Source organism: Rana temporaria, chromosome 10 (genome assembly GCF_905171775.1).
Source record: "Rana temporaria chromosome 10, aRanTem1.1, whole genome shotgun sequence".
Taxonomy (NCBI): Eukaryota; Metazoa; Chordata; class Amphibia; order Anura; family Ranidae; genus Rana; species Rana temporaria.
In genome coordinates, this window is record NC_053498.1 from 33,238,676 (window position 1) to 33,291,230 (window position 52,555).

General features: G+C 46.8%; 1 protein-coding gene across 2 annotated transcripts; it reads right to left on the reverse strand.

Annotated features, from left to right (window-relative positions):
* Positions 1–2,364: 2,364 nt before the first annotated feature.
* On the reverse strand, positions 2,365–36,525 carry IRF3 (interferon regulatory factor 3). 2 transcript variants are annotated; one of them, XM_040327506.1, is made up of 10 exons: positions 36,360–36,524; positions 31,766–31,948; positions 27,677–27,857; positions 25,384–25,475; positions 21,859–21,919; positions 18,727–18,915; positions 17,224–17,298; positions 13,794–14,162; positions 7,496–7,614; positions 2,365–2,658 (listed from the first exon to the last, which is right to left on the reverse strand). In XM_040327506.1, the coding sequence occupies exons 2-10, from the start codon at positions 31,928–31,930 to the stop codon at positions 2,497–2,499; spliced, it is 1,413 nt and encodes a 470-aa protein (XP_040183440.1). In that variant the 5' UTR covers positions 31,931–31,948; positions 36,360–36,524; the 3' UTR covers positions 2,365–2,496. The 2 variants fall into 2 exon arrangements, with proteins under 2 accessions (XP_040183440.1, XP_040183441.1); XM_040327507.1 differs by lacking the exon at positions 7,496–7,614 and having other exon boundaries at positions 2,544–2,658; positions 36,360–36,525.
* Positions 36,526–52,555: the final 16,030 nt, after the last annotated feature.

Below are 52,555 nucleotides of genomic sequence, written 5' to 3' on the forward strand. Positions count from 1 at the left end.
CACAGCGGCATTGTGGAGGTGCAATGGGTCACCATTGAAAATGAATAAGATCGCACTGCACTAGTGTGAATCGGCCCAATGTTGCTATTTCTTCATTGGGTAGCATAGAGGCTTGCTTTTAGTGGTTAGCACTTCTACCCTGCGGCAGTGCCATCTTAAGAGCATTATAGGCCCCCGGGCAATACAGTGCACTGGGGCCCTGTCTACACAATCACGCATGAGAATTTACTGACAAAAAACATAAAATTTACTGGCAGAACCACATTTTTTTTTTTTTTCAAATAACAGTTTTTTATTTTCATAAAAGGTCAGTACAAAATATAGCAGAACCACATTTTTTACTGCCACTGCAAAAAAAGTACCTAAAATTACAGTTTTCAGTGCCGAACAATGCAAATGTCAGTATTTAAACTATAAACATATAGCTAGTGCTATTAGCAATGTGTTTAAGTTTAACAAAAGTAAAACAAAAATTCTTCATTGACATGAAGGTCAGGTTACTATAACCCAGCCAGTACAGAGTTTCCTCTTACATCAGAGTCTGCAGGATTCCCCCTTACAGTGAAAGGGAACTCTTATGTAAAGAGGAACGCTGCAGATCATGATCTAAGGGGGGAACTCTGATGTGGAGGGGGGCTCTGGTGACCAGAGACCACCTTATATCAGAGTCCACTGCTTTCTCTTTCCCACTTACATCAGGGTCCGCACACTGAGTTCCCCCTTGCATTGTAAGGGGGAATCCTGCAGACTCTGATGTAAAGGGGAACTCTGATGTGGGGGGCACTCTGGTGACCAGAGACCACCTTCCGTAGAGTAAATACACTAAGGTAAGGGGGGTCACTAATATAGGGGGGGGGACCTTTATATCAGTGCCCCCTTACATTTTTGCATTCACTCCCCCCCTTACATCAGCAACCCCCCGCACTCGTGGAGGACCGGATCTTCTCTGTGATTTCCGCAAACTGGGCATGGGCAGTTCTAACCCGTCACTCTCCACAATTTTTTACTGGGGTTGCGGGGCAGCCGGTGGGGCCCCCAGGCAAGCGGGGCCCCCGGGCAACTTCCCAGCGTGCCCAATGGAAAAGATGGCCCTGGTTCGAATCCCAACTAGGATGTTGTCTGCATGGAGTTCTCCCTGTGCTTGCGTGGGTTTCCTCCATGTACTCCAGTTTTCTCCCACACTGGTCGATCAATTGGCTCCTGTCCACATTGGCCCTAGTATGTGAGGTAGAGAACTTTGATTGTAGGTTCCTTGAGGTCAGTGATTCATGTGAATATACAATATGTAAAGTGCTGTGTAAATTGTTGGTGATATATAAATACCTCTAATAATAATTAGGCTGCGTTTTTCCTGGTTTAACCACTTAAGGACCAGCCCATGTACATATACGTCCACAATATGGCACGTACAGGCACATGGGCGTATAGGTACGTCCTCGCCTATTAGCGGGTGGGGGGTCCGATCGGGACCCCCCCCGCTACATGCGGAGGTCGGGTCCGCTCGGGGAGCGATCCGGGACCACGGCGCGGCTATTTGTTTATAGCCGCTCCGTCGCGATCGCTCCCCGGAGCTGAAGAACGAGGAGAGCCGTGTGTAAACACGGCTTCCCCGTCCTTCACTATGGCGGCGCATCGATCGCGTCATTCCCTTTATAGGGAAGACACGATCGATGACGTCATTCCTACAGCCACACCCCCAAACAGTTGTAAACACATACTAGGTGCACCCTAACTCCTACAGCGCCACCTGTGGTTAACTCCCAAACTGCAACTGTCATTTTCACAATAAAGAATGCAATTTAAATGCATTTTTTGCTGTGAAAATGACAATGGTCCCAAAAATGTGTCAAAATTGTCCGAAGTGTCCGCCATAATGTCGCAGTCACGAAAAAAATTGCTGATCGCCGCCATTAGTAGTAAAAAAAAAATAAAAAATAAAAATGCAATAAAACTATCCCCTATTTTGTAAACACTATAAATTTTGCGCAAACCAATCGATAAACGCTTATTGCGATTTTTTTTACTAAAAATAGGTAGAAGAATACGTATCGGCCTAAACTGAGGAAAAAAAATGTTTTTATATATGTTTTTGGGGGATATTTATTACAGCAAAAAGTAAAAAATATTGCTTTTTTTTCAAAATTGTCGCTCTATTTTTGTTTATAGCGCAAAAACTAAAAACCGCAGATGTGATCAAATACCACCAAAAGAAAGCTCTATTTGTGGGGAAAAAAGGACGCCAATTTTGTTTGGGAGCCACGTCGCACGACCGCGCAATTGTCTGTTAAAGCGACGCAGTCCCGAACTGTAAAAACCCCTTGGGTCTTTAGGCTGCATATTGGTCCGGGGCTTAAGTGGTTAATCCAGCTCATCGGTGCTATCCCAAGGAGTAACCACACATTAGGAAAAAAAAAGTCTGGCATGGAATTACCATCACTTTTTCCACACGCAGTAATGGTCCTGTACTTTTCTACAATTATAATAAAGCTAATTTTGTCACCAGTCCATCCTTTCTTCAATGCTCCTCAGAAACGAAAGGACAGAACTTTGACTAGATAATGAGTCCGAGATTTCCAGGTTCAGATCACTGCTGGTTAGCGATGAGGCTCCAGTCCCGTGACTTAACTCATGAAGCAAACGCATGACCACCGGTATGATCTACACAGGGCAAAAAAAAAAAAGAGTTACCACAAACACGCACATTGCTGGTCATATAAGTGTAGGGGACCGCCATTACAGAGGGATCCATTTCTTTCACGTTTTCTACATTTAGAAATGCTGCAATGTATGAGAATACTGGTATGAAAAGCATAGATGGATGCTGATATACTCTGACCCTCAGGATCCACACTACTTCCTGCATAGTGAATCTGAACCTTTTATTTTCTGATTTGAGGAAAAGTGTGCAGTGGCTAAGTGGTTAGCACATCCGCCTAGTATCACTAGGGTTGTTGGGTCAAATCCCAACCAAGACACTACCTGCCTGGAGTTTGCATGTTATCCTGTGCCTGCGTGGTACACAGGTTTCCTCCCATACTTCAAAGAAATGCTGGTAGGTTAATTGGCCTTAGGATATGTATGAATGGGAGTTTGGGACCTGAGATTGTAAGCTCCTTGAGGGCAGGGACGGATGTGAATGTGAGATATATATATATATATATATATATATATATATATATATATATATACTGGGCCGGATTCAGACACCTGAGCGTATCTTTCCTCCGGCGTAACGTATCTCCGATACGTTACGCCGCTGTAACTTTGGGCGCAAGTTCTGTATTCAGAAAGAACTTGCGCCCTTATTTGCGGCGTAACGTATGTGTTGCGGCGTAACGTATGTGTTGCGGCGTAAGGCCGAGTAATTAAAATGGAGATGTCGGGGGCGTGTTGTATTTAAATTTGACTTGACCCTGCGTTATTTACGTTTGTTTTTTAACGGCGCATGCGCCGTCCGTAAAATATCCCAGTGTGTATTGCGCCAAAGTACGCCGTAAGGACGTATTGGAATCGTCCTTGCGGCAGGAGAGGGTCTGAGGGTGAAGTGAAGCAATCTGGCTCAGTGGACGCACTACGTATAAAAAAGCTTGATGTATAACAAGAAAAAAATCTGTAAGACCATCTGGAGAGGTAATACGCAAACAACGTAAAATGTTCAAAATTCGACGCGGGAACGACGGCCATACTTAACATAGGATACGCCGCACATACCCCTCATATAGCAGGGGTAACTTTACGATGGAAAAAGCCGAACGCAAACGACGTAAAAAAAAAAGGGCCGGGCGGTCATTCGTTTCTGAATCGGCGTAAATACTAATTTGCATATTCCTTGCGTAAACATACGGAAGCGCCACCTAGCGGCCAGCCAGAAAATGCAGCCTAAGATACGACGGTGTAAGACACTTACACCTGTCGGATCTTAGGGATATCTATGCGTAAATGATTCTCTGAATCAGGCGCATAGATACGACCTCCCGCACTCAGAGATACGACGGCGTTTGGGGATACGCCGTTGTATCTCTTTTCTGAATCTGGCCCACTGTATATATGTAAAGCACTGCATAAATTGACAGAGCTGTACAAGTACCTGTAATAAATAAGTGTAAGTCATTATGTGCTGCTAGTGGGGACTGTACCGTTCGTGACCCTGCCAATGACAATTTGCTGCAGTGAGTATCACTAATGTCAGAATCGCCAAAGAGACTGCCTGTCTTTCCCTATTGAATTGCTCCCTCTGTAGCTGAGACTATAAGACGTTGCTCCCATCACTAGCGACTGATGCCGCGTACACACGACCGTTTTTAATGTCATGGAAAAAACAATGTTTTTCTCAACGTGATTCTTGTCAAGCCTGCCTTGCATACACACGATCGTGAAAAAAAATGCTCGCGCAAAGCGCAGTGACGTACATCACGTACGACGGCACTATAAATAGGAAGTGCCATTCGATTGGCGACACCCTTTGGGCTGATTATGCAAATTTCCCTTCCCCTTTCCCGCCTGCTTATAAGCATTCGCATTTTTTTCCCCGTTAAAGCCTACACAGGACCGTTTTTCATGACGTGAAAAACGACGAGGGAAAAATAGAGCATGTTCTAAATTTTTAATGCCCATTTTTCACGTCGAGAAAAATGCTCTGGAGCCCACACACGGTCATTTTTAATGACCAATTAAAAAAATAGAATTTTTCTCATCATGAAAAACGGTCGTGTGTACGCGGTAATGAGAGTCCTGACAGCAACATTTTGCTACCTCTGTCAGGACGAGGGATTCCATAGGGACAGACAGGAAGGAACCCTCTTACCCATCCTGCCACTGTGGCGACTTTGACAAATGGTCAGTGTCAGATTCATGCGGCTGACATCAGCCTTCTGCATTTATTTTACATAAACTAAAGGAGAGGTTCTCCTGCATTTCAATATATTTGTATTTAGATGCATTCATTGGGCCAGATTCACGTAGATCAGCGGATCTATAGATCCGCTCGATCTACGTGATTTAAGATCCGCTCCCGCAAGTTTGGGAGGCAAGTGGGTAATTCACAAACCACTTACCTCCAAACTTGCGGCGGCGGATCGTAAAACCCCCGGCGGAATTCAAATTCCGCGGCTAGGGGGAGTGTACTATTTAAATCAGGCGCGTTCCCGCGCCGATTTAAATGCGCATGCGCCGTCCGGGGAATTTCCCAGCGTGCATTGCTCCCACTGACATCGCTAGGACGTCAGTGGTTTCGACGTGAGCGTGACTTGCGACGCGCGTGTTTGTGAATCGGCGTACGCAAACGACGTAAGAAAATTCAAACTCGACGCGGGAACGACGGCTATACTTAACATTGGATGCGCCTCATAGAAGCAGGGGTAAGTATACGCCGGGAAAGCCGCTACGGAAACGTCGTAAGAAGACTGCGTCGGGTCCGCGTACGTTCGTGAATTTGCGTATCTCGCGGATTTACATATTATTCAACGTAAATCAGCGGGAACGCCCCCGGCGCCATTTTTAAATTGAAAATAAGATCCGACCGTGTAACACAGTGTAACACTGTCGGATCTTAGCCATATCTATGCGTACCTGATTCTATGAATCAGACGCATAGATAGGACCAATTTCAGGCAGTGTAAGTCAGAGATACGACGGTGTATCTGGAGATACACCGTCGTATCTCTTTGTGAATCTGGCCCAGAGTTTCTAATCTGGACACACACAATTGGGTAGATTCACACACAATGGCCTAAAATTAGGACGGCCTAGCCTACTCTTTTTAGGCTACATCGCCGAAAATTATTTAGGTTAGAAGTGATTCTCAAACCACTTACCTTAAAATTTTCGGCGGCGTAGCCTAAAACGAGCGGGCGTAAGCGCGCCTAATTTAAATGACTGGGAGGGGGGCGTGTATTATTGAAATGAGGCTTGACCTCACGTTTTTTACACTGCGCATGCGCCGGGCGACTACATTTCCCAGTGCGTATTGCGGCTAAGTAGGCCGTACGGGCCTATTGATTTAGACGCGTACGTAAACTACGTAAATCCCGATTCGCGGACTACTTGCGCAAACGACGTAAAAAATTCGAACCTCGCGGCGGGAACGGCGGCCATACTTAACATTGTTATTCCACCTCATAGGTGGAATAACTTTAGGCGGCCTATCGCGTACGGAAACGACGTAACTCGACGGTGTAGGCCCGGCGTACGCTCGTAAATCGTCGGGAATCGGCGTATCCCCTCATTTACATAATCTAGGCCGGCCGCAATGGCAGCGCCATCTAGCGGGCAAAAGAAACATTGCAGCCTAAGATAGAATGGCGCAAGCCGTCCTATCTTAGGTATGTTTAAGTGTATCTCTGTTTGAGAATACACTTAAACATAGGCCGGCTTAGATTCAGAGTTAGGTCGGCTTATCTGTAGATAAGCCGGCCTAACTCTTTGTGAATCTACCTAAATGTTAATTTCTCTAAACACAGCCAAACTAAGTACACCTTAATGGACCCCCTTACATGGGATATACTACAGCCTATGCCCATGCAAGGCCCTTGTTTACCTGCATGGGGAGGCATAAATGTTCTGTGCGTCCCCATGCAGACAGTCCCATTGCTGTCAATTGCCTGTCCCCAAACTCATACTGAACACCTGTGCATTCCCATGCAGGTAAACACGGCCTCGCAATGATTATGCTGTAGTGCGGCCCGTGTGAACAAGGCCAAATGCACAGTGTGAATTATAACATTTAAAATCATTATATGCTTTAGGCCCCTTTCACACTGAGGAGTTTTTCAGGCGTTACATCGCTAAAAATAGCGCTGCTATACCGCCTGAAAAACTCCTGCCCAGCCTTCTCAATGTGAAAGCCAGAGGGCTTTCACACTGAGGAGATGCGCTGGCAGGAGAGAAAAAAATCTCCTGCAAGCAGCATCTTTGGAGCGGTGAGAGGAGCGGTATGTATCCCGCTTCTTCCCATTTAAAACAATGGGAAACCGCGGTAATACTGCCCGCAATGCGCCTCTGCAGAGGCGCATTGCGGGCGGTATTAACCCTTTATCCGCCGCTAGCGGGGGTTAATACCGCACCGCTAGCGGCCGAATCCCACGGCAATTCCGACGATATAGCGCCACTATTTTTAGCGGCGCTATACCGCTACCGCGCCTCCCGCCCCAGTGTGAAAGGGGCCTTAGAAATGTGGCCTTATTCACACAGTTTTTTATATGGTCCAGGTAGAGGATTCTAATGGTTTGGAATGCCAGGTGGTTCTGGACAGCTGCAGCCGCTTGGCCTGTACAAAGCAATGACAGGCTGGCTAGAGCTGCAGCTGTCCACCACTGTTTGCATGGATCTGCAGAGCCAATTGTACCTATGGTTAGGGACAGATGATCAGCCCTGGACGAAATCTGTACTTACTCAAAAGTAAAAAAAATAAAAACATTTGGTTCCAAAGCATTGTTGTCCTTGATTGCCCCAACCCCACGTATGTTACAGTACCATTTCTACAGTACTTGTTACTCACTTCAACCATAATGCATTTCTCTCGCCATGGTTGGCCATCTGGCCATGTTTCCCCAAGACAAATCCATATGGAATACTGTGGAGATTCTTTACTCCTCCTTTCAACAAATTCAATTAATTCTGGTAGGAAATAATAAAAGCATTTACACAATCTTATGGAACAGTTACCAACATATCAAACTAATCTTACAAGAGGTGCTCATCCATGGGCCAGTAATGAGCATATTGGACATTATGTGGGCCAGTGTATGAAGACAGAACAAACCTTCCAAAATCATTCAATCTGGACACTATGGAGCAGATCCTCGTACAGCGGCGCATTTATGCGCCGGGCGTAGCGTATCTAAGATACACTACGCCGCCGTAGCATACTTTTTTTTTTAATCCACAAAGAATCCGCGCCGTAAGTCACAGCGGCGTAGTGTATCTTTGGCGGCGTAATGGCGCGGAATTCAAATGGCTGTGATGGGGGCGTGTTTTATGTAAATACGTTGTGACCCGACGTAAACAACGTTTTTTTTTTAACTGCGCATGCGGCGTCCGTGGGGGTATCCCAGTGCGCATGCTCGAAATTAACCCAGAACAAGCCAATGCTTCCGACGGTGACGTCATTCTACGCAAATCCCTATTTGCGAACGACTTACGCAAACAACATAATTATTTCAAATTTCTACGCGGGAAGGACGGCCATACTTAACATTGAGTACGCCTCATAACAGCAGCTTTAACTATATGCCGGAAAAAGCCGAACGCAAACGACGTAAAAAAATGCGCCGGACGTACGTTCATGGATCGCCGTAACTAGCTAATTTGCATACTCGACGCGGAATTCGACAGAAACGCCACCTAGCGGCCGCCGAAAAATTGCAGCTTAGATCCGACGGCGTACTAAGACATACGCCTGTCGGATCTAGCCGAGATGCCGTCGTATCTTGTTTTGAAGATACAAAACAAAGATACGACGCGCAAAATTTTGAAATTACGCGGCGTATCAAGAGATACGCCGGCGTAATACTTTTGTGGATCTGCCCCTATGGGGTATAGTTAGAAAGAAGAGGATCTGACATTCACCAAACATTCACTGCAGGTGAAGCTTCCTGTTGTGTTAAATTACAGTGATTGATGAACTTGTGCATCATATATATTACCAAAAGTAAAGTATTGGGACGCCTGCCTTAAGGCCCCTTTCACACTGGGACGGCAGGTGTGCCGACAGTATAGCGGCACTATACCGTCGGAATTGTGGCGGTATTTGGCCACTAGCGGTGTGGTTTTAACCCCCGCTAGCAGCCAAAAAAAGGGTTATTACCGCCCGCAATGCGCCTCTTCAGAGGCACATTGCCGGCGGCATAGCCACGGTGTCCCATTGTTTTCAATGGGAAGGAGCGGTGGACGAGCGGTAAACACACCGCTCCAAAGATGCGGCTAGCAGAACTTTTGGAGCGGTCCTGCTAATGCACTGCCTCAGTGTGAAAGCACTCGGGCTTTCACACTGAGACTGCAGGGCAGGAGTTTTTCAGGCAGTATTTAGGCGCTATTTAAACCCTATTTTCCATCCGTCTGGGGGATTGGATCAGATGAAAACGGACTCTACGGTCCGTATTCATCTGATCCCCCATAGAGGAGAGCGGCGCTCTGACAGGTCGGTCCATGCACAGTGTGCAGAGACAGACCTGTCACCTGTCTGCTCAGCGAGGTTTGACGGAGCGATCCCCGTTGAGCAAAGCAGAGCCCGCACACGGGATAGCCCTGCGTGGAAGGGCCCTTACATTGGTAGTCAGTGGGAAGAAAGCCCCACTCCTACATTGGTGGTCATTAGGAAGAATGTCCGAATTACAGCAGTGGTTGGAATTACACCACTACAGACAGCCAAAAGGATTGTTGATATCATGCCACTGTCTTTGCCAGGTGGCGTCAGAAGAGGAACTACGCAGGAATCATCAAATGGTCAATCAGCCACAGCTCAAGGAATCCATCCAACCCCCTGAACCGCGGTTAAGAATAGCTAGGTATATATATACTGTATATAGTAAAACCTTGGTTTGAGAGTAACTTGGTTTAAGAGCGTTTTGCAAGACAAGCTATTTTTTTTTTATAAATTTTGCCTTGATATACAAGCGAAAAGAGGAGCCTCTAAGTGTAGCAATATGGTTACATTTAATGAAGGTACAACATTTAGCAACTTATTGCTACACTCAGGTCCCATACACACGAGAGGATTTATCCGCAGATACGGTCCAGCGGACCGTATCCGCGGATAAATCCTCTCGAGGATTTCAGAAGATTTCTATGCGATGGCGTGTACACACCATCGCATTGAAATCCCCGCTGAAATCCTCTGCCGATGACGTGTCGCGCCGTCGCCGCTATTATGACGCGGCGACGGGCGCGACGCTGTCATATAAGGAATTCCACGCATGCGTCAAATCATTACGACGCGTGCGGGGAATCCCTATGGACGGATGGATCCGGTAAGTCTGTACAGACGAGCGGATCCATCCGTTGGAATGGTTTCCAGCAGATGGATTTGTTGAGCATGTCAGCAAATATCCGATCTGCTGGAATCCATCCCAGGGGAGATTTATCTGCGGATAAATATCCGACGGAGTGTACACACCATAGGATCTATCCGCAGAAACCCATTTGATGGGATTTATCTGCGGATAGATTCTATGGTGTGTATGGGGCCTTAGAGGTGCCTCTCTTCTCTTTTATACCCTGTAAAAAAAAAATGCTTTGATATACAAGTGCTTTGGATTACAAGCATGTTTCTGGAACGAATTATGCTCACAATCCAAGGTTTTACTGTATATAGAAAAAATTCTATGGGATTGCTGCACAAAAACTTATTTTTATTGAAAAATGTGTCAAAAACACATCAAAAACGTCATCTGTACAATCAGGCAATCATGATAATGACAGTTTCGGGATATTCTGGATCACGCCCTTTTTCAGAACATCATGCCTATACACCGATCACAAATGTGACTGAATATATAGTTCAACATCAATTTATTAATGGAAACAAACATGCAAGTAATCTGGAATTAATCGATCAATCAATTAGAACATCACTCTGTAACATCATGCTTGAATGTATTACGATCCTTTGAATCCCAAGGTTACATGTAACGATAAATTCTCACACCCTATTGGGTATACCTATCAGGAATCCTAGAAACAAATTAACAAATGATCAATTATAAAGGATATCATAAATATAAACCTTTCCGTTAGTATGATAAAAATATGACGTGTATAAATGTCTATGAATGTTATAAACACCCATATGCACAAATAACCTCCATCATATATTTGATAAATCGCATATGTAACATCACATATGCCAGGGATATGCAATTAGCGGACATCCAGCTGTTGCAAAACTACAAGTCCCATCATGCCTCTGCCTCTGGGTGTCCTGCTTGTGGCTGTCAGAGACTTGCTATGCCTCATGGGATTTGTAGTTCTGCAACAGCTGGAGGTCCGCTAATTGCATATCCCTGACATATGCGATATACAACAAAAAATCACACATGTGATGAATTATGCACAAATAGATGAGCAGAAAAACTAAAAATGGTATGAATCGCACATGCAACACCACATATGCGATATACGAAGAAAAAAATCGCACATGCGATGAATATTGCACAAATAGATGATCAGAATTTTTTTTAAATGGTAGAACCTTCATCATATATGTGATGAATCGCATATGCGACCTCACATATGCGATATACGTGGAGGTAACAGAGAATTAGAATTGAGAAAGCTGGAGGTTAAATGGATACATCGGCTCAATTCCCCTCAGCCGAAGGGGTTAAATTCTGATTTCGATTTGTATCTGTTTCTTTGATCATGATAGAATTAACAGAATCTGACACCATTTTAGTTTTCTTTGCTCATTTATTTGTGCAATATTCATCACAAATGCGATTGACTTGGACCCCATACACAAGATATAGAGACGGGGATCTTTGAGGGGGGAGGAGGGAGGAGAGGAGAGGGGGACTCCGGGGAAGGGTTTTTTTTTTTTTTTTTGGTGGGAAGGGGTGGGGGGAGGCTGGGGAGGATAGGGAGGGTACTGGAAATTGGAAGAAGAGGTATATTGTTTTTTGGATAATAAGACATCATCAAGTTATGTAGTAGTATATAAAAGCCATATATATCTGTAAATGTAGCAACTAAGTATGGATAAAAATGAAAGGAAAAATTTATAAAATAAAGAATTAAAAAACAAATGCGATTTTGTCCTTGTATTTTGCATATGTGAAGTCGCATATGTGATTCATCACATATATGATGGAGGTTATACCATTTTAATTTTTTTCTGCTCATCTATTTGTGCAATATTCATCACATATATGATTTTTTGACGTTGCATGTGCGATTCATACCATTTTTTGATTTCTGCTCATCTATTTGTGCAATATTCATCACATATGCAATTTTTTCCTTATATATCGCATATGTGATGTTACAAATGCGGTTTATCAAATATATGATGGAGGTTATTTATGCATATGGGTGTTTATAACATTCATAGACATTTAGGCTAGGATTCCTGATAGGTATACCCAATAGGGTATTCCAAGGATCGTAAACATGATGTTACAGAAAGATGTTCTAATTGATTGATTGATTGATCGATTGATTCCAGATTTCTTGCATGTTTGTTTCCATTAATTAATTGATGTTGAACTATATATTCAGTCACATTTGTGATCAGTGTATAGGCATGATGTTCTGAAGAAGGGGGCGTGATCCAAAATAGCCCAAAACTGTCATTATTATAATTGCCTGATTGCACAGATGACGTTTTTGATGGCTTTTTGACAAATTTTTCAATAAAAATACGTTTTTGTGCAGCAATCCCATTGAATTTTTTATCTATATCGAAGCCGGTGGGAAGGCTTGATTGCTATGTACTTCTTGCTGTGACTGACGTGCACCTCACCCTTTGGACTTTCTATATATATCTATATATATCTATACATCTATATTTATATTAGTCCTAACTTCTCAGGTTAGAGATAACTATGGGGAGGAGATAACTATGACATTGGGGTGTATGCAGGGCTGAACTGGGACAAAAATTTGGCCCTGGACTTCATCCAGACTGGCCCACTTTGACAGGTCTCTCCCATGGGGGCCGGACAACTCCCGCAAAACCGCCACCCAAGCCCCCTCTCCCCCTTCACTAGCCACTAGTCGTTCTACTTTATTAGAGTAGAACGGCTGGTACTGGTACTTTTATAGGCAGTACCAGTGGGGAAGCTAGACATTATTTCACCTGGGGAAAAGAATCAGTTCGGTGCCCCCCTTTATGGGACAAGATTAAGCAGAAGTGAGAAACTCCCAGGCCATAGCTGTTGAGTCAGCTGTCTGTCCCCTCCCCCCATGCTCCTCTGTCGTCCCCCTGCTTCTCTGTTCCCCCCAGGTGAGCGCTGCGGGAAGGGAGAGACAGAGGAGCAGAGGGGGGCGGCGGTCTGCTGTCACTGAAGCCAGCCCACTGAGCCATCGGCCCACCGGGAAACTCCCTGTAGTCCCAATGGCCAGTCCATCCCTGAGTGTATGGGTGTAAAGTCTCAGTACTTGAGATGTCTCTTAAAGCCAAATACCAGGCAAACAGCTTAAAACACATAAAATACATATGAAGGATATCTTTACCTGCCAGTCCCGAGATGTACACAGTTCTGCTGCACATGACAGCCCTGTCTGGCAGGGCAGAGAACCTGATTTTTTTTCTTCAGCTCCCTAACACTTAGACCCCTTTCACACTGAGGAGTTTTTCAGGTGGTACAGCGCTAAAAATAGTGCTGCTATACCACCTGAAAAAACTCCTTCACTGCCTACTCAATGTGAAAGCCCGAGGGCTTTCACACTGAGGCGATGCGCTGGCGGGAGATAAAAAAATCTCTTGTCAGCAGCATCTTTGGAGCGGTTAGAGGAGCGGCATGTATACCGCTCCTTCCCGTTTAAAACAATGGGAAACCGCGGCAATACCGCTCGCAATGCGCATTGCAGGCGGTATTAACCCTTTATCGACTGCTAGCGATTCGCGCGGCAATCCCGGCGGTATAGCGCAGCTATTTTTATCGGCGCTATACCGCCACCACGGCTCCTGCTCCAATGTGAAAGGCGCCTTACAGGTCTCCTCCTCACTCCACCCTGTGACAGCCTGTGTGACTGGACATTGAAAGGAGAAACACAGCACACTGATGAGCTCATCTCTCCATCACTATGATCTCTACTCCTATTAGCATTGTAATGCATGTAGCCAGCTTTATACATACCAGTAACAAACTGCTGAAGAGTGTACAAGACACTGTAGTCATTTTTGTCTATTGGACTGGGCAGACGTGTGGTAGGTGTATCTGTTATGGTCCAAAAACTACGACAGTTGCCCAATCTAATTGCACAGATTGTCCCGTCACGGACTTCCACACGGGTTCCTTGATCCAGGTTGGTCATAATGTGGTTCACTGCTTGAATCAGTATCCGATCAGTAACTTTTTCCTTAGCCAGGGGTAGAATCACATCCTCCAAATAGCTTTCCGGCGGCGAATGTTGTTTGGAAGTCAGGCAGAATCCAAATCGGTTGGTTACTGTGGTGCTTTTAACTTTGGTTCCTCGGTAATAAATGTTGACTTCAAAATCAGTTTCTGTAGCGAAGAGAGAGAGAAAAGACGTTATGTCCAAACTAAGACCTGCCGATCAGCAAATACTTGTATCTGCGTTTGTGTTCACAGGCACGGGAGACAGGGGAGCCGCTGGAGTGTCTAAGATGCTGTTGCTCCGCCTCCCATGCCATTGAAAAGAGAATGACGATCTCAGCAGCACAGCTGCCTCACCTTTACCCCGCCCGCTTTTTTTGCTGGGGAAGAGGGAATGGGCATGACCGCTGAGAGGTGTCTGTGCACCAATGGATGTAATAGACATGAGAACGAGCTCGTAACATGTCATACTTTAAAATTGCACACACTTGTGGAATGGCGCCAAACTTCGGTACTTAAAAATCTCCATAGGCAACGCTTTAAGTTTTTTCTACAGGTTACATGTTTAGAGTTGCAGAGGAGGTCTAGTGCTAGAATTATTGCTCTCGTTCTAACATTCGCAGCGTATGTAACCTGTGTGTATCTGGCTCTGATACTAGCCAGTGCCTCACCAGTCACTGACCTCACCGCACGTCCCTGCAGTGTTGATGGGGGAATCCCTCCCACAGAGCAACTTGGTTACATAGTAGGTGTGGTTGAATAAAAAGACACAAGTCCACCAAGTCCAACCTTGATGAAACTGTGTTCTCCTGGCAGGGGGGCGCGGGTTTCAGGAAAGAAAATCGCACCATCTAAGGGCCATGCGCTTGTGCCCATTGTCAAGTGACATTAAGCCCACGGGAATGGCAGCCAGTCCAACAGAAGCTGGCCAATGGCTGAGAGAGCTGATTGGTGTGTTCTGGCAGGGGGGGGAGGAGGAGTCCCCCTGCCAAAACACAATAGTTCAGCAGGGGAGATCCTGGGCCGTCTTTAATATTGATTGAACCCTGGGCAAACATTTTCTTGGGGCCCCCCATGCAATCTCGCTCTCCACCAATAAATATCAGCTAGACTTAAAATCTATTTACTGTATCAGATCAGGCAGCAGTTGCGATTGTTTGCCAGAGGTTACAGCATATCCATTACCACTTACTGACTGGTTGCTAGAGGTTACAGCGCACATTATGGCTCACTGATTAGTTGCTAGAGGCTACAGAACATGATTTCTGCTTGTTGATTGGTTTGGCCGCCACTATTTACATATGAATGCTCCCGTTATTTGCATATGAATGATGATTATTTACATGTAAACACAGGGTCTGCAGGTGAGTCACCTGTACACCACAATAGGGCAAAGTTGGTATCGGGACACAGCAAAGGACTAAAACTTCCAGGGACAAGGGAATTTAAACTGGGATAGTTGGCGAGTATGAGGCAGCTGCTTTGGGCCTCACAGCAATGACAGGGCCCAGGGCAGCCGCCCCTTTTGCCCTGTCTTAGCCCTGGTTCACACTGGGTACGATTTGGAACGATTTGAGATGCGATTTGACATGTCAGTGCGACGCCGCATCTGCGATTTCAAAAAGTAGTTCCTGTACTACTTTTTGCGATTTCGGGCTGCGATTTACATTAAATTGCGGCCGAAATCGCGGCAAAATCGCAGCCGAAATCGCGGTAAAATCGCGCATTTTACCGCGATTTTGAATTCGCAGCAGTGTGAACCTAGGCTTAAAGACGACCATGGGGAGGTTGCTGTACTGGTAGTTAGTACATTTGCTCCACCCAAGCTCTTCAGTTTTTTTTTGTTCAGCCCCCTGGTTTGAATGGAAAAAAAAAAACGTTAGTGTTAACCAGGCTTTAGTATTTGAGGTTAGGTTCAGCTTAAACCAAGCCTTTGCATAAAGCTGAACTCCAAGAATTGTTTGGATTGCATATTTACACTGGTCCAGTTTGCAGCAATGTAAGTATATAGCACATTACTTGTACATCAGGAAGTTGGCAATCACTGTAGCAATCTGCACTACTACAGTGGTAACCACAATCTTTTGGGTCCTGCTGGTGTTGTGTTGTGTTGTGCGGCTTACCCTCTGCACACTGACCACATGGGGTTGCTCGTTTGGCACTGGCACCATTTATAGAACTCCTTGCATTTTCTAACCACTTAAAGATCGCCTGCCCGCTTCTGACATCAGTTTCTCTATATGCCGCCCTCCTGTCCAGCGTTCTTCTGCTGCCCGTGGGCCCTTCTGCTTTCTCCTGGCCCTCTTGTGACCTTCCTTGGCAACATCTCTGCTCTCTCCCAACCCTCCGCTCTTCTCTACGCCCCTGCTGTTCTCGCCCTCTCCCCCCCACTGATCCCGTGCTCTTCTCTGGTTCCCCTCTGTCCTCTTATCTGGTCCCCTGCTCCCCCCCTTGTGCTCTCCCACCCTGAGCTCACTTCTGGTCCCCTTCTCCTGCCCCACAGCTCTGCCGGGTTGCCCTCTCCCCTCTCCCGCTGGGAATATGTCAGGATGGAGAGCGGGGTAGTGGCTAGTAAATATGTAATTTACCAGCCCCTTCTTTGTCTGGAATGACAAAGTCAGAATCCATCATTGACTCTGTCCATTCATAACTGTGGCATAGTAAATTGAGTTTACTCTGCTTCAGTTTATGAATGAGTTGGAAGCTCTGTACAGAGTGATTCCTATCCATTCGTTCTGTGCTGCTGAAGCTGCAGAGATGGAGACTGAGGGCTGTGTCCATCTCCTTTCTCTGTCTCAAAGGTGAGATATCAGGGATCTGTAAATCCCTCATATCTCACCAAAGCCCCCTAACAGGGCTCCTATTTTTTTTAAAAAAAGTAATAAAAAATAATATTGTAAAAAAATAAAATGGTAAAAAATAAATAAAAATACTGACACCAGTGGTGGAACTAACAGGGTCACAAAGCTTGCACTTATGACCAGGCCTTGGCATTCCACCACTGGGCTTGGAGGTAGGGGCCCCCAGCCAACTGTCAGGGTGCCCTTCATGGTTTCTTGCACCAGGGCCCTGAAGGTTCTAGTTACTGTAAGTAAATCACTTATGCACTAACAAATCTTTTTTTAACTACCCGTGGTGACTCTACCAAGCACCAAACTGTCAGACATTCTCAGAATTTGGGACCAATGGTTGCTGCCAATGTTCCTTTAAATAGTTTGTAAGTTCTTACCAAAGGAGTTGTAGGTAAAGTGTCTCAATATTTTTTGTTGAAACGTCTCCTGTTCTTGATCCAGGTGCACATATCCTGTTTAGTATGAAGACATTAAGATTAAAAATTTGGTATTTGTGAACTAAAACTGTAACTTTACAAATATGAGAAATGTCATAGTTTCAAAGGCTACAATGTCAAATGGCAGAATCTGAGAACGAAGATCCATACCAAAATGTAATTGTCTACACATAGATTTATTCCAAATTTAGATAAAAACAAGTCTCTGGGCTTTAAATATAAGGTAAAATTTTACAAAATATGAGGCTAAATATACATTTGTGACCAAGCTGGCCTGGGCTGCTCCAACCAGCGCTATCCTTCCAAATGATTTTTCTGAATGGCATATTTGGTGTTAGTAGATCAGTAATGCCCGCACACATGGTCGGAATTTCCGACAACAAATGTTCGATGTGAGCTTGTTGTCGGGAAAATCCGACCGTGTGTATGCTCCATCGAACATTTGTTGTCGGAATTTTCGACAACAAATGTTTGAGAGCTGGTTCTCGGAATCATTTAACTTAATTTTTCTCGGCTCTTCGTAGTGTTGTACATGACCGCGTTCTTGGCGATTGGAATTTCCGACATCATTTGTGTGACCGTGTGTATGCAAGACAAGTTTGAGCGAACATTCCGTTGTCGGGATGTCCGATCGTGTGTACGCAGCACAGAGTCCAATTTTGTTTGATTTACCACCACTAGATTTTATGTAGTGTTTTTTATGGTATTTGTTTTATTAAAACTCAACTTGAAACTTCCTCCTTGTAGTGGGGCTGCGTCCACACAGCAAGGGTTTACTGCTCCTTTAGGTCCAGGGGGCATGGTAAGGAAGATTTACTTACCCGACCCTCCACTCTTCCATGCTCCTAAACCAGTCTTGCAGCATCTTTTCCCCCCAAGTTCCTGTGGTGAGGATCATGACGTCATAGCCCTGTCTATAGCCCTGCATTGGAAGTGACAATGCTGAGGAACAGAGCATGGGAGAGCATTGTCTTCCAGAGTTGCAGAGGATCGGGTAAGTAAAATGCTTTTACACTCCCCTAGAACAAGTTAAGCCTTGCATTGCTGCTGCAGCCCCCCTACAAGGAGGAATTTCCTGGAGTTGGGCTTCCACAGGTGTAAGGAAAGAAAATGGCTTGATTTCCCCCAATTAACACAGTTAGTGTTGTGTTCTGCCGGTGGGGAGCCTTATCTGCCAAAGCAGCCGGCAGTGATCGAATGAAAAAAATCTGACAGGCTAGTTGTACTGAAGTTGATCGATGGAGCAACTTAAGTACAACCAGTCGGTTCATATATGGATTGAACCTCATCCGATAAATGCTGAACCAGCGGAGATTCGATCCATCTATGCCCAGAGTTACACCGAAACTTTTCTTTTGAAAAGGCATAAATCAGATAAAACATAAATTTGGTACTGTAATGCCAAAGCTCTTCAGTCTCAAGGTTACCTACTGTACTACCTACCAGCTTGTACTTCACTGATTACACCAGGTGGAACTTCGCTGCCAACAGCATAGGCACCCTCATAGTAGTCAGCGGCACCTTCCATAGGTACTTGTGATGGTAAAACATGGTGATCAGTTTCTTGAGCAGGTGTAATGGTATCCGGGATTGCATAAAGATTTTGGAAATCTTCCAGATCACAATATAATGCTGAAAATGTATAAAAACAACAAAAATCTAAGTAAACACTGGATCGTTTAAAGGGTTGGTTCAGCCATGACTGAGGTCTTGGGTATAGATACATGCCCATGGACGAAAAAAGTAAAAAAAAAAAAAAAAAAGGACCTATTTTTGGGAATGCAGAGCACCACAATAACCATAATAAACACAGTATGCACATCTGTGCATTATGGTGCACTATTGAAAGAGAAGTATGGCCAAAGCTTTTTTAGTCACGCTTTTCTTGTGGGTCACAGAAGGGCACTTACTTTTGGTCTGATTTGACTCAGAGTCAGTGTATAGCAGACTATAGCCCACTGTCAGCTGACGTCACAGAGCCGTTCCAGGCTCTGGAAAGATCCCAACCATATTGTCAGGATCCACCCAGCTGCCTGATTGAAGGCTGGCTCTGGCTCTTAGTGCGTGGCTAAAAGCCCCACCTCCGCAGCAGCAGAGAGGAGGACAGAACTCCTCTGCCCGATCCCGCTCCTCTCCGTGCATCCATGGAGAGGCTTGTCTCTGTCCTCCTATATCTCAGCAATCGGCAGCAGATAGGAGGACAGAACTCCTCCTACAGATCCCGCGCCTCTCTGTGCAGCCGCAGCACCCACTCCTCTCTGCCTCCCTTGGTCTCAGCATTTAGCAGACTTCAGCCCTCCTCTAGTCCTCTTTCAGACTCTGTAATTTCTGCCTTCCAGCCAAGCCCACAGCTACTTTCTGACAGAAGCACAAGGTACAGGGGGTGCACTGTGAAGTAAGGGAGGGTGGGGGACACTTGACTTCTGATGGTGAGGGGCCTCTTGACATCTAATGTAAGGTGGGGGGTATGGTGCCCTAGACATCTCATCCTATAGATACAACTGGCCCTTTGAGGGCAACTATAATTCTGATGCGGCTGGCGATGAAATTGATTTTGACACCCCTGGACTACTACTACAATGGATTTCAAGGAACCTTCTGGATGTGACACATGGATAACTACACATAACCAAGCTGGCGTAATGTGAGTTTAAATAAAATAGATCATTCCTGGAGTTTAGCCTAAAGAGTTAAAGTTAGTGGTTAGGGTAAAGATTAGGTTTTAAGTAAATCTGTGGACATTCAAGTATTTACACATTCTAATTGCTTAAAAAGCCACAAATTAGCTTTAAAAAAAAAATCCCTAACTGGCCTCTGTAGATGCAGACACTGTGGAGCTATTCATCCTCAAAGTTCACCGTAGAAGCACTGAGGTTATTCAAGTAATTTTTTCCCTCCAGAGCTTCTGTTCTGTGTTTGCATCAAGAATTAGAACGCTTAAAGCAGGGGTCCATAAACTACAGCCCGCGGGCCGAGGACTTGTAACCGGCCCACCCAACCCTGACAGGCAACGCCGGTTACACTGCAGGTTGTAACATAGCGATCCCGCTGTGTCACGGAAATGACAGTGTTAACAGTTCTGGTGCGCTGTGATAAATGTCCCGTCCTCCTCCTCCTAGACTAGCTCGTGTGATAGAGCCAGTGTTCTGTCTATCAGACGAGCTGGTCTAGGAGGAGGAGGGCAGGACATTTATCACAGCGCACCAGAACTGTTACCAACACTGAGAGCACAGTGTGACACAGTGGGACCGTCACAGCAGTTGAGTGAGCAGTAAGCAGTGGCACAGTAAGGAGAAAGTGCTGTGAGTGTGAGGGGCTTATGATGGTGAGGGAGGGAGGGGGGCTTGCGACGGTGAGGGGGGCTGATATTGATGTGATGATGGTGGGGGGGGGCTGATGATGATGTAATAATGATGATGATGATGGTGGTGAGGGGGGGGCTGATGATGATAAAATGATGATGGTGGGGGGAGGCTTGCAATGAGGGGCTGATGATGGTGAGGGGGGCTTGCAAAGGTGAGGGGGGCTTGCAATGAGGGGCTGATGATGATAAAATGATGATGTAATGATGATGATGGTGGTGGGGGGGACTTGCAATGAGGGGCTGATGATGGTGAGGGGGGCTTGCAATGGTGAGGGGGGCTTGCAATGAGGGGCTGATGATGGTAAGGGGGGCTCGCAATGGTGTGGGGGGGTTGCAATGAGGGGCTGATGATGGTGGGGGGGGCTTGCAATGGTGAGGGGGGGTTGCAATGAGGGGCTGATGATGGTGAGGGGGGCTTGCAAAGGTGAGGGGGGCTTGCAATGAGGGGCTGATGATGATGTAATGATGATTGGGGGGCTTGCAATGATCTTGATCGGCTTGCAATTAATGAGTGTGAGGGGGGGCTTGTAATGAGGGGCTTACAATGATGATGGCGAGGGGGGGCTTGCAATGAGATGATGATGATGATGTAATGATAATGGTGAGGTGGGGGGGGGCTTGCAATGATTATGATCGGTTTGCAATTAATGATTGTGAGGGGGGCTTGTAATGAGGGGCTTACAATGATAATGGCGAGGGGGGGCTTGCACTGAGGGGATGATGATGTAATGATGATGGTGAGGTGGGGGGGGGGCTTGCAATGATCATGATTGGTTTGCAATTAATGGTTGTGAGGGGGGGGCTTGCAATGAGGGGCTTATAATGATAAAGGGGGAGGGTTGCAATGATCGTGAGGGGCTTAGGAAATTGTTCATAGTTTTTTTTATAGTCCGGCCCTCTAACGGTCTGAGGGACAGTGAACCGGCCCCCTGTTTAAAAAGTTTGAGGACTTAAAGCTTAAAGGTTGCCAAGTCCCTGCTGGAAGGGGAAACGGGGGGGGGGATGAGCTGCCTAGGAGAACAACTACTACTTTAGTGCTGCCAGCACCTCCACTTCTGTTGGATTCTACAAGTGTCTAGTGGTAGCCAAACAAAGTGTAATAAAAGAAAGCACACAAGCATCTCTCTCTTTCTCTCTCTCTTTTTTTTTTTTAAATATATATGATATGTTTTTTTTTTCAGCAAATGCCTTTGTATGAGAAAATGTCTTACCTGCATCATCTTGGAGAAGCTGTAGGTGTGTCATTTGTTCTGAAATAAATCTTTGCTGAGACTGTGAAAAAACAAAAACATAAGTTTGGACCGTTCAACCTGTATCAGCATTTAGCCCAACTCCAGCCATCATTTTTTTGTTTTGGTTAGATAATGAAGTGTTCTCTGATCTCCCGCTGCCCCCCATCCAGACACCTGTCATGGAGGTTCTTAGCAATCAGAAGGGGCTGGTAAGCTCAGGACACATGCCACCAGAAGAGGGATGTGGGGTGCGGTGGAATTTTTTTTAAATGTAGAAATGATCAAGCCGCTATATAAATGTAAATAAAAAGCTTTATGTAGAAATGTAAACAATCTGTTGGCTGCTATAGCGGCTGTGAGTTAGTTTACATACCAGTATTGTCCCTGTCCTAATGGTTACTGCAGCAAAAACAGAAGAAGATCAGTCTGATGAAATTAGCTCCATTCCAGAGGGTGGTGGGATTGGACCCCCAGTACCCAGGGATACACATTGGATTTATTTAATATTGAAATTGCACACAAGGATACAAACTATTATTATATTTGGTTTGATTTACACATTGTTATTTTGCATGCTGCCTATTATATGTTTGCCGTCCTTTGTACAGTATATCCCTTGATAAGGTGTTTACTACATGCCGTATGCTGCAGTTCAACATTTTACAAGTACGCCATGACATGAGTATATAAATTTACTTACTTGTTCCTCCCCACACCTCTTCCACTCAATAGTATATAAATCTTTTTCAAGCTTTAATAACTTAATGCTTTCCCAGGTCTGTTTTATATACGGATTATTAATATACTGATATGAAGTGATTATGATAGCAAGAATAAGCATCACCTGAACCTGCTTATGGTAACCCCTGGGGTACACACAGGTCTTGTGGTCTATAGAAAAGAATGCTGGAGACCACAGCACCACACATGGGAGGCATTCTACATGGTACCCCAACTGCTCTCATGTTCATCCATCCGCAAATCTAATTTACGTAATCCATCCATTTATGCATCCAATCTAATCTATTTAATCCATCCATTCTAATCCATCTATCCATGCAATTTAATCTATATAATCTGTAACGGAATGACCCGTGACAACCAGAGACTTTTTAAGGATGGGGGGTACTCCTGTGCCAGCGTCACTAATGACTCTTGGGTCTAGGGTCACCCTGTGCCCCTTTTGGGCATAGGGTGACTGGGAAATATTAATTATAAATTACATGAGATGGGACATTACTGATAATTCATGTATTGCAGGATATCTTGAAATATTACAAGTTGTTCTGAACTCAATAGGCTCCTGAAAGACATTCCATTGTCCATTGCGTGATGCTAATACTGTGTTGGGTCTATTGTACTGATTAAGTCTGGAAGGTCAGATGTCTCCTTTCAGGGGTAGGGAATTAGCATGTCAATTATGTTTAGTAAAGGAATGTGTTTGTGTGAAAAGTCTATTGATGATACTATGTGATAGGAATAGCAGGTGAGTCATAATGTCTGACCTCTCAGGTGTAGTAATTAGGTCATGTTAATTGTGTCAGACCGGTGCCGAAAAGTCTGTAGCATGTGACTGAAGCCCCATTGTGTGATGTGTGGGTGGAGAGTTCCTTTGTTCCTTTGATTACTGTAACATGCTTGTAACTGCATAAAAAGCTGAGAAGGAACCATTAAAGTTCATTCATTTGACTCAGAACACAGAGCGTATGTCTCGTCTCTCTGAGGGAATTCTTATGGATCGTGTCTGCTGGATTGTGGCGTGTCGGAAGCTGTCTTGGGTTAATGGAATGGGAATATCGTAAACGGTGGTGACCGTTACATAATCCATCCAATCTAATCTATGTAACTCATCCATCCATCCATTATACTGTATGTAATCCATCCATCTAATCTAAGTAAGTTATTATTACAGGTACTTATTTAGCGCCATCAATTTATGCAGTGCTTTACATATAAATTGCACATTCACATCAGTCCCTGCCGTCAAGGAGCTTACAATCTAAGGTCCATCCATCTATCTATCTATCCAATCTAATCTATGCAACCCATCCAATCTAATCTATGCAATCCATCCATCCATTTCATCTATGCAATCCATCCATCCATTCAATCTAAGTAATCCATCCATTCATTTTAAGTAATTCATCCATCCAATCTAATCAATGCCATCCATCCAATCTAATCTATACCATCCATCTACCCATCCAATCTAATATATGCAACCCATCCATCCCATCCAAGTTAATCTATGTAATCCACCCATCCAATCTAATCTATGTAAACCACCCATCCAATCTAATCTTTGTAATCCATCCAATCTAATCTATGTAATCCATCCAATCAATTTTTATGCAATCCATCCATCCAATCTAATCTAAGCCATGTAATCTATCAATCCACATACCTCCCAACTTTTTGAGATGAGAATGAGGGACACCTATTAGCCTACTATTACTTTATATTGGCTTTTGAAATGTACAATTGCAGCAATTTAGAAATTCGATTTTAGGTTTAGCACTAGGAAACACTTTTTATAGATACATAGTTTCATTTTTCATACAACTATGGGCCAGATTCACAAAGAGATACGACGGTGTATCTACAGATACACCATCGTATCTCTGACGTAAACTGGTCCTATCTATGCGCCTGATTCATAGAATCAGATACGCATAGATAGGGCTAGATCCGACAGTGTTACAATGTGTTACACTGTCGGATCTTTTTTTCAATTTAAAAATGGCGCTGGGGGCGTTCCCGCTGATTTACGATAAATAATATGTAAATCAGCGAGATACGCAAATTCACGAACGTACGCGGACCCGTCGCAGTGTTCTTACGTCGTTTCCGTAGCGGTTTTCCGTCGTATACTTACCCTTTCTTTTATCAGGCGCAGCCAATGTTAAGTACGTTCCCGCGTCGAATTTAAATTTTTTAACGTCGTTTGCGTAAGTCGTTCTCGAATACGGACGGACGTCGTTTACGTAAGCGTCGCAACCACTGACGTCCTAGCGACGTCAGTGGGAGCAATGCACGCCGGGAAATTTCGCGGACGGCGCCTGCGCATTTAAATCGGCGCGGGAATGCGCCTGATTTAAATATGACACTCCCCTAGCCGCGGAATTTGAATTCCGCTGGGGGATTTAGGATCCGCCGTCGCAAGTTTGGAGGTAAGTGGTTTGTGAATTAGCCACTTGCCTCCTAAACTTGCGGGAGCGGATCTTAATTCACGTAGATCGAGCGGATCTATAGATCCGCTGAGCTACGTGAATCTGGCCCTATATATAGATCAGACCAAAATGAAGGACAAATGAGGAGGAAGGAGGGACAGAGGGACTGTTTCAAATGAGGAACAGTCCCTCAAAATCGGGGACAGTTGCATCCATCTAATCGAATCTACCGGTAATCTAATGATTATATCTAAGGGCAGGGGCGCTATTATGTCCATTGCTGATTATAGACTTTAGAATTTAGCTCAGGGTGATCATTGTAGGAAAAACTCACCTCCGCTGTGCCACCAGCCTGATAGCTACAAGAACCCAACTTTTGAAAATCTGTCTCGCCACCCATTGCGACACACTGCTCACCGGGTCCAACTGTAAGTAATAAAAAAAGTAAAAAGCAAATTGGGCATAAAGAAAATACAAACTGAGCAGGTATGTTCTTTAAGGCCGGGTACTAACGAGTAAGCATGTACGATGAAAGCGGTCCGTCGGACCGTTTTCACCGTACATGCCTGCCAGAGGGCTTCTGTACGATGTTTGTACTAACCATCGTACAGAAGTCCGCGCGTAAACACTACGCGGGGCGTGTCCGCGTCGTCGCCGCGACGATGACGCGGCGATGACGCGGCGACGTGGGCGGGCCTGCCATTTAAAGGCTTCCACGCATGCGTCAAAGTCATTCGACGCATGCGAGGGACGGCGGGCGCTCGGACATGTACGGTAGGTCTGTACTGACGACCGTACATGTCCGAGCGGGCAGGATTCCAGCGGACGGTTTTAAAACACGTCCAGGAATATTTGCCCGCTGGGAAAAGGCCCGGCGGGCAAATGTTTGCTGGAATTCGGCCCGCTCGCGCCTACACACGACCGAACATGTATGCTGAAACTGGCCCGCGGACCAGTTTCAGCATACATGTTTGGTCGTGTGTACGGGGCCTAAGTGGTAAGTGGCATCCTTAGCTATCAGGTTCACAGGGTAGGAAATTTCACTAATACAGATTAAAACTGTCCATACAGAGTTCTACATGGAAAATCATAATGGGTGGTCCTGACGCTCACCTCCTGTTTGACATCATTTTAGGTGATTCAGAAATTATTGAAACCAAAGACTTGCCAGGCAGCCAGCATTTTTAGAATAAGGTTAGCAAAGGCAGCATCTATATTTGTTTCAGTACAGGTTCTCTTGAATTATTAGACATTATAAAGAAGTATTTAACTCAGGCTTCCCAGACTTGCACCAAAGGATGGCCAGGAATATTTGATGGGAGTGTTCAGGCTGACATGATGATCTGCATGAAACTGCTGTTGAAACCTCTAAATAGAACTCTGGGCCATATTCTCAGAAGAGTTACGACGGAGTATCTCAGGAAACTCCGTCGTATCTCTGTTTTTTGACCCGCGTATCTATGCGAGTGATTCCTAGAATCATTTTCGAATAGATACGCTGAAGATCCGACATGTGTAAGTCACTTACACTGTCGGATCTTAAATGTAATTCGCAGCCGGCCGCTAGGTGGCGTTTACGTTCAGGTCTCATTTGTTTATGCAAATGAGCCTGATACACCGATTCCCGAACGAAATCCTGTCGCGTAACCGTCGCTTACGTCGTTTGCGTAAGCGTAAGGTTACCCCTGCTATATGAGGGGTAACCTTACGCCAGTCCCACGTATGCCATGTTAAGTATGGCGTCGGGTCCGCGTCGTCTTTTCCCGTCGGGTACGTCGTTTTCGTAAGTCGTGCTTGAATACGACTTTACGTCAATGACGCACACGTATGTGTATGTATGTGCACTTTCACTGGGCAAATGGCTATGCAACTTCTTTAATAATCAACCACACTTCTTTAATAATCAACCACACTTCAAAACAGGGCATTTTCACCCCCTTCCTGCCCAGGCCAAATTTCAGCGCTGTCGCAATTTGAACGACAATTGCCCGGTCATTGGACGCTGTAGCCATATTTTGTTTTTACTAGTAATGGCGGCGATTTGCGATTTTTATTGTGACTGACATTGCGGCGGACAGATCGGACACTTTTGACATTATTTTGGGACATTCACATTTATACAGTGATTAGTGCTAGCACTGATTACTGTATAAATGTCACTGGCAGGGAAGGGGTTAACACTAGGGGACAATCAAGGGGCTACCTAGGGAGTGATTCTAACTGTAGGGGGATGGGACTCACAAGGGGAGGAGACCGATCAGTGTTCCTCTGTACTGGGATCGGTCTCCTATTTACACACACAGATCCACGTCCCTGCTCTGTTTCAGGCAATGGCGGGCGCCCGGCGGACATCGTGGCCTCCAGGCATGCGCATTGGCTCCCGAGTGACGCGGCGGGCGTCACTCGGGAGCGTGCCGGGGAGCTTGCGCGCCCCCCAAGAAACCCAGAACATCATATGACGCCCGCCCAGGATGGGAGATTTTTTTTAAAGTATTGCCATTTTTCTAAAAACACTGTGGTGTGTTATATATGCTATTTTAGCTAAAAGGTATGAGTTATTGTTTAATTAGCTTTGTCCATATATATATAAAAAACAAACAAACATAAGACTCATGATGTATTCTTACTCTCGGTGTTGCTACTTGTGATCTCGTACACTTTGTGAGGATCAGCGGAGTTCGATCTGTAGTCGGCAACCATACAGATGCTGTCTTTCTGATTCAGTGCTGAACGAAAATTTCTCTTCCATCTTGCTCGGTCTGGTTTATGCCTTTGTGGATCATAGCAGCCACTATCAATAGCCCAGTCCTACAAGAGTCATTAAATAAACATATATTATGCATAATAAAATTAGCTTTTTGCTTGCCGTAAGATATAACATATTGCAGTTTTTAACCCTTGCTTTAAAAGGTTAAAATAGGAAAATACTTTAAGGCTTCTAAAAAGGAAAACAAATACAAACAGTTAAAGGAGTTGTAAAGGAAAAAGTTTTTTTCACCATAATGCATTCTATGCATTAAAGTGAAAAAACGTACGGACGTCCCTGGCGGAGAAGAGAATGCTTCACCAGTCGCAGCGTATCTTCGAGCAGGGGGAGAGGACTGGTAGACTCCTGGCCTGGCTGTCTAAGGAACAGTCGGGGATCACCACCATTGCCCAAATTGTGGATCATGATGGGGCCCCCCACTCTACTCCTGGGGAGATTAATGCATGTTTCGCCACTTACTACACCAGAGTGGTGTATGAGCAATCTGCCTTGGTTGAGTACCTGGATGCTGTGGATGTCCCTGTCCTCACCTCCTCCTCGGCGGGAAAATTGGATGCTCTGATCAAGTTGGAGGAGATTCGGCGGGCACTGAAGATGATGCAGGGGGGGAAGACGCCGGGCCCGGATGGGTTCCCGGTGGAATTCTATAAGAATTATGCGGAGGACCTTGCCCCTAGGCTGTTGTCCCTCTTGTCCCAGGCGTCGGAGTCCGGTACTCTCCCTGATTCGATGAGTGACGCGGTAATAGTGGTCATCCCCAAGCCCGGTAAGGACCCTGCCCTTTGTTCTTCTTATTGACCCATCTCACTTCTCAACGTGGATGCTAAGATCTTTGCGAAGGTGCTGGCCAACTGCCTGAACTCTGTCATCACGGCCTTGGTCCACCCGGACCAGACGGGCTTCATGCCGGGCAGAGGTACGGATATCAATTTGCGTCGCTTGCACACGCACTTGGCGATTGCGGGACCCTGGCTGAAGAAGGAATCAATGAGCTGTTCCAAAACACATCCCGCCTCTATGACACACTTCCTGCCCTCTTCCTGGTTGTGTTCCATGCTGGTTTTTGTCTCGCTTCCTCTGACATCATCCCCAGGCTCCATCACCATTGTGTTCTCTAAACACAGCACAAATTGGCTGTTATCCCGTGGACTTCCCTGGAAGCTTTATCATCAGACTGGGACTGCCCTGCCACTGGAACATCTTCTGGACACACTTACCTGCTACATGCCTGCTTCATCCACCATCTTGTAAGTGTTTTTAACCCCTTTAGGGGATATTAAAAGTTTTATATTTCTGCACTTAGAGGCGCCTTGTTTGTTTTTCTGTTCCCATTAGAGATCGCTTGTCTCCCTGAGTGCTGCCTAAAGTGTGTGAAGATCTGCTACCCTCTCCAACACAGACTTTATCTGTCAGGATTCAAATTCTTGGAGAGTCCTGGATATACACATTTTTCTACAGCTATTCAAATGAAAGCTGTGTAATGTTCCCTGCGCTGATCAACTAGACGGCGGCGGTGGTGGGGGGGGGGGGGTCTAACGAGGGCTTGGCTTTCTCTTGGGGACATGGCTGCATATTTGTGGGGACATGGCTGCATTTTTGTGGGGACATGGCTGCATATTTGTGGGGACATGGCTGCATATTTGTGGGGACATGGGTGCAAATTTGTGGGGACATGGCGGCATATTTGTGGTGATGTGGCGGCATATTTGTGGGGACGTGGCGGCATATTTGTGGGGACATGGCGGCATTTGTGGGGACATGGCTGCAAATTTGTGGGGACATGGCGGCATATTTGTGGGGACATGGCGGCATATTTGTGGGGACGTGGCGGCATATTTGTGGGGACGTTGGGGCATATTTGTGGGGACATGGCGGCATATTTGTGGGGACGTGGCGGCATATTTGTGGGGACATGGCGGCATTTGTGGGGACATGGCTGCATATTTGTGGGGACATGGCTGCATATTTGTGGGGACATGGCGGCATTTGTGGGGACATGGCTGCAAATTTGTGGGGACGTGGCGGCATATTTGTGGGGACGTGGCGGCATATTTGTGGGGACATGGCGGCATTTGTGGGGACATGGCTGCATATTTGTGGGGACATGGATGCATTTGGGGACACATTTAAAAAAAAGTATCGGTAATCGGTATCGGCGAGTACATGAAAAAAAGTATCGGTACTTGTACTCGGTCCTAAAAAAGTGGTATCGGGACAACCCTAGTAAGTATAACATGTTTGTTATTTTAAACCAAAAAATGTTGTTCCATTAGAGTTGGTTCACACTCCAGCGGCACGACTTCGGGGGCGACTCTGCAAATCGTCTTGAGGACGACTTCAGAGGCGATTTGCAAAACGACTTCTGTATAGAAGTCAATGCAGGTCGCCCCGAGCCGCCCCCGAAGTCGTACAGGAACCTTTTTCTAAGTCGGAGCGACTTGCGTCGCATCTATTAGAACGGTTCCATTGCATTGAATGGGACGCGACTCGTCAGGCGGCTGAGCCACCTGACGTGTCGCCCCAGTGTGAACCGAGTCTTAGTCTTAGTGCCCCATTAAAGCGTAACTCCACTTTTGTTGAAAAAAACAACAACATTCCCCTGTGGGGGATCTATGTACATTTCAAGGATTATAACAACCTTTGTTGTAGATTGCTACCTTTTTCATAATTATGTATCAGGTATGCACCTGCACTAGTGAGAACACTGCTGGGCCTGCATTCCTTTAGACGTGTCTCACCAAAAAAAAATGTTGTTGCAAGGGATGCCTGAAATCTGACTTGTATCTTAGGCAGACTTCTGGGAAAATTGGTGAGCCAATCACACAAGCAGGACATGGATGTTTATAGGGAGTGGTCTGTACACCAGGTAGCCATATTGCATTGGATTCTCAGAAAATTACAGTGGCTGCAGATTGAAAAGGAAAGGTCATTTTTAATAACATTCAATTACAACATGACTTGTGTCGCAATTGTATACACTATGGGGTAGATTCAAATAGCCCGGTGTAAATTTCTGCGGGTGTAGCGTATCTCAGATATGCTACGCCGCCGTAACTTAGGCAGGTTCTGTATTCAGAAAGAACCTGCGCCCTAAGTTAAGGCGGCGTAGCATATGTGGTCCAGCATAAGCCCGCAGAATTCAAATTATCCATGTAGTGGGCGTGTTGTATGGTAATGAAGGCTGACCCCACGTAATTGACGTAATTTGACTAACGGCGCATGTGCCGTCCGTGAACGTAACCCAGTGCGCATGCTCCAAATTAACCTGCAAAAAGCCAATGCTTTTGATGTGAATGTAAATTACGCACAGCCCTATTCGCAAACGACTTACGCAAACAACGTAATCAACGGAAAATTCTACGCTGGCCCGACGTCCATACTTAACATAGGATACGCCTCATATAGCAGCGGTAACTTTACGCCGGAAAAAACCTAACGTAAACAACGTAAAAAAATGCACCGGGCGGACGTACGTTTCTGAATCGGCGTATCTAAATAATTTGCATATTCCTTGCGTAAATCGACGGAGGCGCCACCTAGCGGCCAGCGTAAATATGCAACTAAGATACGACGGCGTAAGAGACTTACACCAGTCGGATCGTAGCCAAATTCCGGCGTATCTTGTTTTCTGAATACAGAAAAAAGATACGCCGGAGCATCCTAGAAGTTACGCCAGCGTAACTTCTTTCTGAATCTACCCCTATATATTATTATTTTTTATTTGCTATTTTATTTTCCCACGAAAGTGGAGTTACCGTTTAACTTTACAGTTAAAATACATAGAAGTACCCTCTTACAAAATACTAAGAAATACCTTCTTTGTCTTTCATTGATGGAGGTATAAAAGTACTATGACAAAATCCCTCAGTATTTGTCCAAAATCCAACTGGTACTATACAACAAAATGAAATATTCTACAATAGAAATTATACTAAACTAAAATGAATACCTCAAAAATTTTGATGTCATCCTCAGACAGGTCCTGCCTCAGGGCATGCTTCCAGGGAATCCTGAATTGAGTCTTTTCATTGTTGACCCATTCCACTCCCGGGTACTTCTGACTATTGATCTTTCTAATCAGCCAGGGGATGATGAGGGGTCTGCTGGATGCCATTTTGTCGAATTCAAATGGCTAGAATTCAAATGATAAGGACAAGATATCAGGAAATGAACAATGCAGAGGTATTTTTTTCTGTAAAATGAAATTTGAATAATACTGTATGTTATCTTAACATATTAGTGCTTAGCTACAGGGGTGCAGCTTTCTATGGACTAGACCAAGGGTCTCCAAACTGCGGCCCGAGGGCCAGATGTAGCTCTTTGCTAGCATTATTGTGGCCCTTGGGGCACTATTTCTCCAACTGATATGAGGCATTATTATTAACACTGACACCAACAAGGGGGCACTATTCCTCCAACTGATATCAATGATGGGATACTATTCCTTCTACAGATAGGAGCCCTACTCCTCCTCCTACTGACCACCAACTCCGAGGCCACATTTATTCTCACCGGTGCTGGACCCGGGACATTTTCTGCCCCCGCTGGCCACAATCCGGCGCTTCTAAAGGACAATAAAGTGGCCCTTTGCTTGAAAAGTTTGGAGACCCCTGGACTAGACCATTGATATTAGGGCTACAGGTGGGTCAGATGTCTGTGAAACAGACCAATACTATTAGGGCTACAGGGGATGTAGATGTCTGTTGACCAGACCACTGATATCAAGGCTACAGGGGGTGCAAATGTCTTTGAAACAGACCCTTGATATTAGGGCTACAGGGTGCAGAGATCTGTAGACCAGACCATTCAAATTAAATCTACAGGGGGTGTAGATTGATATTAGGGTTACAGGGGGTGCAGATGTCTATGGACCAGGCCATTGATATTAGGGCTACAGGGGTGCAGATGTCTGTAGACCAGACCATTGATATTAGGACTACAGGGGGTGCATATGGCTATGAACCAGACCACTGATATTAGGGCTACAGGGGGGCAGAGATCTGTGTCCCAGACCATTAATATTAAATCTACAGGGGGGTGTAGATTGATATTAGGGCTACAGGGGGTGCAGATGTCTATGGACCAGGCCATTGATATTAGGGCTACAGGGGTGCAGATGTCTGTAGACCGGACCATTAATATTAGGACTACAGGGGGTGCATATGGCTATGAACCAGACCACTGATATTAGGGCTACAGGGGGGCAGAGATCTGTGGACCAGACCATTAATATTAAATCTACAGGGGGGTGTAGATTGATATTAGGGCTACAGGGGGTGCAGATGTCTATGGACCAGGCCATTGATATTAGGGCTACAGGGGTGCAGATGTCTGTAGACCGGACCATTAATATTAGGACTACAGGGGGTGCATATGGCTATGAACCAGACCACTGATATTAGGGCTACAGGGGGGCAGAGATCTGTGGACCAGACCATTAATATTAAATCTACAGGGGGGTGTAGATTGATATTAGGGCTACAGGGGGTGCAGATGTCTATGGACCAGGCCATTGATATTAGGGCTACAGGGGTGCAGATGTCTGTAGACCGGACCATTAATATTAGGACTACAGGGGGTGCATATGGCTATGAACCAGACCACTGATATTAGGGCTACAGGGGGGCAGAGATCTGTGGACCAGACCATTAATATTAAATCTACAGGGGGGTGTAGATTGATATTAGGGCTACAGGGGGTGCAGATGTCTATGGACCAGGCCATTGATATTAGGGCTACAGGGGTGTAGATGTCTATGGACCAGGCCATTGATATTAGGGCTACAGGGGGTGCAGATGTCTATGGACCAGGCCGTTGATATTAGGGCTACAGGGGGTTGCATGTGTCTATGGTCCAGACCAGGCATCTCCAAACTACGGCCATCCAGCTGTTGCGGAAACTACACGTCCAATGAGGCATTGTTAAACTCTGACATTCACAGACATGACTAAGCATGATGGGAATTGTAGTTCCTAAAACAACTGGAGGGCCATAGTTTGGAGACCCCTGGTCCAGACCATTGATATTAGGCTACAGGGGGTGCAGGTGTCTATGGACCAGACCATTAATATTAGGGCTACAGGGGGTGCAGATGTCTATAAACCAGACCATTGGTGTTAGTGAACTCAGTGTAACTGCTTCTTCTCTTTTGTTAGCAGAAGTCCATGTTTATGTTTCATGTAAAAACGAAGTTTGCAATGGAATGACTAGTGTTTCTCTCTACTTAAAGCGGGGGTTCACCCTAAAAAAAAAAAAACCTTGGTCTACCATGCAATCCAGCATACTAGCGTCAGCAACAGTATGCCTTTATTTATTTTTTTGGCACTGTACTTACAGTTTAATCCTTTAGTTTAGTTTCAGACTCCCGCGTGGAGTAGGCGTTCCTATGAAGAGGGGAACATGATTGACGGCCGGCTATGGCACGTCATGCGTTCCGGAAATAGCCGAAATAGGACTAGGAGCTATACGGCGCCTGCGCAGTCAGCTCCTAGTCTGTGCGCAGGCGCCGTATAGCGCCGTGAAGAGACGAGTCCTACTCCGGCAATTTTCGGAAAGCGGGACGCACCATAGCCGGACGTCAATCATGTTCCCCTCTTCATAGGAACGCCTACTCCCCGCGGGAGTCTGAAACAAAACTAAAGGATTAAACTGTAAGTACAGCGCAAAAAAATAAAATAAAGGCATACTGTAGCTGACGCTAGTATGCTGGATGGCATGGTTCATAGTTGTTTTTTAGGGTGAACCTCCGCTTTAAGGGAAGAGAGATAAAAGTGCAAAGTCTATGTCAACCATACCATATACTTCCTTAAAAAACAATTCCAGGCAACAAGTAAACAGTGATATTAATATAAAGTGCTACTGTGCAAAGAAGTGCAATTCCCACGTTTATGATCCTGTATAGATTATCAGTGATCACTGATGCATAAAAAAGAGCTCCTGTGCTAAACATCGTTAAAATTACAAATATTAAAACCAGACGACCTATATACATATGATTGTATTTTGTTATATGTATATGTAAATTAAATATTTTTAGATTTTTATATCATAGCATGGTCTCTACTATGTGTGTTATGAATTTACAAAAACATAAATACATTTTCTTGTTTACTTATATATTTTTTGCTTATCTATAGTGATATTGTACATAAAGTCTTGTGGAAGCTCCTGAGAAAGTGATCTTGGCGAAACATGTAGAGTCAAAAAGCTTTAGTACAGCGACCGTATGAATTTATTCATGTTGGTTTTACTATTTGTAATTTAAATTTTAACGATGTTTATTAAATACAATTTATAAATTAGATTTTTATTTTCAATTTGATTAATATGCACCTTAAAACTCGCATGTTCTACTTTTCCCTTTAAAAATGTCTGTATTATAGGGAGGTAGTGCATGTAAATTAGACCTTGTATACTATTTAATTTAAATCAATCGAATCTATGCAATCCATAAAAATACTTTCAATCTATGTAATCCATCCATCAAATCTAATCTATTTAATCCCATAACAAAAGTATAAACCCATAAAAAACTACTATGTTTTTGTAGACCTACCGTATTTGCCGGCGTATAAGACGACCCCCTAATTTTCCAGCCAAAATGTTGGTTTTGGGATATACTCGCCGTATAAGACTACCCCCTTCCTACTAGTCATGCCTCGCCTCACGGTGCCACCATTACATGCCAGGCTGTGTCACTACATGCCAGACTGTGCCCCATTACATGCCAGACTATGCCCCATTACATGCCAGACTGTGTCACTACATGCCAGACTGTGCCCCATTACATGCCAGACTGTGCCCCATTACATGCCAGACTGTGCCCCATTACATGCCATACTGTGCCCCAGTACATGCCAGACTGTGCCCCAGTACATGCCAGACTGTGCCCTTACCTTATCCCAAGACATGCAGAATCGCGGCCGTACGATTTTTCAAAAGCCGCGCCTTCTACGTCTTCTGTTCCGTGATAGGCGGAAACACTCAGCTTCCCAGGAGGCACTGTGTTCAGTGTTCGCCTATCATGGAGGCCCTCTTGTCCGAGGACGAGAGGGCCTCCGTGATAGGCAGACACTAAACACAGGACGAGAGGGCCTCCGTGATAGGCGAACACTGAACACAGTGCCTCCTGGGAAGCTGAGTGTTTCCGCCTATCACGGAACAGAAGACGTAGGAGGCGCGGCTTTTGAAAAATCGTACGGCCGCGATTCTGGGATAAGGTAAGGTTAGGTTACCAGCGTATAAGACGACCCCCGACTTTTAAGAAGATTTTAAGGGGTTAGAAAGTCATCTTATACGCCGGAAAATACGGTATACCAAAGCTAATCCAGTAGTATGCTTACATCGATTTAGGACCAGAGTGCTTAAAGTGGAACTCCAGCCATTTTTTTTATTTTTGTAGTTTTAAATAGTGGAAAGGGTTAGACCCTCTTTCAGATCTTTATTGCAATCTGTGCATTCACACATGTTATTTGCCCTCACTTTGTGTGTGGTCACAAGTTTGGCAAGCAACTCAAATGCTAAATACTATCTACGCTTCGTACCTGAAAAGTTGAATGCCAGGTAAGATAACACAACTCTATTGGAAATCCTGGAGTTGTGTGCGATCAGTCTCAGTGTGTGGATATCAGGTGGATTGGAAGGCTGTCGGCAGAAGCTTTTATAGCAGAATGACTAGTTTCAGTTTCCTAAATATTGCATGCTGTTTTACAGACTTCCTGCTCCTCCCCATAAGAGGTTCCAGTTTGGAGCAGCTTGGTAATACAAAATATCACCCCTAGGTGGCACTACAAGTTTAGGTTACAAGACAGCGGATTCCACTCTGTGTTCACGTTTATTACCTTGTATGTGACCTTGACCATGTAAAACAACCCTCTCAGTTTAAAACAGAAAAGAAAGGCAAAACATGTTTATATATACAGTACTGTGCAAAGGTTTTAGGCAGGTGTGAAGAAAAGCTGTAAAGTAAGAATGGTTTCAAAAATATATATTTTAATTGTTTGTTTTATTTTTTTACAAAATTCTAAGTGACGGAACAGAAGAAAAATCGAAATCAAATCAAACCAATTATGCCGCGTACACACGACCGTTTTTCATGACGAGAAAAATGCAATTTTTTAAATTGATCGTTAAAAACGGCCGTGTGTAGGCGCCAGAGCATTTTTCTCGACGAGAAAAATGGCCATTAAAAATTTAGAACATGCTCTATTTTTTCACGTCGTTTTTCACGTTGTCGTTTTTCTCATCGTAAAAAAACGTCTGTGTAGGCTTTAAGGAAAAAAAACGTGCATGCTCAGGAGCAAGTTATGGGAAGGAAAATTTGCTTAATCAGCCCAAAGAGTGGCGCCATTCGAATGGAACTTCCCCTTTATAGTGCCGTCGTACATGTTGTACGTCACCGCCTATTGCTCAAGCATTTTTTATCACGATCGTGTGTATGCAAGGCAGGCTTGAGAGGAATCACGTCGAGAAAAACTTTGGGGTAGATTCACGTAGCTGCGCTTCCTCCTACGGCGGCGCAGCGTATCGTCTTTAAGCTACGCCTGCGTAACTTACAGGAGCAAGTGCAGTATTCACAAAGCACTTGCTCCGTAATTTGCGGCGGCGTAGCGTAAATGGGGCCGGCGTAAGCGCGCGTAATTCAAATGTGGAAGGGGGGGCGTGTTTTATGTAAATGTATGATGACCTGACGTGATTGATGTTTTTTACGGACGGCGCATGCGCCGTCGGTGTACATATCCCAGTGTGCATTGCTTCCAAGTACGGCGCAACGACGTACTGGTTTCGACGTGAACCTAAATTACGTCCAGCCCTATTTGCAAACGACTTACGCAAACTAGGTAAAAAATTCAAATTTCGAAGCGGGAACGACGTCCATACTTAACATTGGCTGCGCCTCCTAATAGCAGGAACAACCTTACGCCGAAAAAGCCTAATGTAAACGACGTAAATAAATTGCACCGGGCGTACGTACGTTTGTGAATCTACGTATCTAGGTAATTAGCATATTCTATGCCGACAACAACGGAAGCGCCCCTAGCAGCCAGCGTCAGAATGCAACCTAAGATACGACGGCGTAAGAGACTTATGACAGTCGTATCTTAGGCCCCGTACTCACGACCAAACATGTCTGCTGAAACTGGTCCGCAGGCCAGTTTCAGCAGACATGTTTGGTCGTGTGTGGGCGCGAGCGGGCCGAATTCCAGCAAACATTTGCCCGCCGGGCCTTTTCCCAGCAGACAAATATTCCTGGACTTGTTTTAAAACAGTCCGCTGGAATTCTGCCTACCGTACATGTCCAGGCGCCCGCCGTCCCTCATGCGTCGCATGCGTGGAAGCATTTTAAAGGCGGGCCGCCCACGTCGCTGCGTCATTGTCGCGGCGACACCCTGTCATCGACGCGGCGACACCGCGGACACGCCCCGCGTATTGTTTACGCGCGGACTTCTGTACGATGGTGTGTACAACCATCGTACAGAAGCCCTCTGGCAGACATGTATGGTGAAAACGGTCCGACGGACCGCTTTCACCATACATGTTTGGTCGTGAGTACCCGGCCTTAGGCTAATGTCGGCGTATCTAGCTTTCTGAATACCGAAAATAGATACGCCTGCGCAGATTTGAATTTACGCAGCGTATCTATGGATACGCCGGCGTAAATTCTCTCTGAATCTGGGCCTTTGTTTTTTTCCATGACATGAAAAACGGTTGTGTCTATGCCGCATAAGCCTTGGCCCTAGGTTCACACTAAGGCCCCGTACTCACGACCAAACATGTCTGCTGAAACTGGTCCGCAGACCAGTTTCAGCAGACATGTTTGGCCGTGTGTTGGCCCGAGCGGACCATTTTGGGACGGATCGGACAGGTTTCCAGCGGACAACTGTTTCCCGGACTTGTTTTAAAACAGTCCGCTGGAAACCTGTCCGCCCGGACATGTACGGTCGTCTGTACAGACCTACCGTACATGTCCTGCCGCCCGCATCCCTCGCATGCGTCGAATGACTTCGACGCATGCGTGGAAGCATATTTAAGGCGGCCCGCCCACGTCGCCGCGTCATTGTCGCGGCGACACCGCGTCATCGACGCGGCGACACCGCGGACACGCCCCGCGTAATGTTTACGCGCGGGCTTCTGTTCGATGGTGTGTATAGCCATCGAACAGAAGTCCCCGGGCAGTCCCCGGCCAGACATGTCCGATGGAAACGGTCTGCAGACCGTTTTCATCGGACATGTCCTGCCGTGAGTACAAGGCCTAAGGCATAGCTCCCAACTGTCCTTGATTTCAAGGGACTGTCCCTGATTTAGAGCAATGTTCCTCAGTTCCTCATTCCTCCTCATTTGTCCCTCATTTTGGTCTGATCTATATAGATGTATATAAAATTCACTTTTTATCTAACAAAAAGTGTTTTCCAGCGCTAAACCTTTCATCGGATTACTAAATTGCTGCATTTGTAAATCCCAAAAGCCAATATAAAGGAATATTAAAGAGGAAAAAAACTGAAAGAGAAAAGCATAATGCGCTAGTATGCATAGCATACTAGCTCATTATGTTGCACTTACCTGAGATCGAAGCCCCCAAAGTCCTCCCCGTTCGCCACCACCGCCGCCGCCATGTCCCCTCGCACATACTTTCTGTTTTCGCCGCTCCGGTGCTGTAAGTGGCCGGAGCGGCGATGACATCACTCCCGCGCATGCGCGAAATCACGGCATTAACCCCGTTAATGCCATTGACAAAAACTGCACTTTCAGTGCGCCTGTGCCGTTGTCTACGGCGCGCATGCACCGTAGACATCGGCGCCTGTCATTTCTGCAAATATCTCCTAAACCTTTTAGGTTTGGGAGATATTTGTTGCACATACAGGTAAGCTTTAATCTAGGCTTACCTGTAGGTTGAAGAGGGTGCTTACTGTTCACCATGCTTGTCCTAGGGGGTTCTTTCTGAAGAGTTACAAATGTACACACCAACACTTGGTTTCCTTTGCTTCAAACATTTTATTAACAAGTTCCTTTAGAGGGACAGAGGGTTAGGGAAGATTCAGGTACCTTGCTTTGCGGGTTGCGGGTATAATCTTTGATCCAGGGGGCAACTGTCCCACACTGGATTCGGCGACCACCGGATAGGCCTCTCTCACTGACCTAGCAGCCGGTGCGAAGCTCGTTCAAAAGTCTCTGCCACCGACTTGATGAATACTGACGAGTCGTTACACGGTCTGCCACACTCTGCCACAGGATCATGTAACTACACAAGCACTTTGTAAAGTTCCAAGAAAGATTACACAGCTCGCGGTGCTAGGATCTTTCAGCCGAGCCGGCCGCACTGTGAGGTACTTTGGTCAGGACGCCTCCTCTAATTGAATCCTCAATTATTCGGCTCCTTCCTGCAGTGAAGACAGCACAGGACCATCCTTGGACCAGTAGGCCCCCCAGAAACTTCTACCTACTACTTTTAGTAGCAGTGCCTCGGGCCAGCAGACCCCGAGATCAAATGTGTTGCTAATGCATCCCTGAGGCCAGGGGGGCCACCAGGTCAGGATCGTAAGACCCTGCCAGAATGGCGTCTGACCCTTAAGTACCCCTCCCCAGAATGCACAGCGGTGGGGACCATGCCACTGAGCTGTTTCTGGGCAAGAGGCACCCAATACACCCAGCCCATTGCAATTCCAACCTTGACCCCTGGTGAGAGCGACACCCACAGTCAGGTGGAAGTGCAGAAACTCAGCCGAGCTGGAACAGAGACCCATAATCTGGCAAAAGATTCTGAGCTAAACTACAGCTCAGACAACTACATTTACAAAATAGCGCCTACTCAACAGGAGCAGGGCGCTACATAAGCAAGAGGAACTTTGGCCTTGATGTATACATGGGTGTCTGTCTGACTTTTTTGTTTTGACTAATTGCTCTGGTAAGTATACTACTGTATGTCTACACCTATAGTAACACCCTTTAATTTTCCCTTTTCTCCTGTCAGAATAAATATCTCATTTCTTTTACTAGGTCAGTGGCGGAGTCAGTAAAGTTGTAGATCGTGATCTACAGTACCAGTAGATAGCGGTCTGGCCTTGCTGACTCGCCATTCCAGAGAATCAAACAGAGTGTAATGCAGAGGGACTACTTGTAATGTTGGATCTTTAGTAGGGAGCAAGAGCCGCATAAGCCGATGCCTCCTCTGTAGTACCAGCTCCTGTTCCATGGGCAGTGATACCAACTGCATTCCACCTCTTATCCCGGCTAGCGGTCTCCAGAGTTGTGCCAGCTGCAGAAAAAAAGAGATCTTTTGGTCAGGTATAAGGCCCCTTTCACATTGAGGAGTTTTTCAGGCGGTACAGCGCTAAAAATAGCGCCGCTATCCCGCCTGAAAAACTCGAGGGCTTTCACACTGAGGCGATGCGCTGGCGGGAGACAAAAAAATCTCCTGTCAGCAGCATCTTTGGAGCGGTGAGAGGAGCGGCATGTATACCGCTCCTTCACCGCTCCTTCCCATTGAAAACAATGGGAAACCGCGGCAATACCGCCCGCAATGCGCCTCTATAGAGGCGTATTGCGGGCGGTATTAACCCTTTATCGGCCGCTAGCGGGGGTTAATACCGCACCGCTAGTGGCTGATTCTCGCGGCAATCCCGGCGGTATAGCGCCGCTATTTTTAGCGGCGTTATACCGCCACCGCGTCTCCCGCCCCAGTCTGAAAGGGGCCTAAGGCTGCTTTCACACTGATACGCTGCGGTTTACCCACACTACGGGAGCTGTGCAGTTACCTGCAGCTTTCATTTGGGTTTGCTGTGCTTAGCCTTAGACTTCTATTATATTCTGCAGGTTTGGTGCACTTTCTAAATTTAGGAGTTTTGGTGCGCTTTCAGACAGTGTGCCACACCTGCAGGATATAATAGATGTTTATGGCAAAGTGCAGCTAACCCAGAAAAGTCATACTGCGCTGCACCCACGGTGTAGGTAAACTGCAGCACACCAGTGTGAAAGCAGCCTTATAGGGGGCTCAGAACAGTAATGCTGCGTACACACGATCGGAATTTCTGACAAGAAAAGTTCGATGTGAGCTTTTAGTCGGAAATTCCGACCGTGTTTAGGCTCCATGGGACTTTTTCTGACAGCAAAAAATTTGAGAAGTGGTTCTCAAAGTTTTCCGACGGGAAAAGTTCTTGTCGGAAATTCCGATCGTCTGTATGCAATTCCGACGTGCAAAAAAATCTCTATGGAGCCAGTTCACACATCTCCGCAGCGGCTCCAGTGTGAATTGCACAGAAGTCCTGTGTGTCCTCTGGTCTGTTTCAGGTCCGCACTCAGCCCAAAATTCGTGCTCAAATCGCACCTGAAATGGAGAATGGGGACGCACCGGACTCCTGCTGTTAGCCAGAGCGTGCTGCAGTGTGAACCCAGCCTGAATCTTCACTTGCAATCTGGAGGGGTTAACAATTTATTTGTGCAGGTTATCCAGGAGCATAAAGGACTCTAAAGTCAGCCCCAGCAATGTATATACGTATAGGATGTCATATTCATTCTCCATCAGGGGGCAGTTCCATGACATCTTGCACTTTACAGGGTGTTCTCAGTCCTCCAAATAAAAAAGTAAACCCTGAGGGGGAAGTGCCAAAGAGTAGGTCACGTTTTCAGAATAAGCAACTTTTTATTTTAAAGTGGTTGAAAACCATTGTGCGCATGCGTGGAAAGAGGGGCCAGAAGAGGGACGCTGCCTACACAGGGGACATCGCTGGATTCTTTTGCAGGTAAGTGTCACATAATGCGATGCATACTATCCCATTATGCTTTTCATTTGCAGGCTTTGTTTTTAAAGATGAATATCTCGGTAACGGCAGCAGCTGCTGCCACAACCGAGATATCCATCTTTTCAGTGGGCGGTGGTGCACACGATAACGACGGTCGCCGCGGCGGATTCGCCGCGAGATCGCCGTTATTGTGGCGGGAGAGGGCCCCCCCTCCCGCCGCTCTCCCACGCCCTCCGCCGCTTACCGTAGCCGTCGGTAGTGGCGGAGGCGATCAGGACCGTTCGTCAGCTGACTGTGGACGAGACTGAAGGAAAAATCTCCTTCACCCGTCCCCATAGCTTTTAGTCGGAAATTCCGACCGTGTTTAGGCTCCATGGGACTTTTTCTGACAGAAAAAATTTGAGAAGGGGTTCTCAAAGTTTCCGACGGGAAAAGTTCTTGTCGGAAATTCCGATCGTCTGTATGCAATTCCGACGTGCAAAAAAATCATGCATGCTCAGAATCAACTTTATTTTTCTTGGCTCGTTTTAGTGTTGTACGTAACCTCGTTCTTGACGGACGGAATTTTGGTTGACCGTGAGTATGCAAAACAAGTTTGAGCCAAAATTCTGTCGTAAAAAAAAAAAAAATTCTTGTCGGAATTTACGATTGTGTGTATGCGGCATTAGGGTTCATTTACATTTGCAATTTCGAGGGGTGATAAAACCCCATAGTTAAGATGTAAGAAAACACCAAGTTGCACTCCCTTCAGTGGTGAAAACCAGGAAAGACATCCTACTCCAAGAAGATAATGCATAAATAAAAAATTATCTTCTTACCTGATCCACGCCGCAGGAAAGCTACCAAAAGTAGTTCCAGCATTCACCCATCACGGCGGGCAAGTTGTGCCAACCTTCAGGTTTACAAAGGGTTTTATTAGAAAAACCTCATACCTGGACCTGTAGAAGACTCTGCCAGAAACTTTTCGTGACACAGATGTATTAGTACACCAAAGTCTGGATCCCAGAGCCCAGACCTCCGCAGAGACATTACAGGCAAACCTTGTTTCTTCTTACACGAAGCCCGGGTACCAACCTTCTTAGGCCTTTGATATCAGCCCGAGGAATGGATCCGGTTATAGCTCCTAGATCTCCACAGCCAGACCATCAAAAGAGCATTTTTCTTCTTAGCGCATGTTGAACGTGACCAACCACCTTAACACTGGCGAAAAAGGTACTCTCTCTTTGGGAGGCGTTATATAGGGGAGGAACTCGATTTTAATTGGGTTTGCCAGTGTCCAATCACCTGTGGTGACTACATAACCCATTAAGTAATTAAGGCTCTGTGTCCCGTGATGTATAATCAAGAAAGTTATTTCAAGAGTTACTTTGTGTTAAAAAGGTAGAGAGGCTGTTCTGTAAAGCACGGACCAAGATTACAAGGCTGATTTCAGTGGTGTGTGGTATCCCAGTATAAAGACAGAATTCAGGTAATTACACTAGCTGCACTGATCCCACTATATATGTAATCAATACGCACACGGTATTTGGTAAAAGATTTATTGATTGTTGTCATGGATATGCAATAAAGTCTGGCAGCTTACCTGTCTCCATGTGTTCATTAGAGGCCTGACTCTCTTCCTGGCTTTCTTTTTATCACCTTCCCCCCTGTATGGCTCCACCCCAGGCCATCATAGGAAGCCTATATTAACCACTGCACTGCTAGTTTGCTTTGCTGTTCAACCGTGTTGTAAGCTTAAGTTCCTGTCTGCAGTGTGCTATGATTACCTTCCTGTGTACCGTTTTTGGCTCGTCCCTGACTTCTCCTGTTTGCCTGTGCCCCTGGCCTTTTGCCTGTCCCTCGGTTACCCTTGTCTGCCTGTTGCCCTGACCTCGGCTTACCCATCACTATCGCATGTCCTGCTTGCTGCTTCCCCTCTCTCGCTGCAGAGCATGACCTAGGTGATCCCAGGGGTCGCGACCTGGATCCAGCTGCGGCGAAGGTCATTCTCACCACTAGAGGCTCTGGTGAACACAAAGCTGGGTCTTAGACTCCGCGCCCTGGGGGATCTTGGGTTCACGCTTCCTCTCTGATAGCAGCAGTCGGCTATAGGGTTCACTACCCTGTGGTGCATCCCTGACCCCAACGGGGTGCACTTGTCACCTGGCCACAGGTGACCTGACAATTGTACTGTAAATCAATGTACTATTTCCATTTAATTTCGGTTATGACAAGCACATATTACACAGTAAAAGGTAACCTGGCAGTACAGCATAAGAGGTCCATCCAGGAATCAGCATTTGTAGGAATCTGATCCTGGGTTCACCTTGTTGCGATATTTTACAGTATAAGTTTTTTATTGTTTTCAAAAGACAAACAACAACACACACATAAACACGACAGTACAGAGAGTGCAAAAGTCACAGTGCAATTGGAGATACTCATACACGTACAGCACATACATGGCATACTCCTGGCGGGAGGGCATACCCGCCACGTCTAGGGCAGGATAAACTGCAGGGAGGGAGCTGAAACCAATGAAGGACGGCACCATGAGGCGCCACCCGTCCGCCAATCCCGCCCCGTCACCCCCCCTTTTAGGAGGGAAGCGAGGGGGCAGAGGAGGGGACGGGCACGGCCGGGGGGGGGAGGGGGGGTCTCACCCACCTCCCGGCCCCCGGGGGCAGAGATATGATAGAGGATGCGATCAGGGGTCTCCAACCGAATCAATCCATTTCGACCAAATGCGTTCGAATTTCGCTGGGCAGTTTCTGCTTTCGTATGTCAACCGGTAGAGGGGAAGGACTTTGCTGATTGTGGCCAACCAGGAGGACACAGTGGGGAGCTCGGAGCCCCGCCATCGGAGTAGGATCTCCCTTCTGGCATAGAATAGTGCGAAAGTGATGGATAATTTAGTATATCTATCTCCCTCTATCTCACCCAGGTAACTCAGAAGGAAAATTTTGGGATCCTTCACAAGCACCACCCCACAGCGGTCCGAGAGGACCTCCGCCACCTTCCTCCAGTACTCATCTAGTTTGGGGCAGGACCAGACCATGTGGATAAATGTGCCTTCGTCTCCCAGACATCTTGTACAGGCCGGGCTCCTAGCGGGGTAGATTTTAGCAAGTTTTTGAGGGGTGTAGTAGGCCCTGTGTAGAAGTTTTAGTTGGATGAACCTGTCTCTGGATGCGATCATGGACGGAAGATAAGAAGAAACACACTCCTCCCAAATCTCCTCGTCCAGATCCGGTATGTCGGCATTCCACTTGGCCAGGGTGCGCGTCATGTCCGTGTCGTATGCCAACGTGAACCTTAAGTAGAGGGATGAGAGGGGTTTCCCCATAATACCCGAAACCAGGAGGCGCTCGACCGAGTCCGACTCGAGCACCACCGGCTCCGGGGACTGAGCCGCCAAGGCATGTCTCAATTGCGCATATCTAAAACTAAAGGAGGATGGGACTTTATAGGTCTGGCATAGCTCCTGAAAGGACATCACCACACCATCCGGCATCACATGCCGGAGGGTGAGGACGCCCCGCCGAGCCCAGACTACCGGGTCAGGGACCGTGTTCAGGTGGGGAAGATGCGGGTTACCCCACAACGGGGTGTGCGGGGATACGGTCTGTGGTTTAAGCATTCGAGCTCTAGACGACGTCCATACCCTTATCACCGTCGCCATGGGTTCCGTGACGGAGGGATGGGCCCTGCGCCCTCGGAACACAAGGTTGGAAAGGGCCGCGTAGGACCCTAGTACCGCCGCCTCTAGAGTGACCGCCGGGTTCTGTCGTGGCTGGGAAAACCACCACCGGACCGTCACCAGGACCGCCGCCCAGTAGTAGGCCAGGAAGTTTGGAAGGGCTAACCCGCCCCCGGACAAGGGGAGATAGAGGAGACGTTTAGCAACCCGGGGAGGGCTGCCCGCCCAAATGAACGACATCACGATAGCGTCGAGCCGTCGAAAAAAGGACCTCGGGATAATGACCGGGGTCTGTCGGAAGAAGTATAACAATTTAGGCAGTATCACCATCTTGATGAGATTTCCCCGGCCCACCGGTGTAAGGGGGAGACTACGCCACATCGAGCATCTTTTGGTCAGGAGGTCTAGCATTGGAAGGACATTTTTGTCTAAGTAGGATCCGGGTTCGAGACCCACCCTCACCCCCAGGTAGGTGAAGTCTTCCACCCACCGGAGAGGAGTGCGAGTGTCCACTCGTGGCAACGATGGATGAAGTGGGAGGAGGACCGTCTTGTCCCAATTGATTCGCACCCCCGAAAACCGACCGAACGTCTCAAAATGTGACAATGCGTTCTGTAGAGAGGCGGAGGCATCCGCCAAGTATAGCAGAGCGTCATCGGCATAGAGGGACAGTTTTTCTTCCAGGGGACCTACCCTAACCCCCCGGACCCCTGGGTCGCGCCGAATGTGCGCAGCCAGGGGCTCCAGGGCCAGGGCAAACAATGCCGGTGACAACGGGCAGCCCTGCCTGGTCCCCCGTTCCAGGGGAAAGGAGGCAGACAGGGTCCCATTGGTCCGAATGCGCGCCCTGGGGCGGGCATACAGCATCTGTATCCAGGACAGAAATCGGGGACCGAAACCGAACCGAGACAACACCGCCCAGAGGTAGCCCCACTCGACCGAGTCGAATGCCTTCTCGGCGTCGAGTGAGGCCACCACCCCGGCCTCCCCAGGGCCGGCTAGCGCCAGGTGGGTGTGGAGACGACGAAGGTTTACGTCCGTTCCCCGGCCCGGCATAAAGCCCGTCTGATCCGGGTGAACCAGGGCCGTGATCACCGAGTTGAGTCTATTGGCCAGGACCTTAGCAAAAATTTTGGCATCGACATTTAGGAGGGATATGGGGCGGTATGATGAACATATGAAAAAGAGGGACCCCACAATCAGGAGAATGTCAGTGTTTGTAAGTCACCACATCCCTAGAGTTATGGAAAAAACATGAAATACCCCCTCAAGGGTGGGACTTTATAAGTGACACAAACACGTGAATGAGTAGAAAAGTATGATGAACATAGGGCAGGGTCCTTACCGGGCTTAGGAATAACTACGATTATTGCCTCGCTCATCGACTCCGGGAGAGCTCCCGATGTCAATGTGTCAGCAAAAAGCGACTGTAACTTAGGGGCCAGATCCTCCCCGTAGAGTTTATAAAACTCCACCGGGAAGCCATCTGGTCCCGGGGTCTTGCCCCCCTGCATCAATTTTAAAGCAGCCTGTACCTCCTCCAGTTTAATTGGAGCATCCAATTTACGCACAGATGAGGTAGTGAGGACCGGGACGTCTACCCCCTCTAAGTAACTCAGTAGGTCAGCTAAGTCATATGTCACTCTGGAGCTGTACAGGTGTTGGTAGTAGTCAGTAAAGCATTGGTTGATCTCCTTCGGAGTCGAATGGAGGGCCCCGTCGCTGTCCCTAACCTGGGCTATGGCAGACGCGCCCGACTGTTCCTTGGACAGCCAGGCAAGAGGTCCCGCACCCTAGGGAGGACCGCCTTCCCCACGTACGCCAGGTCTATCCGTGAAAAGGATTTGTGGGTGGCCGAGTGGCATGTGAAGGCCCGGGAGGTCGGGTGTCTCCAACGCCAGACATCTGTGAGGCCGTAAGTGTCCGCCCATTCCGCCAGTCCCTGGCGAGTAGTACCCGATGGGGTGAACCTGTCCATACCAGTGTCTGGGACTAGGTTGAAGTCACCCATCAGGACCACATTGTCACAGGGGAATTGCGCCAACTTGGCCGCAAGTACACCCAGGACCCCCAAGGAGGCGGGGGGGGGGGGAGATAGAGCCCCACCAAAACCCACGGAAGGTTACATATCAGGGCGTGTACCACCACAAACCTACCACCCGGGTCCAGCACTAGATCGAGGAGTTTAAAGGGGAGTGATTTGAGCACCAAAACACTGACCCCTCTGGCGTAGTTAGAATACGTGGAGTGGTAGTGGTGTCCTACCCATGGCTTTTTCAGGCTAAGGGTCTTGCTGCCCACCAGGTGCGTCTCCTGCAACACACAGATATGAGGACTATGCTTTTTGATGAATTGGAACACAAGGGATCTCTTGATTGGCGAGTTCAATCCCCGTGTGTTCCAGGAGAGGACGTCAAGGGTTGTCATGGTGACCCAACAGGGAGAGTAGAGGAGGATAAGGCAAACATAAACATAAGAGCCCCGGACCGTTCCCCCAGGTCAAAACGCGGTCGGGGGAAGGGCCCTGGCCCACCAACAGAGCATGCAAAACAATAATTTCAATTAGTACTGTCGTTAACCATAAAACATAAAAAATCAACCGGGTGCCAACAGGGCCCCCCAACCCCCCCCCCCACCCCGCCTCCCCCCCCAAACATGGAAGAGGGCTTGTATCCCCAAACTAAACCCAGCCCTCAGGCCGGACATGAGGGCATCGAACAAGCGACTGTCCGCTTCTGCTAGGTACAACAGTCAGTGAACCTGAGAATCCATAGTAGGATGAACGTGTGTGGATCACCCGGAGCCCCGGGGGCGCAATACTTAGGGACAAATAAAAGGGCGGAAAAACAGTCAGGATCCAAAAACAGAAACAAAAAAGACCGGGGAAGGGGAAGAAATCACTTGCCGTTTCAGCAAGGAGTGTGGGCCATCGCTGCAGTGCTACAGTTCCTGGGAGTAAAGAGGGGGCCTTCGCTGGGGGGACTGGAGGGGTAAAGAACAGGGGGACGGCCCGGGGTTCAACTCTCAGGGGAGAGATAGTGAGCAGTGGAGGGCTGGGGGGGCCAGCAAGTGGGGAGCGGGACCCATCCAGTCACCAGGGGACAAAGAGGAGAAGTGTGTAATCGCCAGGCTGCAGGGGGAGTGAACTCCATAGTCTCCCTCCAGGATGGGCCAGTCAGGTGTACCCGCAGCCATGGCAGGGGGGATGAGTGCCCCCAAGTACCTTACGGGCGATCAGGCAAGTCCCCCAGCCCCCCATAAAGAAAATCCCCCATAAGTCTACTCACAGTCAGCCAGGATGCACACTGTAGGAGAAACGGCCAGGCCTCTCATCTTGGAAGGGAATCAGCCCATGCTGCAGCATCCCTCGGGGAAGTGAAAAATTGCACCCTCTCGCCGTCCTGGACTCGGAGCCTGGCAGGGAAAAGCATGCTGTATTTAACCCCGCGATCTCGGAGCATGGCTCGGACGTGGTCAAACGACTTGCGCTGGCGCTGTGTCTCCACGGAGTAATCAGGGAAGATCAGGAGCCGGGCATTCTGAAACTTGAGTTCTCCCTGTAGGCGGGCAGCACGGAGGACGGTGTCACGGTCCCTGTAGTGAAGGAGCTTGAAAATAAAGGTGCGCGGCGGCGCTCCCACAGGGCCCCTGGTCGCCGGGATTCGATGGGCCCTCTCTATGGAGAAGTAGTGCGAGAAGCGGGCAGCAGGGAGGAGGGTAGGAAGGATCTGCTCCATGAAGGCCACCGGATCGGTGCCTTCCGCCCCCTCTGGGATCCCGAGTACGCGCAGATTATTGCGCCGATTCCTGTTTTCGGCGTCCTCCGCCCTGTGCTCCAAGGCTTTCACTCTGGATTTCAGGGCCTGGATGTCGGAGTGGTGGTCATGCTGGATGTCTTCCAGGTCCGAGACCCGCCTCTCCGCTTCCGACACGCGGTCTCTGAACGCATCGAGGTCTCGCCGGATAAGCGCCGTGTCTGCCTGCACATGGTCTATCTTCACCGTGAGGGTGGTCTGGCAGGTGGAGATCGCCGTCATGAGCGCCTCGAACGCCTCCGATCCGGTTTGGATCACACCATCCCGCGGCGGGTCCACGTGAGCCTCCATGCGGGCAGGCGGCGAGGGCAGTGTAGGCCCCGATTTGGGAGGGGTGCCCACAGGAGCGGTTTTCCGGCGAGTCTGGCCTCCCTTGTTGTTCCGGCGCATTCCCCACGGAGGAGGGTAAGAAAGGTTGAGGAGGTAAGTCAAATTCCACACAGGATTAGGGTAGGAGAGATTCTCAGAGCGGGAGCTCGTGGATTACACGTCCGCTCCCATCGCCATCTTGGACACGCCCCCCCACCTTGTTGCGATATTGATGCGGGTTTCTACATCCAATTCGCATAGGAGGAGATTGTGACCAGCTCTCTATGGAGCCAGTTCACACATCTCCGCAGCGGCTCCAGCGTGAATTGCACAGAAGTCCTGTGTGTCTTCTGGTCTGTTTCAGGTCCGCACTCAGCCCAAAATTCGTGCTCAAATGGTGAATAGGGACGCACCGGACTCCTGCTGTTAGCCAGAGCGTGCTGCAGTGTGAACCCAGCCTGAATCTTCACTTGCAATCTGGAGGGGGTTAACATTTTATTTGTGCAGGTTATCCGGGAGCATAAAGGACTCTAAAGTCAGCCCCACTTTCTACAGCAATGTATATACGTATAGGATGTCATATTCATTCTCCATCAGGGGGCAGTTCCATGACATCTTACACTTTACAGGGTGTTCTCAGTCCTCCAAATAAAAAAGTAAACCCTGAGGGGGCAGTGCCAAAGAGTAGGTCACATTTTCAGAATAAGCAACTTTTTATTTTAAAGTGGTTGAAAACCCTATGTATGGACTTCTACCTATAGGTAAGCCTAGAATAAGGCTTGCCTATAGGTAGTGGAAATATCTCCTGAACCTGCACCGTTTAGGAGATATTTTTACTTTTAGTCCACCGAAAATGCTAACGGCGCATGTGTGTCGAAGAAACGAAAACAAAGTACCGTTTCTTCCCTAGCCTGTGCCGTTAATGGCGGCCTTTGTGCGCATGCGTGGAAAGAGGGGCCAGAAGAGGGACGCTGCCTACACAGGGGACATCGCTGGATTCTTTTGCAGGTAAGTGTCACATAATGCGATGCATACTATCCCATTATGCTTTTCATTTGCAGGCTTTGCAGACAGCAAAAGAGGAAGTAAAACCCACCAGGGTTTACTTCCTCTTTAAAGTGTTACTAAACCCATTTGCTACATGTATTCACTACATCTGGTCTTACACAGAACATGGAAATGCAATTATTTAAGTAAATATAAACTGCTAAATACCTTTTCTCATCAGCAGTATATAGATAGCGGTCTTATGACTTCTATCAGTATCTAGCCAGGACTGGTTAAAGCTTTTCATTCTACTCTGACTGTCCTATTAGGATGCATAACCTCTGACCCTCTGTCTTGACAGTGTCGATTAGCCCTGCACTAATCACATGCACCCTCCCAAAAAAAAAAAACTCTGTAGCAATACACACCAAACTGAGCATGTGCAGAGTGACTCCAAAGGCTACGTTCTATCAGGAGATGGATTTGGGACAGTGGAAAAAGGGGAGGATCAGATAACAAACAGCCTTTTTACACAATGTTGAGAATTAACCCCTTAGGTTCCACAGTGAGTATAACAGGCATACTGCATATACAGACTGAATTAACCCCTTAAGTTCCACAGTGAGTATAACAGGCATACTGCATATACAGGCTGATTTACAGATATACAGACTGATTTTACTGTTGTAGGTTTAGTAACATTTGAAGCTCTTGTGGGGGGGGGAGGGGGTTATTTACCCATATGAGAATTTTAAACAGAAGAGATACATCCAAAACATTTCTTATTCCCAGCTTCTACCCCCGTCACTGACCCTGCACCACTGTCATTGGTGATTACCAGCTATTTGCAGGTAAATTCCAAAATATGTTTTAATTGCTTTGCATTAAACATCAGGTATGGCAGGCAAAATGCATCCACTCTAATGAAAAATTACATCTGCAGATAGTCAACGAGTAAATACAATGTAGTGTTTTCATTGAATTTACTACTTTATTACTATTGCTATTTATTTATTTACTATTACTTTATATGCAGACTTTTGTCCATATGACAATAGTTTAAGATTTCTCACAAGGTTTTTTTTTTTTTTATATATATATATATTGTAACCCCGTATTAACCCTTATCAGATCAACATCAAAAGAGGAAAGGGAATTTAATGGTGCACCAATATAAACCCAAGGAAAATACAGCACATTATTAACCCTTAACA

Bases quoted from the DNA above. Each gene is read 5' to 3' on its own strand.
- IRF3 (XM_040327506.1), bottom strand. From the start codon at position 31,930: ATGGCATCCAGCAGACCCCTCATCATCCCCTGGCTGATTAGAAAGATC. The intron at 14,163-17,223 runs GTAAGAACTTAC...TCTTCGCTACAG, and splicing joins CTTTACCTACAACTCCTTTG to AAACTGATTTTGAAGTCAAC. The intron at 7,615-13,793 runs GTATGTATAAAG...ATTTCCTACCAG, and splicing joins TCTTCAGCAGTTTGTTACTG to AATTAATTGAATTTGTTGAA.